Source organism: Malania oleifera, chromosome 1 (assembly GCF_029873635.1).
Source record: "Malania oleifera isolate guangnan ecotype guangnan chromosome 1, ASM2987363v1, whole genome shotgun sequence".
NCBI classification, from domain to species: Eukaryota; Viridiplantae; Streptophyta; class Magnoliopsida; order Santalales; family Ximeniaceae; genus Malania; species Malania oleifera.
In genome coordinates, this window is record NC_080417.1 from 103,708,864 (window position 1) to 103,780,952 (window position 72,089).

A 72,089-nucleotide genomic window follows, 5' to 3' on the forward strand; every position below is an offset into this window, starting at 1 on the left:
TTGTGGTTACAAGGGAGGGTCTTGGAAGGTTACAATTATTCTTATAAATGAAAGTTTTCCCAAAACCCTTCATAACCAAACCAAAACACTACCTACAATACAATATGCAAGTTATTTTACAAAACAATCAACTCACCTCTGGGTCCCACTAAATAGGTATAAATATCTCTAACACATCTTTTCTTCCAATTCCCATTAAACTTCTTCTATTGCATGATTGTGCCATAGCACCTTTACCTCTTCATGCGTAGCTCCTGTTCCTTCCAGTCTAAAATATGCACTGACACCTCTTCATAAGTCAAGGTATCATCCAGCTCCAGTGCTCCATAGTTGATCATATGGGAGGGGTCTAGGATGTATTTCCTTAGCATAGAAATGTGAAATACGTCATGGATCCTAGATAGGACTGGTGGTAATGCCAACCTGTAGGCAACTAGACCCACTCTTTCAAGAATCTCGAATGGTCTAATATACCTAGGGCTCAGCTTACCCTTCATCTTGAACCTCATAACCCCTTTCAGTGGTGCCACCTTTAGGAATACGTGATCTCCTGCGTCAAACTCCAATTCTCGCTGGCGAGTATCTGCATAACTCTTCTGCCGGCTCTGTGCTGTTCGGATATTGTCTCTAACAAGTCTGACTTTATCCTAAGTTTGCGGTATCAACTCTAGCCCCAAAATCTATCTCTCACCAATCTCATCCCAGTATAATAGGGATCGACAACTCCAACCATACAACGCCTCATATGGTGCCATCCCAGTGCTGGCTTGGTAGCTATTATTATATGCAAACTCGACCAGTGGCAAATACTGCATCCAATGACTTCCAAAATTTAGCACACATGCTCGCAACATATCCTCCAGAATCTGTATCATCCTCTCTGTTTGCTCATCTATCCAAAGATGAAAAGTTGTGCTAAACGACAACAGAGAACCCATGGCCCCTTGCAAACTCCTTAAAAAACGAGATGTGAACCATGGGTCTCTGTCTAAAACTATGGATACTGGAATGTCATGGAGTCTAACTATCTCCTGGATATATAACTCGGTCAATCTGTCCATGGAGTAGTTAGCTCTGATTGGCAAAAAGTGAGCAATCTTCGTCAATCGATCCACAACTACCCAAATAGTGTTTTGTCCATGCAATGCCGGCGGTAATCCTGTGACGAAATTTATCGCTATATGCTCCCACTTTCACCCGCTAGCATGTCAAACACTGATCCACATACTGGGCTATCTCCCTCTTCGTGTTGCTTCACCAGAAAGACTCTCGAAGATCCTTGTCCATTTTAGTACTACCCGGATGTACAGTATACAAGGACCGATGTGCTTCCTCTGCACAATCTAGTACGGAACCTCAAGGTTCCATCATCTGAGATGATGAACTTAGTCTCCTGACCATCCTGTACTTCTTCATAAGCTCTACTAATTCTGTATCATTCCTGTAAGCTACTTTAATTCTCTCTTGTAGAGTTGGTTGCAAAACCAGATTAGCAATAAATTCCGGGTGATCGTCCTCTACCAGCTTCACACCGAGCCTCTCTAGATGGATCCAATACTGAATCTCCACTACAGATACAGATGAATCCACTGATTTCCGGCTCAAAGCATTGGCGATCACATTAGCCTTTCCCGAGTGGTAGCTGATAGTGCAGTCGTAATCCTTTATCAGTTCCAGTCATCTCCTTTGCCTCATATTTAACTCTTTTTGCGTGAAAAAGTATTTTAAACTCTTATGGTCAGTTAAAATCTCACACCTACACCCATAAAAATAGTGTCTCCAAATTTTCAACGCATAGACCACTACTACTAACTTCAAATCATGGGTAGGGTAGTTTTTCTCATATTCTTTTAGCTGTTGTGAGGCATAGGCTATCACTCTCCCCCGCGACATCAACATGCATCCGAGCCCTTCATGGGATGCATCATTGTAAATTATGAAACTCTCTTCTCCTGAAGGAATCGTCAACACAGGTGCAGTGATGAATCGTTGCTTCAACTTCTGAAAGCTTCGTTCACACTTATCAGACCACTCAAATTTCACACCTTTCTTGGTCAATCTAGTCAGTGGGCCTAATAGTTTAGAGAAACCTTCAACAAACCTATGGTAGTACCCAGCTGATCCTAGGAAACTCGTAATCTCTTGCACATTCTTCACTCGTACCTAGTCTATCACTACCTCAATCTTACTCAAATCAACAGAAATACCATCCCTGGATATAACGTGTTTAAGGAAGGTAACCTGCTCCAGCCAGAACTCGTACTTCTTGAGCTTCGCATACAACTTCCTTTCTCTCAGCATCTGAAGCACTATCCTCAGACGTTCCTCATGCTCCTCTGGGCTCTTCGAATACACTAGTATATCATCAATAAATACTACCACAAACTGGTCCAAATACTGGTGGAAGACCCTATTCATCAAATCTATAAACACTGCAGGAGCATTTGTCAAACCAAATGGCATAACATAAATTCATAGTGGTCATACCATGTTCTAAATGTTGTCTTCGAAACATCTTCCGCCCTAACTTTCACCTGATGGTACCCAAAGCGTAAGTCTATCTTTAAGAATATCTGTGTCCCTTGTAACTTATCAAACAAATCATCGATACGAGAAAGCAGGTCTTTATTCTTGATAGTCACTTTATTTATTTCCCTATAGTTAATGCACATCCTCATCGACCCATCCTTTTTCTTCACAAATAAAATCGGCGCTCCTCAGGGCGACACACTGGGCTGAATAAATCTCTTATCTAACAATTCCCGCAGCTGTTCTTTCAATTCTTTCAACTCTGCCAGTGCCATTATGTATGATGCCTTCGAAATCGGCGTTGTCCCCAGAATTAGATCAATAATAAACTTTACGTCATGATCAGGAGGTAGTCTCGACAAATCCTCAGGGAAAATGTCATGAAAATCCTTACTACTGAAGTATCCTCTACCCTCAACTCCCTTTCTGATATTGCCTTCACCTAGGCCACATATCCCTAACAACCTCCTAACAACAATCTCCTCGCCTTAATGACGGATAGTAACTGAGATGGGGTGCGCACACATAATCCCACGAATCTATACTCCTATCTCCCTGGAGATCTGAACACTACCTCTCTCTGATGACAGTTAATGCTAGCATAGTGGGCAACTAGCCAGTTTATCCCCAAGATTACCTCAAACCCATGCATCTCTAAAACCACCAGATTAGCTGATAAAGACCTCCCCTGAATACCTACTGGACAGTCCCTGAGTACCATTCTGCATATCCCTACAGCCCTAGTCAGCATAGCCGCAAACAAGCTAACATCTAACTACTGAGGTTCAAACCCACACAACTTAACATATTACCGGGCGATAAAACAATAAGTTGCCCCGGAATAAAAAAAAAAGCGGTAGCTTAAATAACAATATTGAAACAATACTTGTCACTACATCTACTACCGCCTCAGCATCTCCCGACGTCAGTGCATAAACTCGTGCCGGAGCAGTATTCCTCTGCTGTGCGCCTTGATGTGCCTGATAGCCTCCTCTATATGGTCGAGGAACAACCGTTATCACTGATAGTGCCTGATAGTTTCTCGCCATACGTGTAACGACCTCAAAATTCTTATCATTTTTTTTATATATATACAATAAACATTCTTACGCAGTGGAAATACAAATCATAAAACCATTGATGCATAAACTGTATAATACCAGATTCCAGAATATACAGACCATACAAAATGCCCCTCCAGTATCATCTACTCAAAAAGATATACAAGTTTGACAAAAACTCATCCTATAACCAGGGTGATCTGAGCTACACTCTACTCGCGAGCCTGATCTGCTTGCCTTTCTGGCTCACCTGAAAAATGTTAGAGTAATGGGGTAAGTCGACGCTCAGTAAGTGGAAATATGCTATTGTTAGTGTGTGGCAACCAAGTTAAGAATACTAAAAAATAGCAACTGATCTGAAATGCAATAAATAATTTATAAAACATATCTTTCTTTCTCAATTTAAAATGTACTGTATCGTCTGTATTTTCTACTTTTCATACTGATAATATCATACTATACTCATCATATACTGTTAAACTGTATACATATAGATATAACTGTACTTATTCCCTGGGACTCTGTACGTCATGATTTGACCCCTCATGACAGGGTGAGGCGGCCCGTAGGCGGGACTCGATCTGGTCGGCCCTCCAGATAAGTCATCATACACTACACTACCTCAGCCCGGCTAAACTGCATCCTCTCCTAAGCTCGGGACTGGCTACTACCTCGTCAAACCGGCCCCCTCAACCCAGTGTACTGGGGAGCTGCATACTCTCTGAGCACGGCTGACGGTACCCACATACTATCTGAGATATGTGGTTGCACTCAATCTGTATCTAGCAACGGTACCGTGCTCTATAATCTGTATTTGTCTGTGTATCTTTCCTCAGGGATCTGATACTATATACTTATATACATATATACTCTTTTACTGTTTTCATCATGTTTCCAAAATTACCATAACTCTATCTTTCTGTGTATTGTGTCTGTAGCATCTTGATGCTACCTCTGTATATCTATCTATGTATTCTATATATGTACTCTGTCTGTATGTTCTGTATATTATGGTAATAGGAAAACATGGCATGCTATAACACTGTATATATATATATACTATTCTGAGTATCTACATACATGTATATGGATATATGTATATATCTGTTTCATGAAACCATTTATATAAAAGTTGTATAAGCATGTACATTTCTCTATGAATATAAATCTATATCTATATATTCTGTGTAAACCCATATACTGGAAAAATTATGTAAATTGTATGTATTGTCAATAACTGTGTATTCAGTATAGTATGATACATTACAAAACTATATAAATTCTTTATCTCATGAAAATCTACTCAAGCCACACAAGCATTTAACCCATATTCTGTATAAACTGTATAATAAACTGATATGAATATATGTTTATAAATTCTCTAATAACTTTATAAAAATTCCTAGCATAGCATATTTCCTTTACCTCAACTTTGAAAAGCCCCTATAAAAATCTGGCTCTATACTCGCAGGATTCCTAATCCAACATCTTGAAAACACAATCCCCCAGAACAAAACATCAGCATTTCTTAGTCTACATTATTTCCTATAACTGCCAAAAAGTCAAAAACTCAATAAAAGACCTTACCCTGAATTTGGGATGAAATCCAACTTTGTTTACTCGACGATCCGCTCTAGCAAACTTGTAGAGAATTCCACCAGGAGCGTCGTGGTAGCTTTGGATCGTCGATCCGGCGACTGGTGGGGCCGAAAATGAAGAGAGAAGGGAGAGAGAGTCGTAGGATAGAGAGAGGCGCGGTGAAAATGAGAAATATCCCATCATTCCACTATTTATAGGGCCAGGTTCGTCGATGAGACACGTCACCCCCTTCACAAAATTCGTCGACGAGACCCTGTGTTCGTCGACGAAATTCAGAGCAACCCGAACTGTCTCTCGGTATTTTCTCATCGACGAAGTCCTGTGTTTGTCGACAAAATACTTAAAGACTTTGTCGACGAAACCCTGTGTTCGTCGACGAAACTTGGCAGCTTCCCTTCTATTTTTGCTTTCATTTCTCTCTCTCTTAATATTTAAATATTATTATTTTTCTAGGTAGTTACAATATGTCCAGGTTGCTGGCACCGATAACAGACAACCTCCCTCACCCAGCACTCTGCCGGGTGTCTCTTGAAAGATATGGGACAAAAAGGGGGCATCTGTCTGCCCTGTACTCCTCGTTCTCCTCATCCCTGTCATCATCCCCCTTTGCTATCATGTCTCCTCCACGGCCCTCAACTAGACCCTACCTAAAACTCTGAAGGCACGAGCCTATTTTCCTGGCTCTGTGTTGCAGTGCCTCTTTGCAAGCCACTCTCAATCACCGCAGCTCTATCAACTATCTATGAGAAGGTCTGAACCCGGAAGCCAACCACCTGCTCATATAAATTATGTTTCAGGCCCTCCTCAAACTTCATTGCATTCCTCTCCTCATCTGGCACTAGATACGGGGCAAATTGGGATAGCTCAATGAATTTAGCTGCATACTGCTGCACCGCCATAGGCCCCGGTGTCAGAGGCAGAAACTCTGATGCTTTTGCACTCTTGACAATAGCGGGGAAGTACTGCTCGAAGAAAATCTCCCTGAAGCGGCTCTACATCATCGCCACAGGGTCAGATCTCTACTCCTCCAATATTCTCACCAACCTCCACCAGCACTTTGCTTCCCCAGTCAATTTAAACGTGGCAAATAACACCCTCTGTTCGTCTTTACACGTGAGGACTGCCAGTATGTCCTCTATGTCCTAGACCTAGTTCTCTGCTACTAGTGGGTCCGCTCCTTCAGCAAATGATGGGGGGTCACATACGCATGACCTGCTTGATCGTGTAGCTCCACTCCCCTGAGCTCCTAGCCATCTTAGCCATCACCTATTGGATGACGCTATGCAATACTGCGTCAAGGTCTCCGCCACCCATGCTGAAAGGTCCTGCTCCATCACCTCCCGTACTCGTGTTACTGTTCCTCAGATCCATCTTGTAAAGGGAACAACTAGTCTCAACATATAATTACTATCACACAATCAATACACTGCTATAACTCATAAATCACTCCTTTACGACTGTTAGACCAAGTAGTTAAGGGTTTTTCATTCCTACCGTGTTTTGATGACAACAACCCATTAGCAGTTCTTAAGGCTACTAATGTTTCTCTCTAAGTCATGTTTCAGCTATACAGAACGGCATCTAAACCAACAAATAGTCAAAGCAACTCATGTCATGACCAAAAGCACAAGCCTCTCAACGTATTCATGGACGATACACAATATTCAAAGTCATCTGAAGGATAAGTGTGAGAATGAGAGAGAGACCATCTTGTAAATATCTTGTATATAGAGTAAAACTCAAAACTAAGAGCAAGAAATTGGCGTATCACACACACACAACAAAATACAAGTAAAGTTATTTAAAAGTGTGAAAAGAAACCCCCAAACGGACAAGGACCTTCTTTGTACTTAAAGAACAAGTCTTAAGAAGAAGGAACTCGTCGACGAACACAGGGCTTCGTCGACGAGTGTAACACAAACTTCGTCGACGAACAGAGGGTTCTCGTTGACGAAAAGATACCGAGTGGCATCTGAATTCACAGCCATAACTCGTCGACGAACACAGGGCGTCGTCGATGAATGGAATGAAGAACTCATTGACGAACACAGGGTTCTCGTCGATGAAAATATACCGAGAGGTACCTGAATTCAGAACCAGCAACTGGTCGATGAACACAGGGCTTCGTCGACGAATTGCCTGAAGAGCTCGTCGACGAATCTTCAATTTCGTCGACGAACGTCGGGCAGCAGCGAACATTAAATGCTGCAGAACGGCTAATTTGACCCTTGTCTTACATTAATAAATGCATAACGGCTCTCCAGCATTCCCCTCGCCCATTTGGTGTTTAAATAGGAGTAATTGCATTTATTCCTCACCTAGAAAGTTGATATTGTAAAAAGATCATTCATTGGCGTTCTCATTTCTAAGGTTCGCTCATACACTCATTTGCCCTCTTCTTGCTGCTCTTAGTCTTGCTTCTACTCAATTGACAAGAGGACATTGAGTAAGGATTTTATTGATTGTAATCAGCTCAAAGGGAGTATTCAAGTTTACATTTATTTCTCATCTACTTCTTGTAAAGAAAGGCTCTTTCTGAGCTACTGTTGGGTGTCTTTAAGTGAGCACCTTGTTGAAGCTCTTTGTAAGCTACCGTGTATTGGCTTCTCCGCCCGAAGGAGGATTATAGTGGATTTTGAGAATCCTTGAGTTGGTCTCAAGGCGTGGACGTAGGCGGGGTGCCAAACCATGTAAATATCTTTGTGTTAAGCTTTTCTTCTCTCATATCTCCTTTATACTATTCTTGTGATTTCTTGCATCTTTACACTGCAATTTTATGCACTTGCTCTTGGTAAGATTTCTGTGTTTGTAGAAAGTTAGCACATCGGTGAAGAAAGTCTATTCACCCCCCCTCTAGACGTTCAAATGGACCAACAAGTGGTATAAGAGCGCCAGTCGCTGAAATTCGGAGTAACATCCAGGCGAAAAGATCAACATGGTAGATATGTTTGCCCAAGGTCAATCTGTGGACCGCCCTCCCAAGTTTTGTGGAACTAACTACCCAACATGGAAGGATCGAATGTCTATCTTTATCCAGACCTATGACTACCGTATGTGGAATGTCATCAGTGAAGGAGACTACACCTTCAAAAATGAAGACGACGATGACATACCCACTGGAAAACTTCTCGAGGCAGATGCAAGGCTGGCATAGCTCAACTTTAAAACCAAGAATTTCCTATATTGTGCCGTAAGTGATGAAGAGTACAACCGGATATGCGGTTGCAGCACGGCCAAGGAAATGTGGGAAAAACTTCAGGTAACATATGAAGGCACTACCCAGGTAAAGAGATCTAAAATTTATATGTTTGTAAAAGAATATGCAATGTTCAAAATGGAAGAAGGTGAAACAATTACAGCTATGTTCACGCGATTCACACACATCACTAATGGACTAAAAGCTCTCAGTAGAGAGTACTCTATGAAAGATAATGTGCAGAAAGTCCTTCGTTCACTACCGACATCTTGGCACGCAAAGTCCATAGCAATTGAGGAAGCAAAGGACCTCTCAAAGGTCACACTTGATGAACTAATTGGATCTCTCATGACCTACGAGATCAAGAAGAAAAATGCTGCTGCTGCTGAAGATGAAGCACCCAAGAAGGCTACCGGAATTGCTTAGAAAGCCGGGAAGCAAAAAGAGATCATAGAAGAAGAGGAGAATGATGATGACGATGAAGTTGCCCTACTAACTAGAAAATTCAAAAACTTTCTGATGAACAAACGAAATGGCAAACAAAAGGAGAAAGGAGAATCAAGTATCAGATGCTACAATTGCAAAAAGATTGGGCACCGCATGGCCGATTGCCCTCTTTTAAAAAAAAAAAGCAACAATCAACAAGGAGACAAGAAGAGGTTCAAAGCAATGAATGCAACTAAATGGGATGAATTGGATGGAACCTCAACTGATGAAGAAGTTGAAGAAGAAGTTGCTCATTTCTGCCTTATGGTGGACGAACAAAGTGAGGTAAGTTCTGATGACGAATATCTCCTTTCATATGAAGAATTAGAGGAAAATTGTAGAAAACTCTATGTTGAGCTAAGAGCATCTAAAAAGAAACTCAAACTTTTAGAAGAAAATTCTTCAAAATGCAAACAAAAACAGATTTGCTCGTGTGACACCTTGAAAGCTGAAAATGCATCCTCTCGCCTTGAAAAAGAAAAGCTTTCTAAAGAATACTCAAACTACAAAGAGTCCTCTCAAAAAGAAATTGAAAGCTTAAAAAGTCAAGTAATTTAATTCCTTCAAGAAAACTCTTCATTGAAAAAGAAGGTGGAGGATCAAAGCAATACTATATATAAATTTACAAATGGTAAGGAAAATTTCGATAGATTACTTGGAGCTCAAAGATTTGGAATTTTCAAAGAAGGTTTAGGATACGGCCTATCATCTTCAGAATCGATAGGATTTGCAAACCTCTGTGATAAAAGGCATCAAAGAAAAGTCATGCACCTAAATTAAACCACTCACACACAAATAAAGTCCGCCTATATTGTGAAAAAAAGGGTCATGTGCGATTTACTTGCCCCTTCAAGGGAAATAGAGGAAAAAATATGAACTACAAATGGGTGATTAAGAACACTAATCCAATAGGACCCAAGAAAATATGGGTACCAAAACAAATCACTTGATGTTGTGTGCAAGTACGCTTGAAAAGCGACTCCGTAAAGAATAAATGGTTTCTAGACAGTGGATGCTCAAGGCACATGATGGGAGACACAAGAAAATTCCTCTCCCTCACTTACAAAAAGGAAGGGCTAGTCACGTTTGGAGATAAAGCCAAGAGAAGAATCACCGGTAAAGGTAAAATAGGTAATTCATCCTTGGCTATTGAAAATGTTGCTCTAGTTGATACTCTCAAACATAATTTGTTAAGTGTTAGTCAACTATGTGATAAAGGGTTAAACATTATTTTCCAATCCACAAAATGCTTAATAAATGATTTAAATGGAAATACCATTCTTATAGGAAAGCGTGAATCCAACATATATACAATTGAGTTTGATGATATCACAAATTGTGACATTAAATGTTTAGCTGTCACTAATGAAAATTGTTGGCTATGGCATAGGAGACTAGGTCATGCAAGCATGGATCTTCTTCATAAACTTTCATCCAAGGAACTAGTAAACGGCCTACCAAAGACAATTATGTGAAAGACAAACTATGTGATGCATGTCAATATGGAAAACAAGTTAAGACCTCCTTCAAAACTAAGAAAGTAATCTCTACATCAAGACCCTTAGAATTAATCCATCTTGATCTATTTGGACCAAATGACATAGCTAGCATTAGTGGAAAGCTGTATGCATTTGTTATAGTTGATGACTTATCTAGATTTTCATGGGTAATTTTTCTTGCTAACAAAAGTGACACCTGTAATGCATTTATTCAATTTTGTGGAAAAATCCAAAATGAGAAGGGAATGTCAATTATACAAATTAGAAGTGATAGAGGAAGAGAGTTTAGAAATAAAGAACTTGAGGATTTTTGCAACGAAAATGGATATTCACACAACTTCTCCGCACCAAAAACTCCACAACAAAATGGAGTAGTTAAAAGAAAAAATCGAACACTCCAAGAAATGGCTAGAACAATGCTCAACGAACATAACTTGCCAAAATGCTTCTGGGCAGAAGCCGTCAGCACAACATGCTATGTTAGTAACAGAGTCATCATTAGATCCAAGATAGGAAAACCCCCATATGAAATATGGAAGGGTAGAAAACCTAACATATCGCATTTTAAGGTTTTTGGATGTAAGTGTTTCATATTAAACGATAGGGATCATTTAGCTAAGTTTGATTCAGAATCCGATAAGGGGATTTTCATAGGATATGCCATGAATAGTAAAGCATATAGGGTATTCAACAAAAGAATTCAAACTGTTCAAGAATCAACCCATGTTGTATTTGATAAAACAAATCCTCATGCATCCAAAACACCTGTTGAGATAGATGAAGGGAACCAAGTCACTACCTTTAGAATTGAAAGAGAATTAGAACAACTCAAGTTAAATAATGATCAAGACACAAATTGTCAAGATACAAATGTCAATCATCTAGGATCTTCTACTCAAGAGTCTAACCAACCAGAAGAAAAAGAAGATCATGAATTACCTAAAGCTTGGAAGTTTGTAAAAAATCATCCAACTGATCTCATCATAGGTAGTCCCTCTCAAGGAGTCAGCACCCGATCTCACCTTAGAAGTGGATGTAATCACATTGCTTTCGTATCTCACCTAGAACCTAAAAACTTTGAAGAAGCTGAAAATGATGAAAATTGGATAAATGCCATGCAAGAAGAATTAGATCAATTTGAAAGAACAAAGTATGACACTTAGTCCCTAAGCCCAAAAATACTACAATAATTGGCACTAAATGGGTATTTAGGAATAAGAAAGATGAAGATGGAAACATTGTTAGAAATAAACCTAGACTAGTAGCCCAAGGATATAACCAACAAGAGGGTATTGACTACGATGAAACTTATGCCCCTGTAGCTAGACTAGAAGCCATTAGAATGCTCCTTGCCTTTACTTGTTACAAAAGCTTCAAATTATTTCAAATGGATGTTAAAAGCGCCTTTTTGAATGGATACATAAATGAAGAAGTATTTTTCAAGCAACCTCCAGGTTTTGAGAGCCACACTCATCCCGATCACGTATATAAACTCTCAAAAGCTTTTTATGGACTTAAGCAAGCACCAAGAGCTTGGTATGAGCGCTTAAGCAAATTTCTTCTAAAAAAATGGGTTCACAAGAGGAAAATTCGATAGTACTCTTTTCTTAAAACATAAAGAAAATGATATGCTAGTTATACAAATTTATGTGGATGATATTATCTTCGGGGCCACAAATGAGACCTTGTGTCAAGATTTTGCTCAAACTATGCAGGAAACATTTGAGATGAGCGTGATGGGTGAGCTAACCTTTTTCATAGGATTACAAATCAAACAAATGAAATATGGAATCTTCATAAATCAGGCCAAATACGTTAGGGACATGTTAAATAAATTTAACCTTGAAATGGGAAAATCTAAGGCAACTCCTATGATCATCACAACAAAGCTTGACGCTGATGAAAAAGGGAAAAACATTGACCAAAAACTCTACTGTGGCATGATAGGTAGCTTATTGTATCTCACTTCCAGCAGGCCTGATATAATGTTCAGCGTTTGTCTATGCGCTAGATTTCAAGCTTGTCCTAAAGAATCTCATCGTCATGCGGTCAAACAAATCTTTAGATACTTAGCAGGCACTCATGACTTGGGACTCTTTTATCCTAAAAATGCTCCTTTTAACCTCACATGCTACTCTGATGTTGACTACGGTGGTTGTAAAACTGATGGAAAAAGCACTAGTGGAACATGTCATTTCCTTGGACACTCTCTTGTTTCATGGTCTTGTAAAAAACAAACCTCTGTAGCTCTTTCCACCACCGAGGCTGAGTATATCGTAGCTGGCAGCTGTTGTGCTCAAGCATTATACATGAAACAACAACTTGAGGATTTCCGTATCTTAGTTAAAGGTACTCCAATTCATTTTGACAATTATAGTACCATTAACATATCAAAAAATCTGTGTCTCCATTCTAGAACCAAGCATATTGAAATCAGGCACCACTTCATTGGATGATCATGTCCAAAAAGGAGACATTGAGTTGGTTTATGTTCCCACCGAAAACCAACTTGCTGACATTCTAACTAAGCCTCTCAATGAAGAAAGATTCCACAAAATTCGACATGCCCTAGGAATGTGCACTCCTTCAGACATACTATAGGATCCTCATGCTAGCTCCTACCCCCGGTCTTATTCCCCATACTCATACACTTAGTTTTTTTCCTTTTCCTTCCTCCAGTTCTCATCGAAGAACACAAGGTATTCGTCACCGAGAAGTCTGCATAATTTGTCGACGAACATAGGGTATTCGTCGCCAAAAATTTTATATAATTCGTCGACGAACACAAGGGTCGAATTCATCATAATTTCGTCGACGAATACAGGGCATCGTCGACGAAAACTATCGGGCTACTTATTTCTTCCCAGTTAAACCAAACAAACCTTAGCCTCTTCTAGCACCTCTCCTTTCTCTCGGCTCTGCGTCCATCCTCCACCCACCTCACGTCACCTCTGACCTCTCTCGCCACCACACACGACGATCTCCTCCACATCCCTTCACCTTCCACACTACCATCTTCGCCTCTCTCCTCCGCCCTCAGCTGTCCCATTTCCTCAAGCTCCCTTCTCCTCTCAGTCATACCAGCTCTCTCCGTCCCTCAATGGCTCCCCATCCTAAACGCCACAATCTTCAAACCGAAGTCGACGAAGGCTCATCTCGCCCTGCCTCCGGTCCTCCTACGCCTGCTCCAGCCATCCCCGAATCCTGCTTCATCTCCCCTAAAGCTGCCTACCGGTATCAAAACGTCATTCTCAAGTGGCATATCGTCTATGGCAAAATCGTACCCTCCGATTTCCTCCAGCTTCATTTCCCTACCCTTTTCACCAAGATTCAAGCACTCGGGTGGGATGCCCTCTTCAATCTTGATGAGCTCATTTATGAAGACCTTGTTTGCGAGTTTTACGCAAATTTCGTTCCCTCACATCGTGGCATGGCCACTTTGCGGTACTCAGTTGCACCTCTTATCCCCAAGTCATCTTGGTCGACACGATTCGACTAGTTCGACTCACACACCGCCCTCAAGCTAATTACCGGTAATCCTTTCATTCTCGCGATGGCTCACCCAAAATCCAAGGACCTTACTGTAGAATTTCAGGTCCTCCACCATATCATAACGTATAACTTGTGCCCTCGCACTGGTGGCAGGGATTGGGTCACCCTTGGAGACATATTCTGCATGTACTGCCTATGGATTGGCCGTGGTATATATCTTCCCTCTCTTATTGTTCAGAACATGGAAGAATACCTTAAAAGGCAACGCGGTTGTCTCCCGTATGGTCGTCTTCTCACGACCTTCTTTGATCACTATGACCTCATTCGCGTCGGTCTGCCTTGCACTGAGGCGACTCTTCGTCGCATGCATTTTGAAAAGGACGAAACAACCAACACGTGGGTCAAAGCCCACAAGTAGGGCAATATTCCCGTCGATGAGGTTGAGGCCGCTCTGGAGGCTAAAGAAGAAGAAGAAGGCGAACATGAGGACACTGTGTATGGCCACATCCTGGAGCGCCTAGACGAGCTTCAGCATGCCATGACACAATCCAAAACTAGTCACCGCCATCATTTTGATTGCTTAGAAGCGTCTCTTGCCCGGCAAGAAAACGCTAATCCCGCTCGCTTTGACTCCCTCGATGCCTCTTTTGCTGCACTCTTTGATCAACTGGGTCGCCCACGCGAGTAGCGCACTTTCTCCGATATCCCCTAATTTTGATTATGGTAGAGGGGGAGAAATAGATTTAGGTCTCTTTTCAGTTGTATTTGGATGAAGTTAGAATACATTTCTAGTTGAAAATATTAGCCTTAATCACTGTTTGTAAGCACGACACATATTTTGTAATGAAACATTAGCAAGCATTGCATCTTTTGAATATAAATGCTCTATCTGTGTACTTGAATGATTGATATACTGGACTGTCATGGTGTATGCAGGATTAAATGGAAAATATCCTACTTATAAACGACATGCTGCCAAAATTTAAATAAAATATTCTTTCATAAAATGCAAACATTAGGGGGGAGAATTTTATTTAAACTCTAAACCATTCCATTTAGTAAGGGGGAGCATTTATCTTTCAAAGAGAACACTAATGGATTGCCATCATCAAAAAGGGGGAGAATGTTAGACCAAGTAGTTAAGGGTCTTTCATTCCTACCGTGTTTTGATGACAACAACCCATTAGCAGTTCTTAAGGCTGCTAACGTTTCTCTCTAAGTCATGTTTCAGCTATACAGAATGGCATCTGAACTAACAAACAGTCAAAGCAACTCATGTCATGACCAAAAGCACAAGCCTCTCAACACATTCATGGACAATACACAATATACAAAGTCATCTGAAGGATGAGTGTGAGAATGAGAGAGAGACCATCTTGTAAATATCTTGTATATAAAGTAAAACTCAAAACTAAGAGCAAGAAATGGGAGTATCACACACACACAACAAAATACAAGTAAAGTTATTTAAAAGTGTGAAAAGAAACCCCCAAACGGACAAGGACCTTCTTTGTGCTTAAAGAACAAGTCTTAAGAAGAAGGAACTTGTTGACGAACACAGGGCTTCGTCGACGAGTGTAACACAAACTTCGTTGACAAACATAGGGTTCTCGTCGATGAAAAGATACCGAGAGGCATCTGAATTCACAGCCATAGCTCATCGACGAACACAGGGTGTCATCGATGAATGGAATGAAGAATTCATTGACGAACACAGGGTTCTCGTCGACGAAAATATACCGAGAGGTACTTGAATTCAGAACCAGCAACTTGTCGACGAACACAGGGCTTCGTCGACGAATTGACTGAAGAGCTCGTCGACGAATCTTCAATTTCGTCGACAAACGTCGGGCAGCAGCGAACATTAAATGCTGCAGAACGGCTAGTTTGACCCTTGTCTTACATTAATAAATGCCCAACGGCTCTCCAGCATTCCCCTCGCCCATTTGGTGTTTAAATAGGAGTAATTGCATTTATTCCTCACCTAGAAAGTTGATATTGTAAAAAGATCATTCATTGGTGTTCTCATTTCTAGGGTTTGCTCATACACTCACTTGCCCTCTTCTTACTGCTCTTAGTCTTGCTTCTACTCTATTGACAAGAGGACATTGAGTAAGGATTTTATTGATTGTAATTAACTCAAAGGGAGTATTCAAGTTTACATTTATTTCTCATCTACTTCTTGTAAAGAAAGGCTCTTTGTGAGCTACTGTTGGGTGTCTCTAAGTGAGCACCTTGTTGAAGCTCTTTGTGAGCTACCATGTATTGGTTTCTCCGCCCAAAGGAGGATTATAGTGGATTTTGGGAATCCTTGAGTTGGTCTCAAGGCGTGGACGTAGGCGGGGTGCCGAACCACGTAAATATCTTTGTGTTAATATTTTCTTCTCTCATATCTCCTTTATACTATTATTGTGATTTCTTGCATCTTTACACTGCAATTTTATGCACTTGCTCTTGGTAAGATTTTTGTGTTTGTAGAAAGTTAGCACATCCGTGAAGAAAGTCTATTCACCCCCCCTTTAGACGTTTAACCGGGCAAACAATGACCATTTATCTCCACATCCTCAATCCTCATTTAAGATTTAGTCCTCACACTCAGAAACAAGACCCAACGATAGTATTCATAGTTTTCCTGAAATCGTCACCCAAGGAAAAACACAAAAACAACCACGGAACTATTGCCTCCCGGCCGCAAGATTGAACCCTAAATTCCCAATCTCATCCTCTAACAATAACTGATTCATATCTCACACCACCCATCTCTTAATCTCCTCACAATCCATTCCTATACTCAGGAATTGTATTCCGCTGTTTACTAAAGTCTGCAAAACCTGCCAACTAGGCTCTGATACCAAACTATAACTCCTTGAGTTTTCATACCATTTTTTTAAAATCATCAATAATGATTAAAGCATAGACATCCAACATCATATCGGTCACGTCAACAACCTTGATACCATTCACATGACCCGACTCGCATTGCGTATTGGGTAAACAGACGTTTTATTTATATTAACCTAACAGCGGAAGACATAATGTACATACCATCCATAATACAATATCCAAAGTATCAATATCCATATACATATATTAAATAGGTACACTCCTAATTTTAAGATACACCCACATAATTAATCTTATGAATTTATGAGATACGTGAATGAATTACCTAATTAAATGTAGATACATAACCCATTCTAAGATACATGCTATTTTCCAAGATAATAAATAAAATAATAATATTAAAATATATTAACAATTCCCCCATTTTTTAATATTATGTATGTATCATGCACGTAGAGAGTTTAACAATCAAAGATTAATAATTATGCATAATGAATGTGTGCTCTGCATTGAACTAGTAGTGGTCTCATACTTGAACTATGACTACTTAATGGAAATAAAGTATTACTGCTCACACATAACTATTCAGGTGTTGACATGAGCTTTAACAGCTACCACGTTTTGGCCCTAGTGTTAATTTCGATTTCATAAGCATATTTGGGAATAAGCCCAACTCTCATAAAGAGTGACCCCACTCTCATGCTCACATGGGGTGAAATCTATCAAGGGCGTTCCTATAACTCTAACACCCCATTCATAAGTGATACAAATTATCATTAAGAGTTTTTTTTAAAAACTCAACCTTCTCTGTTACAAGATAAATGCACTTACATCATATCAACGAGTTTAAAAATAATAGTGTATTTCTTACGACCACCATATGATTTGTTATTCCCATTGAACCCAATTACAGGATGTTTGGTCCTTGGGTTGGGTATCCTCATACGTGGTTCATGATTTTATGGGCTTTAATCTCATCCCCCTCAATGTATTCTAGACCCTTTCTCTTGCTAAGGCCTTAGTTAATGGATCCGCAAGATTTTTAGAATATTTTATATAACTCACATTAATGTGGCCACTACTCAAATATGATCTCATAGTACTGCGTTTTCTTCTTATGAGTATAGATTTACCATTATAATAACGATTATTTACTCTACTAATTGCAGCAGTATTATCGCAATTAATTAGAATAGGTGGCATTGGTTTGTCCCAAAATGGAAATTCATACAACATATCTCTTAACCAACTTGCTTCCTCATTAGCTGATGCTAAAGCAATAAGGTCGCGTTTCATAGTTGAGTTAGCAATTATTGTTTATTTTTTAGATTTCTAGCAAATAACACCACCACTTAAAGTAAAAATATAACTTGTGGTTGAGAGAAAATCACTTGACAAAATATTCAAATCAGCATCACAAAAACCTTCAAATACGATAAGATACTTAGTAAAAAATAAGCCATAATTTTTTGTACCAACTAAATATTTCATTACATGTTCAAGAATATTCCAACGTTCTTTACCTGACTTGTTCAAAAATCTACCAAGCATTCCTATTGCATATGCAATGTTAGGTCTCATTAAATTAGTAGCATATCTTAGGCTACCAATAATGCTATTATATTCCTCTTTATTAACCACTCCATTTTCTTTCTTAACAAAAAATAAGTGATAACTTGAATCAAAATGAGTAGTAACATGCTTGCAATTATTATAGCCATATTTATTCAAATTTTTTTCAATGTAATGCGACTGATCAAGAAATATACCATCGCACGATCTTGCAATTTTCATGTCTAAAATAACATTAGCCTCACTTAAATATTTCATCTTAAAATGTTTTTTGAGCATAGTTTTTGTTTATTTATGACATGAAAATTTGGACCAATAAGCAAGTCATCCACATAGAGACTAATAATAACATGCGGATCTCCAATTATAATAGTTTTCGGTTCCTTAAAAAGAGTGTACATCTTGAACAAAGATTTATCATAACAAACATGCCTATTAGCACATGAGTTTGCCCACCACCCCTTAATACCGCGGACCATATTTATATTAGTAAACATCTCCACAAATGGTTCCTCAACTATATTAGATTGAGAGAATAGAGTCACGTTTTCAAAATTTGCAAATTCAAACAATATGCCCACTTTGGCCACAAACATAACAAATATTGTTGTTTTGCTTGTTTTGATTGTAAATGGGTCTTTGTTCAAATTCTTTTGATTAAGGTTGCCCCTATTCATTTTGTGAGGTCTACTATTATTTTTCATATTTCTTCTCTTAGGTTTTAATTAAGGTTTTTTAAAAAAAAAAAAAAAAAACATTTGGTAAAGTAATATGTTTCGAAGTAATAATATTTACCTTTGTGGCATTAATGTTGTTGGTATTACCATATTTCTGCATAATTGCATTTTGCTCTCCTGCCTCCTTGGTATCATACTTAATCTTTCCTTCTCTTGAAGTGGGTTCCTTTAAACTGAAAAGACTTGTTGAGATCTTCAACATTTTCATTCGGTTTCTCAACTGTAGACTTCATATTTTGAATCTCCTTAAAATTGTTAGTAAATCTAATAAAATGAAAACAATAAAACTTAAACACAAATGAAAATACAAATATAAATACAATTCACAAATAGGTTGAGACATGAATATTTCGCTCTCTTTAAGGAGATTCAAGCTCTCTACGATTTTTGGCTTAACTCACGAATCGGTATTGCATAACTTCTCAAAACTTGTCTCCCCCAGGACACAACAGTTTGATTTAAATCATACAACTTTCTCCGACTTTGTACAAATGAAGGAGTCTAAAGCTCCACAAAAAAATACATTTCTTTACTTGTCAAACTCTCTAACTTCTCAAGACTTGTCTCCCCTAGGACACAATAGTTTGATTTGAATCATACGACTTTCTCCAACTTTGCACAAATGAAGGAGTCTAAAGCTCCACAAAAAAATACATTTCTTTACTTGTCAAACTCTCTAAACTTGAAAGAAGAATGACACGATGAGAGTGATGTGAAGAAATTGGTGTGTAGTACCAATGCCTTAGGGGTCTATTTATAGGCACAAAATATCATTTCATTTTTTACGCACTTAATAAACAAGATGTATATATATATATATATATTAAATAGGTACACTTTTAATTTTTTTTTTAAAGATATACTCACATAATTAATCTTATAAATTTATGAGATATATGAATAAATGACCTAATTAAATGTAGATACATAACTCATACATGCTATTTTTCAAGATAATAAATAAAATAATAATAATAAAATATACTAACACAATTTAAATTTCAATTTTGTCTTAAACATGAAAGAATAATATGAAACTTAACTCCATTTCCACCAGTTAAAAGTAATCCTTTGTGAAAGGTCTTCGCAAGTAATATAGTTATGTATTGTCATTATTACTGCCCCGATTCGAGCCCGCCCCGCCGCCCCTGAGGTCGATAAAAGCCTGGTAGGTGGGAGCAGCCACCTCGCTACTTTCTAGATAGCCAAACAGATCCAAAGTTACCTTTAAGTGTTCCCTTCCGAGTTGCCAAACACCATAAACCCTAATCCGACCATCTACTCACAGTCCTTCGTCCACAACTTTTTGCAGGCTGAAAAGCCCAATCTCCGAATCATCTCGAAACGCTAGCCGCCCGATGTCTTCCTCCGGGCAGCCCCAGTTCCGCTACACGCAGACTCCTTCAAAGGTGCTGCATCTGCGCAATCTCCCCTGGGAGTGTACAGAGGAAGAGCTCATCGAGCTCTGCAAGCCCTTCGGCAGGATCGTCAACACCAAGTGCAATGTTGGCGCTAACCGTAATCAGGCCTTCGTTGAATTTGTGAGTTTTTTAATGCATTTTTTTCGCCTTTTTTTTTTTCTTTTCTTCAGCAGAGAATAGTTGACCTGAAAATTTCTGGGGAGACAATACGCCCCATGTTCATTTCTGCTTGGGGAAACATGTCTCCGGACCTGCTTACAGCTCAGTCATGAGTGCCCGCGCACCTACTCGCAGGCGCACGTATGTGTAATAAAAACATGTACATGCATACTGAGATGAATTTTCTTTCTGGTTAAAACAGGTAGTCTCCCCAAATTAGGGGGTTTTGTTGCATTGGTAAATCTTGAACTGTCATATTTTGTTTTGTTGGGCGCGCAGCTGAAGTAAAATATGAGTCATGAAAAACCCAGAAATCCCGATACTCCCAACATTTCGCATGCCTTAGAAGCAAATTTCACACACTTGCAGATTAGCCTCATGCTAGATATTGCCAAACCGGAGGGATCTTCTCCAAATATAGTTTTTAAATCAGATCAAATGCTTTCTCCCACGAGGGAGTGAAGCTGTCTTACTCTTGGGACAACCCCTTCCCCTTAAGGTAAAGCCAAGCAATCTCTTCATCATTAATCCTTTATTTGCAGGTTCCAACTTCCAAGTCCTTGCTGTCTAAGTATCATACACCCACAAGGGATTGGTAAGCCCCTGCTTCACTCTCTGAGTATCCTTTTCTCGCAACAAATAGGAAATATTACCTGCCTAGAATACTCAACCAAAAATGAGTTAAGATTAAAAAATTTGGCTCAAATCCCCCAAATCTCCACCGAAGGTCTAATTCATTCAAGGAATCACACTCTCCACTTGAACTGAAAATCTTAACCAATGCCACAACACGATTTACAAACTCTCTCTAATGCTTCCCTTCAAAACCAGATCTCCTAAACCATTCTTCAATATTCTTGTGTACCTTCATACGCAAGACACTGAATTTGAGCCCAAAATGAACTAAACAGTCTCCAAGACAAAACCATGTTCTGCCCATGTCAACAACCTTTGCCACCCTGCAAGTCCATCAAATCTGCAAAAGGACTGCACGTTCTAATAAATCCACATCACCCAGAAAATCATAAGTTGTTTCCTCAAGTTTCAAACACATCAAACTTAAGCCAATTATGCCACACGTTTTTATGTAAGAAGGCAGCGGATCTTGTTGAGCATTTAAATATTATCATTTTTCCAATTAACCAATTCCAACAAATTTACCAAGTAGAACCCTTTTGTTTGTTTGTTTTTTTTTTTTTTTTTTTAATTTCTCCTTTTTTAGGTATTCTCCAACATTCTACCAAGCCACCATTGGTCACATTTAAAAAAAAAAAAATCCTATAAAAACATGACTCAGCAAATTAATTATTTCTTCCAGCGATCAAATCAGTATAACTTCCACACTCTGTTGTCAATCACTGCATAACTGCACCTTCAGCGGAAGAAACTTTAATATGCAGTCTTCACAATTTATTTCATTCATGGTCAAACCTGGCTTTGATACCTCTTGGGCTTGGATCAGAAGCAAAACATGAAACACAAGTGAAAAGCACACAAATGCCAGCATACTCAAATCTTACATACCCCATCAACCAACCTCACAAACTTGCTGTTTAGCATTATGCCTGTTTTGCCCAAACGGGACCTTGCCAACTGTAATTTTGATGATTCCTCACACGAGTGAAATCCCTTCCTCTTCCAATTACACCCCCCCGTCTTGGGCTATAGGCTGAAATCTCTTCAATTAATCTTCTATTTTTGGATTCCAAGTCCTTCCTCTCTAAGTATCTACTCCTGCAAGGGATAGGTTAACCCTGCGTTGCTCTCGAAGAATCTCATTTCCACAAGGAATAGGAAATCTTAGCTGCCATGAATACTAAACTGAAAAGGAAATAAGATAAAGAGGAACTTGCGACAGATCCCAAATGAGCAATTGGCATAGCATGGAGTGTTGAAGTGATTTAGTTGGATATTTATGATGTTCCTTTTTTTTTTTGGGTTCTAGTTGGAATTCTTTGTATATAATTTCTTTCAACTTGTTAGCAGTCCCTTCTCAAGTTATGTGTTTGCATACAAGGGGTGAAGAGTTGGGAATTAGAGTGAGTTGGTGTTGCTGCAAGTTTGCATTTGGAAGACAATAGCCAAACTTGCTACAGATGTATTTATGAAGAAAAAAGTCATTTTCCCAAGTCCATTGAGCCCTTGGGCATGTATATTGGTTTCACTGTAAATCTTATTTTTGTTCCATGTACAAATTGAACAAAAAAGTGGATTAGTTTGAGTGTAAGCTGTCAGTATACTTTATCGCAGTGTCCGTTATTCCAATTTCACGATAGTTGTCAAAAGGGCACTTTTCAATGCACAATATTTTCCGATTGATTTTTAATCCAACTTCTTGAGCCATTTTCTGTGTTTGGAAGTTTTAACTTATCGGACATGGTGGCCCTATCATTGGCCGGTTTTTTCTAGTTTGATCAAGTCAATCAATCACGCCACACTATTTTTGAAGCTACTAGTTTGTTTTTTGTTTAGCATGTGTCATAAAGAGGTTATGGTATTGGGGGCCTTGGAAACTGTTACAGGATGGGTTGTTCAAATCTTATGTTTGATGCTAGCAAACTAAGTTTGAAAGCCTAGATTGAGTTTTTGAGCCTCAGTTGTTCCTATTTTGTACTCCCCCTTCCCCCGGAAAAAAAACGAAAACAAAAAAAGTAAAAGTTTAGAAGCTAATTTATTTATTTTTTCTTCTAAGGAGGCATTTATTTAGAACCCTAGAATCTAAGTTAGAGGAATCAAAATCATTCCCCATTACAGTAAAATCAGATTGATCATTTTGATTGATTTTTGTGTACCATATAAAGAATTGAAATGAGATTATTTATTGATTTCCCTTGGAATTGTTTGGTGGAAGAAGGAATTGGGAATTACAGAAACCTCCGTAGTTAGAAAAAAAAACTTTAAAAATTATTGATTTTAATATGTTTTGTAGACAATGGACATAAGGAAATATTATTATAATACTACAACTATTAGGAGGTATATTATTTTATGAATAATATGTTTACGTGTAGAAGGTAGAAGATCAAAGAAGATGGGGAAGAAGAATATGGAAGAAGAGGAAAGAAATGCTAGCAAGAGCTGAAATATCTCATTTCTAGGCATTGTGTGAGATGCAATTTGATGTGGGAGGGGAGATTATGTTGGTGTCGCAGAAGAATCTTTGCTCAGTTAGGGTTGTAGATGAGAATAAGGGAAGGGGATTGTCGGGATGGAGTAGGATGAATGATGATGATGCATGATTCACACCCACTAAGGATAAGGTGAACATCTAGAAAAAGGAGAAAGATAAGGAAGGTGACGGAGGATTGTATTTCAAATTGGCATATCAGCAGTTTGGGCCTAGGCAAGAATGTTTGGGGGCTTTAAAGAGTTTGGGAAAGCTTGGGTTTGTTCGGGAAGGATAACAGTAAAAGTTTGGCTTTTGAACGAAGTGGGCCCAAATTTTGTGTTAGGCCTGTCTAGATCTTTTCAAGGCTTAGAAGTTGCCCAATCACAGCTTCATCTATAAGGCTTGTCCAAGTTCAAGTTAGGAAAAAGGGGAAAATATTAGGGTTTCTGATTTAGCTGGGATGTTTGAGGCATTTTGGAGGAAACTGGAGACGGATGAAGAAGGAAATGTAACAACTGTCAGGTCAAATCTCTGACTGTAAGAAATATTGACTTGGGGAATGACTTAGAAAGAGAGGGATCTCTTTTGGGCTTCGATTTAGAGACTAGAGGAAAGAACAGTGTGTTTAACTAATGGTTTGAAGATGGGGGAGGAGGCTTTTTTTTCCCCCTGGTCTAAGCTTAGTCAGGGAAGGGAGGATTTGAAAGAGACAATTGCTTTGCTGTAATCCCAAGAGAAATTTGCCAATTGCTAAAGATGCGTTAGTTATGAACCTTTGGAGGTGGTTTTGGCAGAGATCCTTATTTTGTGGGAGCAGATAGCTATGAGGAACATGTATAATAAGTGGGTATTTATTACTTAAAAAGTTGAAGACAATTACAGAGTTTTACTAGTACCATATGAAGGAATTGGGGATAGGGCCTTTAGGCTCTTTGAAGATATACAAAGAAAGAGAGGAGAAAGGGGAAAAAAAGCAGGAAAAAAGCGAGTTGAAGAGACTAGAGTCTGCCATTAAGAGAATTTTTTGTATAGAAAAAATATATAAACAAAAAATGATGTACAATACAAGGAGAGCAAGGTGTCTGCAGAAAAAAAAGAGGGAGTCAAGAATAGCTAAAACAATTACGAGCTACCCTCCAGTCTCTTTGAAGGTCAGGCAGTGACAAACCCAAACAATATGGATTATGGACCCAAAAGAGGCAAGGAATACAATTCTATACATAGCAATCAAGGGGAAAATGTGTGATCATTGAAAATTCTTGAATTCCTCTTGATCCAAATGGTCCACATGTAGAAAAAACCACACAACTCCATGAGGTCTTTCCATTTTTTTGGTTTTTCTGGAACCTGCCTATATTTCATTTGCAAGAGATCCCCTTCGAGCCACCCAAGCTCACAAAACAAAAAAAAGAGAGCACCCCTAAGAAGAGTTTTTTTTTTAAATTATTTTTTTGGGTTTTTTTTTTTTTTTTTGTTTACCAAAATGGGGATATGAGGGTGACGTAATACATAGTTGGAGTTAAAGCCAAACATATTACAAAATTGGTGTTGTTCATAACTTGAACATGCGGACAAGGTGGGCCCCATAAAAATTGTTAGGCGAGAGGGCTGTTTGTGAAATTGAAATGCGGATAATGTGGCAGGCCCTGCAAGTCAGAGCCTACAAAATGCAGTAGGAAGTGAGGGACTTGTTGTCCATGCATTTGAAATGCAGACATAGTGGGGTTGCGAAAAATAAAAATAAAAATAAAAATAAAAATAAAATAAAGGTACCGGCCAGCCATTAAATGCAAGCTGGCTGTCTCTCTGCAGCTGTCAGGGGAAGGAAGGGTTTCAGCCTTGATCAAGTGACTGAAATATTAATGGTTGTTTGTATGTTTTCTATAAAAAATTAATGTCTGTATGCACTGAATGCTATTGCATGCATTAGACTTCCTCCAAAATTCTCCAACTCCCCACACACATTTATTTTAGACTTCCTCCAAAATTCTCCAACTCCCCACACACATTTATTTTAACTCCCTAACTACCAACCAAAATCACAACCCCCAACGACCCAATTATTAACTTAGTGAGCATCTTCCTCTGTATAAGACCACTCCCAACTCTCAACAACCCAACTACCTCTCTCTTATCTTTCTCCCAAATTTTCTGAACTCCAAACCCCCAAGCCATGGACACCATCATAGCAATGGTTTTACTACACTTCCATACATGAGAAATGTAAGTGGAGATGTCATGGATAACCATCTTCTCATTTCGATACGAGTTGTGGCATGTCTACTACACCATCGTGCATTCCCCCACAACCAGATTATTTTACACTGGAAGAGTATGGATAAAATCTAGAATTTCATGGTGAGCATACTGGTTCTGACTCTTGTCAATCTCATGAATGTTATTACTGATAATGTCCTTGTCACAAATTTTGAGCTTAACGCAATTAGGAATATGGTTCATAGAGAAACTGTCTGATATACTATAGAGGGTGACATTCGTAGGAGCGTGAAGGAATTTTGTCGTGATATAATGACAATGAGGAGTATGAAGGCCCTAAACTAGATGAAGATGATCTTGAAGGGACACAATTAGAAGGCCCTAGTGAACTGTTAAATGCCCAAAGATTCCAAGATGTAGTCTTCTACTTCTTCACATATTGGTTCACATGCTCTTAGTTTGCTATGTCAATGGGGGTGCTATACATATGCAATATTGTGAGATCCATCTAAGTATTTACACAAGGGACTGTGATTCACTGACGAGGCGAAGTTGGAACTTTCTATCCAATAGTGTTACATAATGCAACATTGAGATTACACAGTTGTAGGGTCTAAACTAGATAAATGGACTCTGCAATGTAAAAGGCGTGTGGAAAGTAATTGCCCATGCTGACTTCATGCTTGAATACTGAAGGCACACTGTGACTTTGAAATAATTTGGTTGTGGGGGAATGCATGATGGTGTAATAGACATGCCACGACTCGAATTGGAATGAGTATGAAGGCTATCCATGACATCTCCACTTAATGTCTTGCGTATGGAAGTGTAAAGAAATCATTGCCTTTGTTGGTGTCCATGGCTTGGGAGTTTGGAGTTGAGAAAATTTGGAAGGCAGATAGAGAGCGGTAGTTAGGTTGTTGGGGGTTGGGAGTGGTCTTATATGGAGGAAGATGCCCATTAAGTTATTTATTACTGGGTTAAATGGGTTGTTGATGGTTCGATTCATTGCTGGGGAGTTAAAATTAATGTGTCATGTGTGTGGGGAGTTGGAAAAACTTGGAGGAAGTCTAATGCATGCAGCAGCATTTAGTGCATGCATACATTAATATTTGATATGAAACATGTAATTAATTTTTTGGTCAACTGGACAACGCTGAAAGCCTACCCCCCCCCCTCCCGGGGGTGCCAGCTGCAGAAAGACAGTCAGCTTGCATTTAATGGATGGCCTGTTAGCTTTCTCCTTTATTTTTATTTTTATTTTTCGTGGACAATACTGAGTCCACATTTCAGATGCACGGGCAACAAGTCCACTCAGTTCCACCTGCATTTGGTACGCTTGGATTTGTGGGGTCTGCCATGTTGTCTGCATTTCAGTTACCCGAACAACCCACTCACCTAACTGTTTTTGTGTGGCCCACCTTGTTTGCTTGTTCAAGGTGTGAACAACCCCAATTGTGTATTATGTTTGGCTTTAACCCCAATTATATATTTTGTTATCCAGTGCCCATTTTGGTAAAAAAAATTCCCTAAGAAAGTTTGCCACCTGATGATGAAGGAAGAGATGTGCATTTGTTTCATTGGATTTGCTGGATAGGGAGTACAGGGCCTTGTAGGGTCATCTGCATTGTAGTAAATTATGCATATCAAGCCTATTGTGAGAGACAATCCAAATGTAGGCCCGAATCTTGGTGGGGACCTTAGCCTTCCAAATAATGTGACTCCAAGGAAGATGATTTGAAAAATGGTTGGTGGAGAGAGTTTTTAAAGGGAAGAAGGAAAACGGATTTAGTAGTTAAGAGGTCTGAAGAATCCTGTTCCTAAAGTCACTCAGTGCCCCTATTTGACAAAATAAAAGAATACAAATCTTTAATTGTGGTGAGTTCATCAATCTCTTGTTAAGATTACAAAGAAAATGAAAGTCTCAAGAAAGATAGCTCTCCTTTGAAGAAAAGAAAGAGCTGATAGGTGCATTGTGAAGAGTGGAGATTTTTAAAAGGCAGGGTACCATCATCTCCAACTATCTCTCATCAGCCCAAGCCTGTCATTATGAACTTAGGGGTTAGGAAGAATTATGGGTCTATCCACATTCAGTGGAACATATGTTTGACTATTTCTTTTGCTGGTTTTGGGGAAGGTATCAAGGTGAGGATGCTAAAAGGCTGTGGAGATGTGCTCTTGTGACTATTATCAGTGGGACTTAAGGTGCAGGCTGTTTTTTTAAGATAAAAAAAATATGTTAATAACAAATCAAAAGTAATGAAGGAGGACAGGATATACTTTACAAAGTGCATTCTTCCCAAGACACAGCATCTAGAAGATTGCATGCACTGCGCATAATCATAAAGCCCTTCTTCGTCTACTCTTCCCAAAACTTTGATAGCTCACAAGAAGAATTCATACACATTTATGGAACCACCCACACTTCAGTGAAGCAGGAGGAAAGGGCATCTCAAAGATTTCTTGCCTCCTGATGATGAAGGAAAAGGTGTGCATTAGTCTCGTTGGACTCACAGTGAAACATAGAAATATTTGGGCTAAGAGCCTTGTAGAGCCTTCTTACCTATATAAGAAGGTATTAGTATTAATCATAATAAGAGAAAGAGTCCAAGTGAAAGCTCAGGCTTAAAAGGATGCTTAGCCTTCCAAATAACACTTAAAAAAAAAAAGCACAGCCCGGTGCACAAAGTTGCTATGTACGTGGGGACTGGAGAAGGGGTGGACCATGATGGGTCTATAGTATGCAGCCTTACCTTGTGTTTTTGCAAGAGGCTGTTTGCATGGCTTGAACTTGTGACCTCCAAGTCACATGGTGACCACTTTGTCGTCGTCCCAAGGCTTCCCTTTAATCTAGAAACAAATTCATATATGAAATCAGAAGGTGGGTTTAGCTCTTTTACTATCACTTGCAGAAGTATTTCCAAGCAGTCATAGATCATAGCGATCACTTATCCATAAGAATTCAGAAGGCGGACAAATCTATAGGCAAATTGAAATTACATACCACAAGGCAGACATGTTTTGCCCTTTTTGCTGAGAAGGTGAAAAATAAGTGCTCCACTCCTTTCTAAAGCCTTGAAAAATATCCAAATTCCAAAGCTAAGGAAACATTATGGGGATCAAATATTTGCCAGATATGTTTTTATGAATTTCTCACCATTGAAGTGGGGTTGCGCAGGGAAATCCAAAAACAGGCAAATTTGATCTTAACCTGTTAGTCAACTGGACCTATGGAATTATGCTTCACTGGTTGCCAAACCTCTCTACTTACTTGAGAGGCTCTTCTAAATACAAGGGTGAGTTTGGTCCCCTTTTTGCCTCAACTTCTCCTTTTTAAGAGCAAAAGCTAGGTCTAATGTGTTTGGTAAACTGTTTTTCCAGCTTTTAAAAGCCAGCTTTTAGCTTTTTCGGGGAGCTTTAAAGAGTTACAAATTTGAAGCTTTTAAAAGATAAAAGCTAAAAGCTAGTTTTTTCTCCCCATTCTATTTCATTGTTGTCCTTATTTTTTTTTTTTTCAAATATTACAAAATTATCAATGCATTAATTATATTTCCTAAAACTACAGATCTGTTTTTCCCATTTTAAATTCTTCTAGTCACTCAACTTTTTTACCAAACATTCAAAGTCAACCTTTCTTTGTAACAGCTCCTTTTCCCCCGGGGCGGGGGGGGGGGGGGGGGGGGGGGGTAAAAAATTTTTAAAACAATTCCAATAATCTCTTTTTAAAAAGGTCCTTTTAAAAAGCCACAGGGGGGCCAAACTAAGCCTCAGTTGGCTTTGTGGAAGAAGGCACTGCATCGATTCTCAATAGGTTTTTATTATCTATTCATCATATTAGGTTTATATAATATTGCCTAGACCATAATGCCTCTTCTAGTTCAAAACAAATATATGCCCACAAAAATTTAGAAGAAAAGAATCATGAGTTTAGAATTGTGACAGGAACTCTGGAAGATTGTATTTGAAAGCTCGAATTTGTATTTTAGATAAATATTGCAAATGCATGTTTTTGAAATTCAAGAATAAAAAATGAATGCATTTATTTTTTGTTTTGTGAGTTGAGAAAGTTTTTGATAGATAAAGTTATAATTCTAGGAAAAAAGATATTTTACATGAACTATATGCTATCGATGGGTTAGATGACGAGCAGCCTCTCTTGAAAAGGTCTACATATTGCTGTTCTAAAATTCCACTCAAATTAGGGTAGTATATTTTGTAAGTCTCTTGTCCTTTCTTATGACCATGATTAAAATTTTTCCAAGCCTCATGCTTTCCCCTTTGCCATATAGATCATCAGCTTGGACAATATTACTTCAAACTGCTGCATGCTTTGGTCCTTGTTTTGCACATAATTAGAAGCTGGACGACCTCAAATTCACAGTATTTCTCCAATTGCATTGGAAGGATATTTTCTATTAAAAGGTGCTCCCCAACGTTACAGGGATAATCTCTAGGAGACAAAAGTCTAAAGCACATTCGTTGAAGAGAGGGGACAAAAAAAAAAACAAAATTCTTCTATAAAGTGGCGAAAATCCATAGAAAATGAAGTTCTATTAGCAAGGAGGATGTGAAGGGAAAGATCATTGAAGAAGAAAATGACATGAAAGAGGCTATTGTAATTTCTGTTAAAAGCTTTAGTCCAAATCACATATCCAAAGATCTCTGCTGGAATGTATACATTTCTAGAAGACAGGGAAGGGGAGGGCTGATTGGATTGAGATGCCATTTGATGTTAAGGAGATCGTGGCTGTCAAAGGATTGTGATATAGATAGAATGCTGGGGCTTTATTATTTTACCATGGCTTTGTCCGAGAGATTGGTTGGCGGTGAAAAATGATGCTTTGCTGATTTTCACCCTGTGGGGGGGGGGGGGGGGAGGGATTTTGTCAACACTTCCTTGATTATTAAGAAAAATGGAGCTGCCAGAATTAAGAAATTTCATGGTAGTAGGCTATATTTACAACATTATGGCAGAAGTGTTGCCAAAGAGATTGAAGTGGTGGAAGAGGTATTGGGTCCTTTTCATTGTGCTTTTGTGGTGGGGTGATAAATCCTCAGCGTGGCTTTAATTTATGGTGAAGTCATGGATAGCAAGTTGAAGGAGGGAAGTAATGGGGTTATTTGGAAAAGGCCTATGGGCATACAAATATTTTCTCATGTATATCATGGAGTGAATAGGATTTGGGCAGTTATGGAGGAGACAAATCTGTCGGGGTGTATTCCTGGGGGCATGAGGTGAGGAATCCTTTATATCCCTTTCTTTTTATTGTGATAATGAAGGTGCTAAGCAAAATCATGAGTAAAATAGTGGAGGTCGGGTTGTTTTTCTGTTTCGTATTGGGAAGAGTAATGTAGGAAAAACAAAGTAATTTCTCACTTTTCACAGACGGTACCATTATTTCTTTGTGGGGCCAATTGAACAAAAATCTGAGATTGAGATGTATCTTCTTGTGTTTTGAGGACATGCCTGACTTGAAGGTAAATTTGGTGAAGAAGTGGAAGGGGGCCTTTTGGTTTGTGCCTTGTGTTGTAAGGTTAAGGTTAGGGCTGGGATGCAGAAAAACATGAGGAGAGGCTGGAAGCCTCTCTATAACCTGGTCAGTTTTGCTATAAGTAATGGCCAATGGGGAGTTTACATTTAGTTTTGGTGTGACAGCTGGTATGTGGATTCCTTTAAAGAATAAATTTCTTGATCTGTGTTTTGGTTCCTTGAATTGTTCCTGCAGGTATATTTAGTTTGTGATGTATCTTTCTTGAAGGGGACACAGGAGCTTTTTTTGCGAAATTGTTAGATAGCTTGCATGGGAGTGGCTTGACTGTGCATATGCAAGATGGCCTGTTAGGGAGAGGTGGGAAAGCGTGATGAATGGCTTGGTTTGGTATTGAAATATATATGTTTTTCAGGGTAGTTGGTGGTGGTAATCAAGGAGGGGAGAGGACTGACTTTCCTTGGAAAGCCCTTTCACTAAAGTAGTTTTCTTTATGACTGGGAAGCTACTTGTTAAAAGGATTTTGACATTGGATATCTTCAAAGGTGGGGAATCATGGTAGTTGACAGGTGCTTTCTTTGGGAGAGAGATTGTGCCATATGCTTGTTGGATGCGAGGAGTACAAAAATTTTCTGGAAAGTACTTTGGCTATGAGTGACATTCCCTGGTTACTAGCAGGCTCTGAATGGGGAGGAATGGAGAATTGTGGGCTTGGAGGGGTATTCAACTGACAAAGAATGAAATAAAATTGTAGAGCTGATCCCACTGACCATCTTTTGGATGGTTTGAAATAAAAAAACAACTGTATAGCTTTTGTAGGAATTGGGGCTTCTATAGTTCTATTAATTTTGTTGAGGATGGATATACTAAATTTTTTTTCTTTTTTCTTTGGTTTGATGGTATTTTTTAAATGTTGAGGTTATCATTGATTTTGTTGATAAAATTTTATTGTAATTTCTTATTGTGTACTTAGGTTGCACTCTCTTGGTGCCCTTGGTGTTTGCTTTTGTTTTGCCTGTACATACGCATATAATGAGAGTGACATTTATGTAAAATGATATGAGATTTGTAATATTTTTCTTGAACCCCATCCCTCTGCTCATAATTCAAGTTGCCACAGTCAAAAGGACTTGATTCTTGTCAAAACATGGCCCCTGCGATGCTCTATTTCAATTCTGGTGCATACCAAATGCTCACAATTGAAATGAGCCATCAATTTCTGATCCCTTCATTCTGATTACAAGCAAACAAAAACACTCTTTAAGGTTACATTTGATTCATGAAATGCCCACTCCTAGGTGTAGAATGATCATAGGATTAGGATTTGATGATTTACAAAAGAAAATGTGTTGTCATCATAGAGCAGATAATAATGTGGACTCTTTAGTTAATCCAAAGAGAGGAATGGCTAAGGAATGGTTATTCCCAAATTTCACTATGTGGATGCCTACTCTTAAGTGTTATCTTATTCTATGTTGATGGAAGCACAAAGTTTTGTACGAGTGACTCTTTTCTAAATTATTCCATCCCTTAACCATTTTTGTCCATTTTCACTCTATTCCTGAATAGACATTTGGCAAACAAAACATGGTTGAAATTATTATTGTTATTATCATCATCATCATCATCATCATCATCATCATCATTTTCGGCCTCATTTAGTTTAGATTTGAGTCCTGCTGCTTCAGACAATTTCAGTCCCTTTTTGCCTTCCTCATTTTACTGGAGAGTAGATTAACTATTTGTTAATTGTATATTATTTTTTAAAATTTATATTCAGTTACTTTGGTTAATTTGTTTTAGTATTAAGAACACACATTCAAGTCCATTCTTTTCCTTGATTAATGTGTTGATGTGCTTTTATGGACTCTGAACATGTTGCATTGTTTATTTCTCAATTTAGTTACAATTTATTGCTTACATAACATTTACAACCATTAATCAGCCTTAAATAATACATCCAAGGCCTTTGTTGTCAAGGGTGGCTTAAAAACAAAAATAATTTTCAGTTGTCATTTGTATGTAAATGTATTTTCCAAGTCCCTAACATGAAAAAATGATAGATTTATGATTCTGGTGTCTGCAACCTGTTATGTGACGCAGAAAATGTCCACAGCTGTTCCTGTAGAACCCTTGCTGTAACACGCACTGTGATGTGTTCTCTAAACTGATCTTAATTATGTTTTGGATGCATATTGTTTGTTGAACGCTCTTGACATCATGTTATTCATACTATGTTTTCATTGTGTTTCTCTTGGGTGGCAGCAGTTTGTTGACAAGGAAACTCTGTCCTGTCCTGTACTATAATTTCTTTGTATTGCACTTAGGTGGTAGCTGTTTGTTGAAAAAAAATCAATAATTTATTTTATTTATGGAAAAATAATTTTGCAGGTAGATCTTAATCAAGCCATTTCAATGGTTTCATATTATGCTTCATCTTCAGATCCTGCCCAGGTTCGCGGTAAAACAGTTTATATTCAATATTCAAATAGACATGAAATTGTCAACAACAAGAGTCCAGGAGATGTTCCTGGAAATGTTTTGTTGGTGACCATAGAGGGGGTAGAAGCGGGTGATGTGAGCATTGATACGATTCACTTGGTAAGTGTTTTCTGGCAAGCCGCTGTTACTTTTCCTGTTAATTCTTATCACATGAAAGAAATGTATGCATTGGGCTTGTAGACTTACATAGCACCAATTTTAGAAGTATTTTTCTCAATTCTTATAGTTTGTGATGCAAGTGCAACTTCTAGCTGTAACTTGATGCATGAACTTTTGGTTAATCGGCACTTTTTCATGGATTGTGATTCTCTGGTCTTTTTTCCATGGATTATGATTCTCTGGTCTCTTTTTCATGGATTATGATTCTCTGCTCATCTGTTAGCCTGAAATTTTTTGAAGTGTACTGGACTGGGAAAGATATAATTCTCTTGGTCATTTTACCTTTTGTAATTTTTATGCTTTTTATAGTGAAAACTGTGAAATGCCATTTTTCTTTTTGGTTTGTCCCAACTGTACTAGGTGTCTCACTGTCATGTTTAACTTAAAGCTCTAGTTTCACATGAACCTCTTTGATTGTTGATTGATGACTGCTTGCAAACTTCATCATTGGAATTGAGAATCCTTTTTTTCTTTTTTTTGGTTTGTTCCTGTTTTAATTTGCATCTGTTTTGACAGACCTGGTTCTAGCACATATATGGTTTTTAATTGGGGAATATAGGGTCAGAATTATAGTTTTGAAGTAAACTCAGGCTGTATTTCTCTTGTTTCCTTTTAGAGACAGCGTCCTGTTTAAATTATGTGTCAATTTTGACTGAGATCACTTGAATCACAGATGGTGATGCTTCTTGTTTAAATTCTTTTGTTGGAGACAGTTTGGAAATATTGTCATGTGCGTCATACTAAGGTCTATCTTCACGCATATATATACAGGTGTCATTCTGCACTTATTTCTCAACTGTTGGTATTTAAACATTTGGTATGGTACATGACAGGCCTTTTTAAAATTGATTTTCAGTTTTTTAAATGCTCATATCTAATTTAAATTTTCAGGTGTTTTCTGCTTTTGGTTTTGTGCATAAAATTGCTACTTTTGAAAAGGCTGCTGGTTTTCAGGTGAGAGGACTGAATTTGGAATCTTGGATTTTTTGGGGTTGTATTTTCTTTCAAAATTTTTTCATTATATAATTTTTTTTTGACATTTTGTTGGCAGGCATTGATCCAATTCAGTGACGCTGCAACGGCATCTTCAGCAAGGAATGCACTAGATGGAAGAAGTATACCCAGGCATGCACTTCTTCTTTTATACCAGTTTCCCCTTACCTATTTTTTGAAGCTGCAGGGTCTGGAAATGAATTATTTCTAGCTTGGAAATTATGAGATTTCAATATTTTAAATTTCAGGTACTTGCTGCCGGATCGCATCAGTTCTTGTCACCTGCGCATATCATATTCTGCCCACACTGATCTGAATATTAAATTCCAGTCCAACCGAAGCAGGTAAAAATGTGCCAAGATAAATTATTTCAAATTTTCCTTAAGTCACTGGGCTTTGATTTGCCCATTGCTGGTGCTTCTTTAATTAGATATTACTATTATTATTGTTATTATTATTATTATTATTATTATTGTGTGAAGGTTTGTTGCTTCACACTTTATCTCCATGCTTTTATATGTTTTATTTAACAATGGAGGTCTTGCTAATTGATGTGTGTGCTTTCTGTCATCTAGGGGTTAGTGAAGCTTGGTAGCCAGAACAAGATTTGTTTGTCTTGGCCACTTCGTAATTTCCTTCATCTTATTGTAGTTTAATGCATTGTTTCATGTTGTTGTGGTAGAACATGTTAAGTTCTTAATTTTTTCTATTGTTGGAATGGATAGAATGGGCAACTCTTTGTATTGTTCATCTGGATGGGAATACTTTTGAAAATATTGGACTATTATTTGCAGCAGCAAGCAACGTTACTTCATAGTACTCTTTGCTTGCTTTGTGGATTCCTAACTAACAAGCCTTTTAACTTATGGGATGATACATTGTTGTTTTTAATCAGGTCATTCGAGCAGAATTATATTTCATTGTCAAATGCAACAACCTGTAAAATTGGTCAACTTGATGCAAGATAATTCAACTTGTATGTTACAATGGTTTGTTCATTCTGAAAAGATCACATAATCCTCTTTCACTAAGTTCTTAAATTCTTTTGAGTTTGTGATTTCCTGCTTTGCATGCTCATTGATTTGTCTAGAAAATTACTGTATATAGTGTTTCTAAACATTAGCACATGCAGTTTCCTGGAATTATGTGCAATCATTATGGCTGATGCATACAAGCATATAACATTGAGCTTGGGTAGATAATTTCTAGGGATGTGGTATGCACTATGTGTGAGCCGTTGAGTTTTAAATTTTTAGTAGAAATTAACTCTATAATTGAGGAAAATAGGATAGTAGTGGTGGGAGAATTTGTATGAGAGCATTGTATGGTGTTTTAATAATCTTTTGAAATCACCAAAAACTCAAAGGGTTTGTTTGACAAGATTAAGAATTAAGGGCTGAATACTGAATCTAGTTCTGAATTTGTGAAAACCGGAATTAGAACTAAAGTGAACCCCTGAATCCTGAACAATTTAGGTCGTTTGGCAAAAACCAGAATATTAATATTGTTTTTACTATTTTAACCTTTAAACATTTTCATGAGAACTTAAAAAAATAAAAGAAAACATTAAAAAAGAAAATTATTCAGTTATAAATATATTATAGGAAAATTTTTAAAAATTAATTCTATTTTTCGGAAATTAAAAAATTACTTGTTAGAAATTATAGGAAAGAATTTAAAAAATTAAAGCTATTTTTGGGCCATAAAAATTGCTAGGCAAATAAAATGATTCCTTTTTTTTCCCTAGATTATCACACAAAAATTAAACAAAAGAATTGGAGGATCCCATGTACTGAAAAATTCTTTCGTCCCATCTCCCAAGAAATTCTTCTTCTTCTTCTTCTTCTTCTTCTTCATTTTTAAAAATTAAATGTATTTTTCGGAAATTAAAAAATTACATGCTAGAACTTATAAGAAAGAATTTAAAAAATAAAGCTATTTTTGGGCAAGAAAAATTGCTAAGCAAACAAAATGATTCCTTTTTTACCCCCTAGATTATCGCACAAAATTAAACAAAAGAATTGGAGGAACCCAAGTACTGAAAAATTCTTTCGTACCATCTTCTTCTTCTTCTCCTTCTTCTTCCTCCTTCTCCTTTTGACAAAAATTACAGTGAGAAGAGAGGAGAAGATGTGGCTTTGGCACTTGTTTGATATGGGATGGGAGGAGAGGCGCAGTTGTGGTGATGGCTGTGCGTGTCTGCGTGTGGAGAAGAGAGGCGAGGCATCGCTATGCATGGAGAAGAAAGGAGAGAAGAGGGTTTAGGGTTTGGGTTTTAATTTTGTGCTGACCGAATCAGCATGTGGGTAGATGCTAGTTTGGCCAGAGCCAATTCAGAGCTTATTCATATGTTAAACAAACACAACTGGTTCAATGAATGTTGGACCATTTAGAGGCTGTCTATTAAGTGCAAACAAACACCCCTAGATGTTTTTAATTGGGCATTAGAATTGTGGGTATTTTGGAAGTATGTGAGGTAACATTGGAAAAAAGAGTTGGCTTTGTATATCAGTATGGATGAAAGAGCAGTTATATTTATGACCTGATTGGAGTTATAGGCTTTAAGAAACAAATAAATTTGATTTTTTTTTTTTATTTAGTTCTTTTGCTGTTGGGGAATGTTTTTTTGATGAAGACACAACTGCATTAATAGCATCTAGATTCCTTCAACTACAGGAGTAGACAATTAAAAGCTTGAGGGCTGTCCATATTTCTTATTTTTTTAAAATTAAATTTTGGTATGCTAGAATTGCTACCTTCACTTTGCAATGCCATGCTTTTTCTTGTTTCCATTGTTTGTGTCCCATGCTGTTACAATAGTTGCATATATCAATTTTAATTATAGCTATGTCTAGGCCCTGTTGGAACTTGGAAAACATTAGGGAAATGAAAATATTTTGGAATCCACCTTTTCATGTTTGGTTATTGTTGATGCAAAAACTGGTCCAAGCTAAATTCTTTGATCCTTGAATAACGACAATCGCCTGCTACCCGTGCAATCATAAAAGATGAGAAATGCTTGGGAGGCCTACAATGGCCTTTGGGGGGGTCTCTTGTGTTAGCTGTTGTTCACATGGAATATACAGAGGCAATGAGAGGTTTTGGGAGAGTCCAAGGAGGCTTTAAATAGAAGATCACCTTAGATCATGCAATAGGTAGTTTCTTAATATGAGGGTGTGTATGCAAGTTAAAATTAACCTTGGAACAAATGGGGGTTCCCACTTTCTATCTTTCCATTTTAGACTTGGTTGTGGTCCTTGTGGAGATCTTGGGCAGTTTTATTAGGAGGTTTGGGGGGTGGGTTGGAATTGGTGGTTTTCAGGCCAAGGCGACCTTTTGCGTTGGGTGAAGGAAGTCGTTTTTTTAGCTTTTGGATTTTGTGCTCAACTTTCTAGGTGTTTGCCATTAGGATTCTTCGTGCCTTCAAGCTGGATTAGGTTTGGTACTATCTTTTCCTACCTCAATGCTTAGGATTTTCTCAGTTTGGTTAAATGCCTTGGGGAATTCTGTTGAGCTCAATGCCCTTCAAACCAGTTAGGTTAGATGCCATTGGAATTTTATCAGGCTCATGCCGTTGAACACGTTCTAAGCTAAAATCCATTGGGGATTTTTCTCAGGTAGAGCCCACCCTCAACCCATTTCAGGCTCCTTTTCTCCTAGGAGTTTTAGCCGGCGTAGGCTTTTGTGCTTTTGGCACTTTTTTCCATTCTCAATACCCATTCTTCTGTTCTAAGTTTGTTGCCCGTGATAATTTTTTGCTTAGTTAGGATTTTGTGAGCTTTGTCTAGGTTTTTACGTTTTTGGTGATTTTTTCAGGCTCAAATGCTCAATACCCGTTCTCCTATTCTAGGTTCGTTGCCCTTGATAATTTTTTCTTTGTTAGGACTTTGTGCCTTGAAAGCTTTTCCTTGGCAATTTCCCTTTCCCATTCGGTGCTTGTTGCACTGGGGAATTTTTGCCTAATTAGGCTTGAACTCCTATGGGAAATCTTCTAGGCTTAAATAAGATGTTCTGAGAACTTTGGGATGAGACTTGAAACCTTGATGACTTCGAGTTCTGCATTGATGGTTGAAGGCTGACGGCTTGAGAGCCATGGTTGAGGCCTTGATGATTTGATGGTTATGGCCATGGGCTAAAGCCCTGATGACCTAAAGGATATGTGACAGGGTTGAAGGCTTGAATCCTTGAGAGCTTTGGGTTGAGGGCTGAACATTGAGGCCTTGATGAACTGAGAGCCATGACCTTAGGCCTTGGCAACTTTAGAGTTGGGATATAGGGGCTGAATTCCTGACAAACTATAGGCTATGGGTTAAGGATTGAACCTTTGAAGACCTGTGACCTCCAAGCTAAGGGTTGAATTGAGAGTGTGAAGTGAATGCTGAAGCCTTGAAGATTGAAGAGCTTTGGGTTGAGGGCTGAAGCCCAGATGAGTGATGATTTCAAGGCAGAAGTGAAGGGCTATAGGTTGAGGGTTGAGGTCTAAACAAGCTGAAGGCTACAAGTTGTGAGCTGAAGCCAGCGCTGGATAGCTGAAGCCTTGACGACTTGAGAGCTTGTACTTGAGATGGGTTGAAGCCCTGGTGAACTAAAAGCTATGTGGTGAGGGTTGTAGTCCTGTCAACCTAAGAGCTCTAGGCTGAGGCCTAAAGACATAAGTCCTCCAGGCTGAGGTCTGAAAACGTGGTAATCTGGAAAAGTCTTGGTTGAGGGCTGAAGCCCTGATGATCTGAAGTATACAAGCTTAGGTCTAAAGCCCTGGCAGCATGAGTGCTTCGTTTGAGAGCTGAAGGTTGAAGGTTGAGACTTTGTTGACTTAAGAGCCATAGCCTGAATGCCTGATGCTTGGGTGCTGAGGATTTGAGAGCTTCTAGTTGAGGGATGGAGCCCTAATGACCTGAAGGCTACATGTTGATGGCTAAAGCTCTGGCAGTGAGAGTTCCGAATTGAGGGCTGAAGGTTGAGGGTTGAGACTTTGTTGACTTAAGAGCCATAGCCTGAATGCCTGATGCTTGGGTGCTGAGGATTTGAGAGCTTCTAGTTGAGGGATGGAGCCCTAATGACCTGAAGGCTACACGTTGATGGCTAAAGCTCTGGCAGTGAGAGTTCCGAATTGAGGGCTGAAGGTTGAGGCCCTAGAGCCCTGAAAATTACAAGCTAAGTCCTAAACCTTGACGACTTGAAGGTTACTGATGGCCTAAAGGATGCAGGCTGAGGGCTGAAGCTCCGACAACCTGAGAGCTCCACATTGTGGGCTGAAGCTGTGAAGACTTGAAGGCTATGAGCTAAGGGCTGAGGCTTTGAAGATCTGATTTCTATGGGTTTAGGAAATGACTCAAAGGCTATGGGCTGAGGGCTGAAGTCCTAACAACTTGTGAACTGCAAGTTGAGGGCTGAAGATTGAGGTCTTGATGATTTGGAAGAGCCTTGATGACCTAAGAGCTATGGGTTGAGGGTTGAAGTCTTGAAGATTTGAAACTTAAAAGGGGAGGGCTGAAACCATGAAAACTTAAGAGCTCCATGTTGAGGGATGAAGCCCTGACAATCAAAAGGTCACGAGACAACGGGCTGAAATCACGATGACTTGAGAGCTCTGAGTTGAAGGTTGAAAGCTGAGGCCTAGATGACTTGAGAGCCACAACTGAGGGCTAAAGCCCTGACAGGTGAATGCTATTATATATTTGGGGAGTGCATCCATTCATATAGATAGCAACAATATGTTGATGCAAAAATTGGTTCAAGCTAAGCTCATATCGATAGTTGAGCCCAGCTACTTGCTACTCCAATCATAAAACAGAAAACTGCTTGGGAGGCCCTGAGTGGTCTTCAAAGTATGAACATTTCTCATATACTTAAGTTAGCTCTCATGGAATATAATGAGTCCTTGAGAGTTCTGAAGAGAGAATCTCTTAACTTAGGGCAAAGGAGGCCCATAAATTGAAGGAGATCATGCAATGGTAGGTTCCTGATATGGGGGAGGGTATGGAAGTTGCATACAACCCTTAGACCACGGGAGCTTTTCTCCACTTTCTCAATCTTCATTTTAGATTTACTTGCAAAGATCATGAGTTTCTATGGTGGCAATATTTTACAGTAGGTTATTTTCCCCACGTTATTGATCAAGTAAAGTGAGAACGAAAGCTATATATATATATAAAGTAGTTATCAAGTGAATGAAAACTATATATATATATATATCTATGTATGTATGTATGTATCTATATATGATAAAAACAAAGATATAATATAAGATAGAGGAAAGAAAAATTGCAACCTAGATGAATAGAAGTCCTTCCAAAAAAACAAAGAGTTGGAACCATATCCATATTGTTTCCAAATTTCATCGAAAGCAACCTCGCATCATTGTAAAACTCACTAAGGACTTCACTGTTGTTGTCCAGGAGATCCCCCCATTCTACGTCTCCTTACCTTTACTCTCCCTCTTGCTAGTTGCAGCCCTCTGAGCATTTGGATCTTCCACAATGCATAACTTTCCTTGTGTGCTTCCCCTAAAAAGCTTTGGCACCATTCTACCTGAATGCCCTCTCTTCTCTCAATTCTTTCTTTCTGCACCCAACCACCTTCCAAGTATAAACCTTTTGGCCATTAAATTTATCCAATTTATCTCCCATGCCAATAGATCCCCCCCCTCCCCCGGGAGCCATCATTTTTCCCTTGAATTTTGTTAACACCAGCTTCTAGGTTCTTTGTAATCTTCCCCCACCAAGCCTAAAATGAACTTTTGTTCATTTGTTCTTCTAGGTTCCCTTGACTCTGGCCTTGAGTCTGGTTTTCATGGACTTCTTCAAACTTAGCTGAATTGGAATTTCTTCCTGGTGAAGAGGAGGTAGCTGCCTGTGCTTTCTCAATCATTGACCCTAGGAGGTAGGCTTGCTTCAGAGTAGACAGGTCCATAGGTTGCTGATCTAAAAATTAACTTAAAATTTAGCCCTGATTGCTACTGGGTCCAACTTGCTGAGCCAGAGATAAATGGACCTGCTGTGGATTAGATTTTAGAGCCTGAGTTGGAGGCCCATTTTCATATGCTGGGTCTGTATAAGACTGCCCAAAAGTTGGCCCAGATTTAATGAAATATTGACAATATCCGGCCCAACCCATTCCAAACCCACGCCATTCCCCTTGGATTCACAGGCCTCATCCGCATTCTTCACACAATGCAGCTCATTCCACTCCATCTTCTCCACTTGATCATCATTCAATGAAACCCTAGCTGCCTCTGGATGAGCAGCAGAATTGGCAGTCGGCAATGCACTTATAGGCATCAGTGCTGCATCACAACTTGCATCACTCTCTCACATGCCTCTTGGGAATAAGATTTCCTTAGGAGGGGTGTTTGGCCTGGGTTATCGCCTTGGAATCGCTTCCCCTGTGTATATTATGTCTGGGAATAAGATTACTATCTCGTGGGAATATTTGTATTTGGCTCGCTGACCAGGATTATTGAGAATGTAAGATTTTATAGTATTTGACACAGCATGGATATTCTAATATTATTTCAATATGATTATCAGAGTACCACTAAAGTTTTAATGGTAATAATATTGTGTAAATTCTTATAATATGCATATGCATATGAAATAGTTGCAATAATCGTTGATAGTATTTTTAATAGTAATAGTAAAGAAAATAAATAATAATCATTATTATTTTTTGTTTCATTATTACAATTACATAGTTATTGCTGCTGTTGTAATAACAATAATAATTTTATGATAATTTATCATAATAATGAAAACAACAAGAATAACTTTTAAAAATAATTTTACCCAAATAATATTGAAAACCAATGTTTTAAAAGGCGAAGCGGTAAGGCGAGGCGTTTTAACCCTCAAAAGGCGAGGTGTAAGCCTTAAAGCGTTGGGGCATAAGCCTTTTGAGAATTTATTTTTTAAGATAAAAATTTGTTAAATAAATGATATATATTTAAAATAAGTAAAAATTAAGAAAATTACAAATGTAATATAGAAAAGAAAAATTAGATGTACCTACAAAATTCTTGTTGGCCATTCAAAAATTGCTAACTTGAATACATGACATGAATCATGACAAGAGATAGCTATACCATTACAAAGTTCAAATTATTTTCATGACGCAAGAGACAACTCTCAGTTATTTTGGTAAGGTTGAGGTTCAAAGAGTTTTAGAAATAAACTCATATTATGATATTTCTTTTATACAAGCATGTACGTAAAATTTTCTAACCAATTCTAACTTGAGAATCACACACCAAAAATGCGTAAGCCTCAATTAAAATGGTGCAAAAAGCGTGTTTTTTTGTAAAAATGAGTAAGCTTCAGCAAGTAATGCGTTAGCCTTTTTGGAATTTGGTATTTTAGATTGAGCCTCAAAGCGTTTTAAGCATTCCTTGCCTTGAGGCGAGCCTCAAGGCGAGCTTCAATTGAGCCTTTTAAAACACTGTTGAAAACCAATAATAATATTATTAATTACTAGCAATAATATATTATTATTAGTAAATATTATTATCATTATTCTATGACGACAAAGACAACCACAACAACAAAAACAACAAAATCAATAATAATAGTGAACAAGAAGGGGCTATTTTGTCCAATTGCAATGAATGCTAGGAAAGTTTTTGTCCCATGGAGCAGGATTCCTGTGGGGAGATTACTTGGGAGGCAGGTATTATAAACCCATGTTTTGGGGCATCTTGCATTCCCTTGTAATCTAAGGCACCTCCCACGTAGGATTCTTGAACATGGGCATCTAACATTTAAGCAATCAGATTCTTGGGATCCGGGAATTGTAATCGATTCCAAATATATACGACATGGTTCCTTACTTTGAGAGGATACATATATCTAAACTTGATATTTTTAGATAGGGCAAAAGACACCCACCTCCCCTGAGGTTTAACAAAAAGATAGGGACCTCATTTGAGATTTCAAAAATTTCATTAACATCTCTTGAGGTCCACAGACCTCTTCTAAGGTTTGCCAAAAAGACACAAACCTTCCCTAAAAAGAATTGCTTTTTTGCAAAATATGAGGGGAGATTTATAGATTTTTGGCTAATCTCAAGGGAGGTCCCTTGGAATTTTTGAAACCTCGAGGGAGGTCCCTGGAATTTTTGAAACCTGAGGGGAAGTTAGTGTCTTTTTGGTAAACCTCAAGGGAGGTCACTGTTTTTTACCCTTTAATTAACTTCCCTTGAGGTTTTAGAAATGCCACAGATCTCCTCTGAGGTTTGCCAAAAGGGTACAAACCTCTCCTCTAAAGACTTCTCTTTTTGCAAAATGTAATGGGAGGCTTATGTCTTTTTGGCAAACTTCAAAGGGAGGTCACTGTCTTTTACCCTTTAATTAACTTCTCTTGAGGTTTTAGAAATGGCACATATCTCTCCTGAGGTTTGCCAAAAAGACACAAACCTCCCCTTAAAAGACTTGCCTTTTTGTAAAATATAATGGGAGACTTATGTATTTTTGGCAAACCTCAGGGTAGGTCTCTGGAATTATTAAAACCTTAGGGGAGGTGAGTGTTTTTTGCCCTTTTAAATACTTTCTTCAAACGTGTTGCCAATGCTAATTAGCAATAGAAAAATTGTATCCATTTTTCATGAGGTTATGCATGGATTTAAATCTATCATATGGCAGGATGACTGGGTCAAACATTTTCTTTTTTCTCCATTTGCTTTTCTCAAACAAAATTGTACAAATTTTTTCCAGTTTTAATCTTAAAATGTTTTGATATTGATGTGATTATTGACACCATTGTGGATTTTATTTGAAACCATCTCATTTGTATTGGTTATGTTAATGTGCAATTGTATCAATGGGCATATCAATGGTTATTTGTTTGTATTTAGGCATCTCATGTTAATCTGCAATTTGTATTCCTAAGTGTGTGAGACTTTCAACCTTCATGACCACTCAACTGGATAGGCTAGTAGAAATTAATGTTGCCCTTTCTCCTTTTTACTTTTAAATTTTTAATTTTATTTTTTCGTGTGTTTGGCCAGCCATTATTATCATGATGTGATGACATTTCGCGTCCACCCTTTACTTTGCATTTCACTCAGTTCTGATGCTATGTCCTTTTTGATTGTTTAATTATTCCTTGGTTGTGCTTCATACAGAAAAAATTAATGAGCAATTATTCCTTGTTGGTTGCATTTTTCAAAAAAAAAATTAATGAACAATTATGACATGGTTGTGATTTATGTTATTGCATCTAACAGTTTGTGGTGTCTGTTGCCTGTATGATACATGTATGTCTACATAATTTTGCAGGGATTATACAAATCCTTATCTTCCTGTAAATCAAACTGCAATTGAGGGAGTAATGCAGGTTTTCCCCCTATTTTCTATTTCTTATCTTAGCTTTGAACATTCATTGGACCTGTAGAGAGTTTGGCATCACTAACAGTCCATCTTATCCAGCCTGCTTTAGGTCCTGATGGAAAGAAAAAAGAACCTGAGAGTAATGTGCTGCTTGCTTCGATTGAGAATATGCAATATGCTGTCACTGTGGATGTTCTTCACACGGTGAGTGATTTTATTTATGCTTTCTTTGCGTAAACTACTTGTTCATTAGCAAAGTTTATGCTTATAATGATTCTGATTGGCCATTCAAGGTGTTCTCTGCATTTGGTACTGTCCAAAAAATTGCTACATTTGACAAGAACGGTGGAATGCAGGCTCTGGTTCAATATCCTGGTACTTTGCCTCAACCCTCTAATGACTATTAGTTATTTGAAGAATTTGCTACCATGAATCTTTGATTTATGTTGGCAATTTTCTCTAGCATCTTTATGTGTATGTTTTGTCCTGATCATTTTAAAATAAAAGTAAGAAGAGATTGAACTGGATATGAAGGTGTCAAACCAGATCATTGGTGTAGTTGTTTTTGATGTTTTGATGAGTGGTGAATCTCACTCATTCTTTTCTGCATTGCTGTATAGTTCAGAGTATGTGGAGTTGATTTTTTAGGATCCATTTGGTATTATTGTCAAAAATTATGAAAATGAAAATCAGAAACGAAAATTAGAAACAGAAACAGAAACTAAAAATCCTACATGTTTGGTTAATATTCCTAAAACTAAAACAAATTAAAAACTTGATTAAACAAATGCTCATTTTTATCCTTCAATGATTCAATCAAATAATAACTAAAAAAATATTCTTGAAATAATAAAAGTAGAAAGGAATTAAAATTAAAATTATTATAATAAAAATAAAAATTATTGTAATTATTTTAGTTAATAATTATATTTTAAAATTCACTTACACAAGAACAATCTTATTGTACATGACGACTGTAAAATAATAAAAATATTTTTAAATGAGTTTTACTATTATATTTTTTAAAAAAAGTATGAATATTTTTTTATAATTATATTTTAAATTTGTATGGTCATTTTATTCAAAGTTAATCTTGGATATTTGAAGTATTTTGGTAATGCTGTAATAGGTCGCCAAAACAACTGAAAACCATAAAATCTTATTTTTTAGTTTTTCGAGAACAGATGAAAACCGGAAATCATAGTAGTCAAAAGTGCGCCTGAGGCATGCCTAGGCGCGAGGTGCAGTGGGGGGCGATGAGGCCAGCGCCTCATTCCTGTTGAGGCGAGGCGACCTTCAAGAGGTGCAGGCAGGCGCAATGAAGCGCACTGATGCTCCAGGCACAGTGAGTCGCGGCTTGAAATTTTTGTTCCTGTTAATAAAGAAAATGTAGCCAGAAGGCCCTGAACCAGCTCTAGCCCTCTTCCAGCAATCCAGCCTTCAACTCAAACCAGCCCTGCTGCCCTAGCTCTTTGTCTTCGAGCCTTCAACTCAAACCAGTTGGATTTCATCTTCAACCCTTCGAATCAGCACAAAACCAGCAGGAGCCCTTCGCCTCCGACCCTTCGAAGCAGCACAAAATCAGTAGGAGCTCTTCGTCTTCGACCCTTCGAACCAAGACGAGCATTTCATCTTTGAGCCTTTGAACCAGTAGGAGCCCTTCATCTTTGAGCCAGCAGGAGCCCTTCGTCATTTTGTCTTCGACCCTTTGGACCAGCAGGAGCCCTTTGTCTTCAAGGTTTGAGCCTGTGTGAGTCATCAGGCTGCTTCGAAGTTCAAACTAATAAGTCATCTTCTTCTTCTTCTTCTTCTTCTTCTTCTTCTTCTTGTTTTTCTTCTTCTTCTTGTTTTTCGTCTTCTTCAGTTCTTCTGCTTCTTCTTCTTTTTCAGTTCTTCTGCTGCCTGCTGCCTCTTCTTATAATATTATATGTAATTAATTATGTAGTTTAATGCAAGTTTATAATTAATATATAACATTTTTTACTGAATTTAGCTGCTGTTTTGTAATTTGTTTGGAAATGCAGTATACAAACTGTACATTTTTCTGAATATTTTGGCATTTTAGATTCTAATATTACTATTGATGTGTTCATATATAAATTACCCACCAAATAGACATTGTAAACAATTTTAATAATTGTGTGCCTCACCTTCGTGAGGCGCATGCCTTTGACTCGTGCCTCGGCGCCAAGTACCCTTTGCGCCCTGGTTCACCTTGCTCCTTTGACTACTATGCCTACAATAGAAACAGAAAATTGGCAACTTTACAAATGTGTTGTACAGAAACAAAAATGAAATCAAACAGATGATTGTTAGTTTGTTTAGAGAGCATTAAGTTCGCTAGATTCTTTGGATGGTTTTCTACTTTTGGGGGAGTTCTGGGTGGGATGAGTATGGGAGTATTTGTAGAAGTGTGCATTGTTTGTTGTGATTTAGTGTGTTTGGTTCGAGAGGAATGGTTGGACCTCCATGGGTAAGGGCTGCCAACGGCTTGGAAACTCAGCTCAGTAAGAGCTCGTTTGAGCTTATTAGTATATAATTGAGCGATTACGAACCCTAGTTTTCAAGCTCGTTTAATAAATGAACTGAGCTTGAACACAGACGGGCTCAGCTTGTTTCGGCTTGTGAGCGGCTTGGGAGCTCCATGGGTGAGGCTGCAAATGAACGAAGCCACTTGCGAGCGGCTTGGGAGCTCAGCTCAGTAAGAGCTTGTTTTAGCTCATTTATTATATAATTGAGCGGTTCTTGAGCGCAATTTTCAAGTTCGTTTAATAAACGATCTGAGCTTGAACATGGCTTGGCTCATTTCGGCTTGTGAGCAGCTCGGTTAAAGGCTCAATTAGGTTCAATAATAAGCTTGAAGTAGTCTTGTTCATGAACTCATTTAGTAAGCTTAAAATAAATGATAAGATTGTTTAGATTTATTATTAATTTATTTAAAATTTTTATTAAACCAGGAGCATAAGTGGGGATGAAAGTATTTTATAAACATGGATGAGTGTTTTTTTATTCTCCGTAAACCAGGAGCATAAGTGGGGATGAAAGTATTTTATAAACATGGATGAGTGTTTTTTTATTCTCCGCAATTGATGTGGGAAAGGGAGAAGGGGGTTCTAGTTTCTTCTGCTCTCTGGTGCAGCTATGGCTCACATCTAATGATCTCAAACAATTAGCTTTTATGATTCTAATTTCTGAAAGCTAAACTTCAATTAATGAATGAAATATTGCTCCTTAATTAATCTGTTTCTTGCCTGCCCTGCTGTCTTTTCCTGCTTTTCTCTGTTAAAAAGAACTTAAATTTAATGGAAATTATATGTACCCAGATCAGATGCTGCTAATTAATGTAGAGATCTTGACCACCTCTGCATATTGCCTTATATCAATCAAATCGCTGGACCAAATCATGCAACCCAAGCCGCCTCTGGCAATGCAGGAACTGCATAGTGCAAGAACAAAATTTCTGGCAAATTTCTTCACTCTGTGTGACCCATGCTCATGTCCACAAATGAGCTTGAAGCCTCCGACAACTTTGCATCCCTCACAAGCGAAAACCGACCACTCTGGCAATCCAGTTTTGTCTTATAAACACACCTTGCAAGACCCATTGCACAACTACCACGGCTGAGGCTTCGGTGGCTGGAACCTCTCTGCGCACTTGCATAGCGGTGATGCATTTGTGTTGCAGACACCAGTCCCTTGCATTTGTCCCATTGGTTTCATAAAAAAATGAGATTCCAAAATGCCACGTTGCATTATTGTATGAAACTATGAATATGTCTATGGGCAGTGGGCTTGTGTTTTGTCTATGCTAGTAGAATTGGCCTGCTTTTTGCAATCCACTTTGTAGAGTGGTTTATGGCTAAAGTATAATCTAATTACTAAAAATAAAATATGTAATTGGTGAAATTGCTGAACTGGAAAAACAGAGCCTGTGGAAGGTTAAATCAACGGAGCTTGAGCTTGAGCTTGAGCTCAAGCCCGAGGTTGTAGTTTAATTTCCGAGTCAAGCTCGAGCTTTTAAATTTTTGAGCTCGCTCTAATTTGAGCCCGAGCCCGAGCTTGAGCTGAGCCTTGAGTCAACTGAGCTGAGCCTGAACATGTTAAAGCTCTGCTCATTTGCAACCCTATCCAAGGGTCAACAGTTGTCTTTGAGCCCACAGCTCAGGGATAAAATTGTCTCTTATTTCTTTGTGGGTTTTTGCAGCTGGGGCCTTTAAAGAACAAAGCTTAACTGGTGTTCATGATTACAAGGTTTTCTGTTGTGCTATTTTTTTTTGTTTCTCCTTTTCCTAGTTTTTGCTAATTAGGAGAATGCGTTATACTCCTTGTGTTGTTTTTATTTTTCTCCTTTTCTTGTTTTGTTTTGTTATTCTTTTCTTGATAGATTTCTTTTATGCAAGTACAAATGCATATCAACCTCAGGGAACGATAGACTACTCTCTAAGCCACTCACAAGTTACTTATCCTCCCTTTAGTCAAGAAGAATTGAAATGTTTCCTTCAACCATAAGTTTCTTCAAGCCAAGGGAAGCCATGTCAAATCTTCAAGCATGATTTCATTACCTTCACATCCAGGTCTGGAGAAATGAGGAATGACCCTGTCATGATCATGAAGATCCCTAACATGAAAGTCTTTCTGAGACGTGCCCAATGAGTACTTGTCAAATTATTACTCCATCATGATTTCAAAATAATTACTGTGTTCATACATGAACTTTTGTTCTCTGGTTATGAATAGATGGTCCACTATGATGTGTTTCTTTCCAATTGTTAATGGTGTAGATTCATCCAATTGTTAATGTTGTAATTCCATCTACTTGCTGCTGCCGATTGATGTGTAATTGGCTTCACTTTCAGATGTCACGACTGCAGCTGTTGCCAAAGATGCTTTAGAAGGTCATAGCATTTATGATGGTGGCTATTGTAAGCTTCATCTATCATTCTCTCGTCATACTGATCTCAATGTAAAGGTATAAATAAATGTTTTTGAGTTAATATTCATGAGAAAGAATTAAGAGGAAATATGTAAAGTTTCCATTAGAGGAAAAGTGGGTCTACTGTTTGATCAATTAAAGATTTGGTCCTTAAATGTATGCTTCTTGAAACTTAAAGCACCTCTCGATTTATTTTGTAACGTAACTTGTTATAGATTTATGCAAATTGCGAGTTTGTTTTAGTTATTTTGACGAGTTAATATATATTTTTACAGGCTCACAGTGACAGAAGTAGAGATTACACAGTCCCAGAATCAGGTTTGCTGCCAACACAAGCCTCAGGCCTCCCCGGTGCTCCGACAGTTTGGCAGAATCCTCAGGCTGCCCCCATGTTTTCTGGGAATGAGTATACTGCTGCAGCTGCTGGGCAAGGACAGGTGCCGGCAGGACAATTGCCATCATGGGATCCAGCCATGCAGGCAGGCAGGCAAACCTTTGTGTCGGTTCCCAGCACATTTCCTGGTCAAACATTTCATGCGCCCTCTGTTTCTGCATATGCTACTGCAGCTACTCCACCCGGTCCATCACTAATTGTCCAAAGCAGCCAGACTACCCCTGGCGTGGCTTCCATGAGAATGGCTCAGCCAGTGGTTTCACCAAATGTGCGACCTAGTAGTGCTTCCCGTGTCGGTCAGCCTCCTTATTATGGTCGGTGAGTTGAATCTGTTACTCTTTACTTTCAAGCAGTTCGTGCATCAAATTCTTTTCCGATCTTTGAAAAGATGCGTCTCTGAAATGCAATATCCTGGAATTCAAGCTGTCTCGACTCTTTGTAAGTTTTTTGTCTTTTTTCGCATTGACTGGACAATGTCACCTTGTGTCTTGTGTTTCGAGTTCTAAATGAAGCATTGCAATTTTGCTTGGAAATTGTATACTTTCTGAAAGAAGTGAATGGATTGTAAATAACAATGTCAGTCTATCTTACTCAATTAAGCTTCAACTCTAGTTGTTTTTTTTTATTTGTAATTCCATATAAGAACTGCAACCTTGTGCTGTTACCATTCCTTTTGGAAACACACTTTCTGCATAAAAGGCAAAAGGAATCCCTCCTACATCTTAGCCATCGTACATTTGAGTGTAACCAGCAGTAGTCCCTTCTCCCTTGCACGCAGCACCTCCTCGGCTTTAACTTGAAGGACCTATATGGGACCAGGACACTATCGTGCCACTATTGTGTCGTGTTCTAATCCTGTTCTTTTGTATGCAGATCAACATTTTGGCGCTATAAGATTAGGAGGAAGAACCCTCCCAAGATAAAAATTCCTTATGGAACATCTTGTTGAACCATAATAATGAGAGATTTCGTTTGTTTTGGATAATGTTAATTGGGGAATGAATTCCTTGCATTCAACCTACTTGGAAATTTTACTAGCTTAAAAGTTTGATTTTTTTCTTTCCTCAGATTATTATTTTAGAGGAGACAGGTCCAAAAGAAAAGGTAAGTAGGGAATAATAAAACAAGGAAGCTGACTCCAACTAGTTCCCCTCTTTAACTATTGTTATTATTATCTATGCATTTAATACCCCTCTCAAAGTAGGTTGTTTTTTGTTTTTTTGGTTTGTCTTTAATTTTTATCTTCATAATTTTCAACAATAGCTTTAGACGACCAAAAAACTCGAGTCCAAGTGAGTTGTAGTGCAAATGGTGTCTCCTCAAACTGAGAATTATTTGTTAAGGTTTAATCACGATAAACTTGAGTTTTGAGACAATCACTATATTGAATTATGGACGCTATGTTAGGAAGCATGAATTCTGAATCTTGGATTTGGATTTCGGTAAATTTCAGTATAATTTTACATTTTACATTACAACTTATTTAAATTTAAAACGAACTCAAATTTAAAATCTTTCTAAATATGGGAGGAGGTTGTAATTTAAAATTTTGAATGGCTGATTCAAGGTTGGATAACCTAAAGGCCTGTCTAGATGTGGTGGATTAGAGATATTTTTTGAGTGGTAGTAATCCATATTCTGATAAATTATTTTTTAAGTACCTAGAATTAGGAAATTTTATTAGGTGATTAAAAATGGTACCCCAAGGGCCTCTTCAATTGTGAAAAATAGTTCATCTTTTATTTTTAGTTTTTTATAATTACAAAAAAAGCCTGTATTTAAAAATATTTTTATTAAAAATGAAAAATTTAAAAAATAATATCTCATTTTTAAAACAGGCCTAATTTCACCCCCTGCCATTTCCCAACATGCCATATATTAGTTTTTTTTTTTTTTTAAAAAAAACTTTGCCACCAAACTTTATGGGCGGTTCCTTCTCTTCAAAACTCTTAGTTTGGTTGAAAATTCTAATACATGCATTCAAAGAAAATATTTCATTGTTATTTACTTATAAATCTATATATAATATTATAAATTGTCAAATTCTTCTATTATAATTATTTCATTATCTAGAATGAATACTTCACAGAACTTCAATTTTTGAAAGGAACCTTAATTTATATATATATATATATATATATATATATATATATATATATATTGTAATAAGACATATTATATATACCTTCTGTCAAATGACCTAGTGAAGTAAAAATGGTATGGTAATAAAATCTCTGATCAAACCCTTTTTTTTATTTTTATTTTTAATGAATTTCTCTTTATTCTAGCAGACTATATCTATTGAAAATTAAAGTTATATTTTGATAGTAGAAGACTTTATGAATTATAGTTATATAGTTCAAAAAATATTAGAAAGGCCATAATAATAGTTCACTCGATAATAGAAGAAGTCGTAACCCATAATTAAGCATTTGTTACTTTTTCATATATATATATATATATATATATATATATATATAACTAAAGTTCTTGTAAAAATAACATCTTATTTAAACATTGAAAGTTTCTTTGCAACACTGACCTCATTCACCCCTCTTGTTTTGTTGGATCTTCAAAATTAATTATACGAGAAACTAATTGAACATTATATTTAATTTGCTTAATATTTATTTCACAGTAAGAATGTTTATTTATTTGGTGATCATACTAAATGGAATAACCCAAACCTTCTTAAGAATCACTTTCTTATAAAAATAATCATCTCCTCGTGTAAGTTCATTCAAGAATTTTCACCTAGGGCCAATCATACATTATCCCAAAGCATGCCCAGTCCCCAACTCTCGAAGGGTCCTTCTCCCAAGTCCCAACGACATCGTGACAATGGACAAATGAGGAGAGCCTTGCATGAAATGAAAAGTCGGTGTCCCACTTGGCTTACATGTTTTATTAATATATATAGTGTATCAAGTATGTGTAGGCAGAGCACATGCATGTGCCCCATCCTAACCTGGCAGTGGCAAACCTCTTTTTCTGATCCAACGCTTTCGGCTTCTGTCCTTCCGGAGTCTTAACCACACACTCTGTCAAGGACTCTGGCCCCTCCTCAAAGTACCCTACCAAAACAGTACCATTTATTAACTACAAATTCAGTTGTTAAACTTTTCTAGGGTTTTGGGATATTCAAATCCCCACTTTTTTGGAATACGCACCGGATATCCACGTGTCCATTTTACGGTTCACGTAACTAATCCTGCGCCCCTTGAAGTTGATCCCATAACTCCAAAGGGAGGGTAAATTTGGGAGTCCAGAGGTGGAAACGACTTTAGGAGGGTTTGAACACTTGACCTTGTGAAAGGTACTCCTACAACCCGCACTACCACCTGAACCACATTTTGGGGGTATTCAAATCTTCACTTTATTATTATGTTGGGTGTTACAAAAATTCATAATAAAGTCAGCAAACGAAAAAAAAAATTAAAGTACATAAGATTTAAGAGATTCAACAACTTTGCCCATATATTCCAAGTTAGATGATGTCAGTGATTTCAGTGTTCAACACAAGCACAAGTACAATATTAATGCGGAACCCTTTTTTGTTTTTTGGTGTTCAACATTTTTTCACTCAAATCAAGAATAATATATTTTATAGACAAAACACACTAACTTCCCTTAAAATTTTAAAAATTTCAAGGTTCTAATTTGAAATTTCAAAATTCATAGGGATCTCCCTTAAAATTTATTAAAATGACTCCTTGTATTTTATAAAATGACAAGTTTTTCAAAGGGGGATTTTTGTCTTTTTTGACAAATTTTAGGGAATGTCTGTGATATTTTGAAAATCTCAACAGAGATTTGTGACATTTTTGAAATCTGAGAAAAAATTTTTGTCTTTTAATCAAATCTTAAGGGAAGTGAGTGTCTTTTGTCCTATTTTATATAAGGATGTAAAGAATTCTCCTCTAACTCTCCCCATGAAATCACCGATAAAAATCGTACCTGAAATTCTATTCATGTAATCCTTAATGTGTTAGAAATCAGATTTCTTATACAACATTTGCGTGGCTCACTAGTATCCAACTTCTTTTTCCCCTTGTAAATTTGGTCACACAACTATATGATCGTAGGAAAAATAAAAAAAATGCTAAAAAATTTTATCTGAGTGCAATAATAACTTAGTTTTTGTCCTACTAAATTTATGCAAATAAAATTATTACTTCGTTGTTGAATCCTTTTTTTTTTTTTTTCGTTTTGTTTTTGTTTTTCTAGATAGACTAATGGCAACAAAGAGTAATACAACAAATTATGACAGTAAGTCAGCACTTGGGTACTTGATTGTACTAACTGAAAATAGAGGAATTAAAATAAAGTGTATTTTGTTTCCTTATTAATAGTACATATATTAACTTGTAATTTTACTCTTTCTCTACAAGTGTATATCATGCACCCTATTTTTGGTACACCTTTTGTACATCTATCTCTATCCATGTTGGCGACAGACCTTGATTTTGTATGAAAAAAAAATGATACAAATGCATAAATTTAAATCTAAAACTCGAAATTCATACTCCTAAATGTAATGTTAGAATCCTTTAAATTATCTTTCATTTATACTAAGTGTATGAATATTTAAATTTTTTTGGGTTATAAACATTTAAAATTTGAAAATCTTGGAAAAAATTCAATTAATTGATTTCAAGGCCAAAACCTTTGAAAAAATCAAATTTGTATTAAATTGACAATATAAGAAAATTTTACGCTAAAAAAAAAAGGGTAATGAGCCAATTTCGACTTAAAAGCTAAATTTTTTCACACAACCCCGCTAAATTTTTTTCCAATGCAATTTCTTTTTTCTTTCCCTTCTTAGTAGTAGAGGGATGGGTCCCACTATTTTTAATAATTTTAATGATTTGAGGATATCGAAGTGTGATTGGATGACTTTGACAATGAAATTAGATTCTTTCGATTGAAATGGTTTCTCTTTTTTTTGGGTGGTTTTGATATTTGCTTCTTAGATATTTTCCGAACGGTCACAAATTTGATATTTTGTTAAAGGGGGATAAGTTGGTAATTTGAAATGAAAGTATCCATCCATCGTCAAATCAGTGTTGTATGTTTTCAATTATTATTTTATTTTCATTTTTCATATAGGCGAAAATGTTGAATCACGAGCCAAAGAGTTATTTGTTGGGCAAAAATCATTCACCTCTCCTAAAATTTGATAAAAGGATAGAAACATTCTCTGAGGTTTCAGGAATACCACAACCTTCCTTAAGATTTGACAAAAAAACAGATAACTCTCATTAAAAAACTTTATCTTTTTTTGTAAAATATAAAGAGAGTTTTGTGAGGTTTGTGTGCGTTTTTTTTTTTCATTATTATTATTTTTAATTTTTTTTTTCAATTCTCAGAAACCTTAGAGAAGGTACTTAGAATTTTTGAAATCTTAAGGGAGCTCATTATCTTTTAGCCAAATCTTAAGGAGGTCAATGCCTTTTACCCTTATTTATTTATTTATTTATTTATTTTTGTGTTATTACAATAGATTAAAAGTTTACAACACTTGCGCTACACAACAAGAAGTAATTTAACTTTCATCATTTCTAATAATTTTTTCAACCTTTTTAAATAACCTTTGACATCAAATGATGATCAAATAGTAATTTATTTATTTATTATTATTATTATTATTATTATAACTTTAGTCTTAGACACATGGTTATAGGTCAAGTGATCCAACTGTTAGGGATCTAGGAACAATAATCACACACACAAGCAAAACAAGCACACAAAATAAGAACACTAGATTTACATGGTTTGGTCTAATCTGACGTATGTCCACAGAACACACAAAATATACTATAACCTGGGAGAAAAACAAGAGGAGGAGACACACAATCAACTCAACTCTTCTCACACATTTCCCTCTCTCACCTTCAACACTCTCACACTCCTCGCTCACGCTCTTCACAATATTTACATTCACATACAATTGCTTCATTATATAGCTATATTGAATGGATAAGAAAGGAAGAGAGTAATTGAGATATTTAATGGGTTATTTTAGCATGCAGACATTATCATTCCACCACATGAAAGTTGGCTCCTCTGTGGCTCATTTTCATCTACAACTCATCATCTTCAAGGCCATTTAATTTTCTATTTCCATTTAATCCGTTTCCATTTTCATCGTTTCCATTTCAGCTTAACAATCTCCCACTTGGAAACAGAGATACTATCTCAACCAATATATAGATAATGATGTGCTCAAATCTGTCTTCAAACATGAAGACCAACTGAAGTTGAGCACAACTTCAACTTCTCTGTAGTCACCACCTTTGTCAACATATCTGTCGGATTCCTGCTACCTTGGATTTTTTCCAATGTCAACACTCCATCCTCTAATAGAAATCTGACGAAATGATAACGTAATCCAATGTTTTGATTCTGGAATATGCAGAATTCTTTTCCAAATGTATGACACTCTGACTGTCGTTGTGCAAAAAATTTCTCTCCTTCTTTATTCCGAGTTCTGTTAACAAACCTTAAACCAAATCATCTCTTTACTGGCTTCTATCACTATTACATACTCAGCTTCTGTAGTGGATAGAATAACAATCTTTTGTATCTGTGACATCCAACTAACAATTGTTGTGCCAATAGTGAACACATATCTGGTGGTGCTTTTGCGATGATCAATTTCACCAGAAAAATCGGCATCAACATACTCTTAAATTTTCAAGTCTCCTTTGCCGAAACATAGACACTTATCAATAGTGCCACGTAGATATCTCAAGATCCACTTCACTGCTTCCCTGTGAGTCTTCCTTGGATTTGACATAAACCTGCTGACAGCTCCCACTATTTGACCAATGTCTGGTCGGGTATCAACCATGACGTACATAAGACTTCCAATGGCAGAGGCGTAAGGTACCTTAGTTATAAAGTCTTTCTCTTCATCTATTTGGAGAGCCTGATCCTTGGAGAGATGGAAGTGACCGACCAATGGTGTATTTACTGGTTTGGCACTACTCATGTAGAATCTATGTAAAACACGGCTAATATTGTCACGCCCTGAACCCGGAAATGGGACCTGGGGGTGAAAATTGTAACCTAACTTGTCCCTGTATCATACAAATCATCACAGATACAATACACTGGATGAGGGTCTGACCCTGTGGGGTTTCCAGGCATCCTAAACACATCCAATCATAATTATATACGCAACAGAAAAAGTCATTTTATATCAACATATGCAGTACCATACCAGAGTCTATATAAGAGCAGAACATGGCTCTAACAAAATGTACCAACTAGGTGCCCAAATACAACTCAAAATGGCAACCCAACAAAACTACACTCCTAGCACTTACCCAAGCGCTAACGCAGTACATCGGCCACTACGCTCCCTATACTAGGACGCTAGTTCCGATTACTTGAAGGACCTGTAAAAATGTATGTATAGTAGGGGTGAGACACCTCTCAGTAAGGAAGAACACAGGTTATATCGGTGTGTAACATTTGAGTGTTATCATGACACAACATACAAGCAATTGAATGTAATCTAGTACTCATACACACAATGCATATACGCACGCATATGGCGGCCATTTATACGTAGCCCCATCACAATACACACACATGATCAGTACATAGTGTCGTCACACTCATCGGCCCGAAGCCGGTCCGCGACAATCTAGTGTTGGCCCGAAGCCATCCGCGAAGTACGTAGCCACCGACACATGGCTAGTCCTCAAGTCCCATGACATCGTACCGGTGCTAACTGGTGGATCCACACCCTTCGGCATGATCTCCCGGAAAAGGCTCACACCCTTGGTATAGAGTCGGTCACTCTTGCCTACATGGCAGGCGATAAACACATACCCTCGGATATAGAGTTAGCCACTTTCAGTACCTGGAACAATTTCGGAACCGCGTTCCTACTAGCATTTCAACATATCACACACACATGCATGTGCATATAACCAAACAAACCACAGCCATTTGGTAATCTAAATCATGGTTTTCCAAATAAATACAGTTTATACAAAGTCAAGGCACGGCCATCCCAAACACGTAGTATAAATCAACATATACATAGATTTTCATCAAAACCAAGGATGCAGCCCGTCGTCCCCTTTTTCCCAAAAACTGTAATAAATGAAAAACAAATTTTTTTTCCCATTAGATTTGTAATAACCTGGAATTTTTTTTTAAAAATAATTAAAATTATTAATCAATTAATTAGTCTAATATTATTAAATTAATGTGTTAAATAAATAAATAAAGGAAATAGAAAAAAATTAAATTAAATTGGAATAAATATATATATATATATATATAAAAGATTAATATAAGATAAGTTATATGTATATATATATATATATATATATATGTAAGATTATTATAATATAAGATATGTTAAAGTATAATATATATATACAAAACTTAACTAGAAAGTAAATTGAAGAAGAAAGAAGAAGAAGGAGAAGACAGAGGCACGCCCCCCTTGAACTTATTTCCGGCGTCAACCACTCCTCCGTCTCCGTCTCTTTCTCTCTCTCTCTCTCTCTCTCTCTCTCTCTCTCTCTCTCTCTCTCTCTCAGCTCTCTCTCTCTCTCTCTCTCTTAATTTCTTGATGAGTTTGTGGCAGATCAAAAAATGGAAGGTGCCGTTGGATTCCTGACTCCGCTACCGACATTTCTACTCGAATAGATTTGTCGTGAGAACGACTTAGATACTGCTTTTGGGGAAAGGTAATTTTTCCCCAATTTCTCAATTTTTGATTAAATTTACTGTTAAATCGATGATCAGGCACCACCACCGGGTCTTAATCGTCGTTTTCGGCATTTTGGAGTAAGTAATTTTTCAATTGGGATTTTCTAAGCCCTACTCCAAAGCGAGAGTGGGATTTGGAAAATTTGGTAATTTGGCTAAATTTAAGGGTATATTTATTTATTTAGAAATTATTGCCCTAGGAAATATTTAAATAATATTTTATTCAGGAATAATTTATTGGAGGTAGGAATTTTTGATTCAGGGTCCGAGTGAGCGTCGCAGGTATTTTTCAGAGTCCTTGTTGGCGTAGTTCAAGAAATCAGGTAAGGGAAAAATTTATATATTAAATCAAGTTTTTCACGAATTAAAAATGAACATGTGTTATTTATGTATATATGTTTTTTATGTGGGTTTAAAATGCCAGCCATGAAATTTATGTTTTCTGAACCTAGGATTGTCGATATAGTTATGTATGTGTGAAAGTAAACAAACGAAAGTGAAAGGAATTTTCTAAGGAATTATGTAAGAAATGAAGTGTATTTTGAGCATGTAAATGTTAAATGTGGGTTGACTTATTTTATGGGAAATATGTATGAATTTTATTGCTTAATTGTGTGGCATGAGATTCTGTGCAAATATATGTTAAATGTATGAGATGCAGGCTAAGTAAGTAAAGTAATGAGAATAAAATATGATATAGACAATGTTGCCTGTGTATGTTAAATGCAACCATGTAAATGTAAGATAGCTGAAGAAAGCCATGTTAGCAAATCTAGCACACTTCGGTGTAGACTAACTGATGACAGCTAAAAGGAGCTGTGTTAGTAGATCTAGCACGTTTCTACGTAGACTAACTGATGATAGTTAAAGACCAGCTGTAGTACGAAGTAATGAAATGAAATGTTATGCAATGAAATGATGATGAAATAACAACGAAATGAAATGACAAAGGTCAATGATGTAAATGGGAAAGAGTCACTTAAAGTGAAACGAAATGCAAAGTTAAGTTATGAATAGGAATGAATGTGCATGAATGTATAATGACAGAAAAGAATGATGTATTATGATATTAAAAGTACGTATATACGTAAAACATGTTATGATTGGGTGAGGTGTACCTTTCGCCTGAGGGCTTGCTGAGTAAGGCGAGTGCACTAGTAGCTATAGATGTGACAGTAGCCGCATAACGTACTAGGATAGAGGGAACCTACTTGTATGGGCGAGTAGATTTCCTTATCCTTAGGGCCTTTGCCGGTAAACTATTGTTGAATTATGTGAGTACGAGATTAATCTTACACTTGGGGGCTTATTGAGTAAGGTGAGCACTCTGGTATGTTTTAATTGTGACCTTAGGGTTACCTAAGTATTAGAGCAGAGAGGTGCTACTTGTATGGGAGGGTAATCACCCCTATCCTTGGGTAATCTTGTGGGTTAAACATTTGTATGTGTTTGATTAGGATTAGAAAATGGTTTCAGGAAATTATGTTAATGATTTGCAAATATTATAAAATGATATGTATAATCTCATGATGACCACACACAGAGTTTAATATATTGTTTCTTCCCTTACTGAGATCTGTCTCACCTGAATATGAATTTATTTTTTTTTTTCAGGATTTTTCAGGATCGAGTTTTGAGAGCTCGAGATTTTATAACATTTTTGAAAGATATAAGAAAAAGGGTATATTTTAATGTTAATTCTTATATGTATATTTTATGTTTTATGTCTTTATGTTTTAAATCAGTTATGAAAGGATAGTTGTGAAACTTACTGGTATTAGTGGATAATGTTTTGGAGACATGTATATATTTGAATACTGGTGAATGATTAATTTATTATGGTTGGTAGTTAGAATTAGTAAACTCTGGTATTATGTTATGTGGAGACTATGGTTATGTTTTCCGCTGCGTATATTATGGATTATGGATTATTAGGGATTTTATTAGGTATAACGCGCTGGACCCAGGTTTAAGGGTCGGGTCGTTACAAGATCCCCCCAAATGAGTAGTTAAAACACACACAGGACCGTGGACCATAGTTCCACCGAGTCCGATTTCAAAAATAACCAATATAAACATAGTTCCCCTTACCTTAATCCTGTAAGCAAATCCCGAACTCCAAGGTCTCTAAACAGCGAACCGAGTTTCAAAACCTACAAATCACAGTACAGAATATACTCACAAGACTGATACTTACAAAACTACCGGATTAGAATTAAAAATCGACCCTTACCTCGATTTTACGCCGAAACCCAAAAATCTTCGAAACGAGATTCCGATCCGTAGAAGTTGTAGAGAATCCTTCCACGATCCTCGTGGTAGCTTCCGTTTTCCGATTCCGTCAACGATTGGCGAAGAATTCTAGAGAGAAGGAGAGAGTAGAGAGAGTTTAGAGAGAGAGAGAGATATGATTGAGTTTACTTAATGAAGAAGTAATAGAAATTTCCTTTTATAGCCATTGACCCGAAAATTTCCAATTTTGCCCCTCTTAATATTTAAACCCATATTTCATATTTTGGGTTTTTACAAAATACTGTTGACCCTATGGGTCATACCCTATTTTGATTATGACAAAAACTCCGGTATTTAATGTCTATCAAGTTTGTGTGCAGGATAATACTAGCAAGATCATATTGATGGTATGTGGAAACTTGAAGAAGAATGAAGACCCTGACATATTTACTTGTTGTATTTTCATATTCAGGTTTGTAATATTTAAATTCACAAAGGCCTGTAATAATCTGCATATCATGCATTTAAGACTATAAGCTCAAGACCATATAGTGACCTTAGGGATCACCCTTCGGTCGACTGATGTCAAGGTTTTGGGACTAACTCAAAGACCTTAGAAAGACCCTATGTAACAACCCGGGATTCTTACAAAGGGCCTCGTTGACGAACATAGGGAATTCGTCGACGAGGTCGCGAGTGTATAAGGGGACCTCGTCGACGAAGACAAGTTTCGTAGACGAGAAGATGCCGAGACAAGGGTTTTTAGGACAGTCTGAAATTCATCGACGAGGGAGGAAGTTCGTTGACAAAATTATTGAAGGACTCGTCGGCAAGGTGACGTGTCTCGTCGATGAATCCAATCCTATAAATAGCTGAAACTCGGATTTTAATCAAATTTCAGTGCAACAAACCCTTCTCTCTCTCTCTCTCTCTCTCTCTCTCCTACGACTCCCCCCCTTCTCTATTTGATCTTGGCCCCATTTCTCTCCGAATTGAAGATTTGAGGCCACCACGACGCTCCTAGCGAAGTTCTCTGCAAGTTTGCCGGAGCAGATTGTGGGGAAAGTTGATTTGAAATTCATCCCAAATCCAGGGTAAGGTATTTTATTCAGATTATGCCTTCCTTGTAGTTATGAGAAATGTTGTAGGTAAGGAAATACTGATATTTTGTTCTGGGGGATATTATTTTTAGGATGTTGAGCTAGGAACCCTGCGGGTATAGGGCCAGAATTTAATTGTGACTTTTCAGAATTAAGGTAAGGGAAATATGCTATGCTAACAATTTTTATTATGTATACAGAAGATTATGAATGAGTGTTTTAAGCATGTATATCAGATTATTTTCCAGATGAATATTATTTTTATAGCAGAAATTACAGAAATTGAGCATGAGACTACGTTTATTCAAATGTGTGGCATGAGTTATTACAGTACACTACATAGATAGATTTTACAGTATTTTAGATATACATATATTCAGATATTTCAGAATATTAGAAATGAATGAGACTTACAGTATTTTCAGAGAAAAAACATGATTTCTAGACCACAACACTCAGACAGATTATACAGTGATAGCATCAAGATGCTACAACAGATATACAGAGCATACATATATTATATACAAAGCATACATATATTATATAGAGAGCATACAAATATTATATATAGAGCATACAATTATTATATACAGAGCACACAGATATTATATATAGAATATACAAATGTTATATACAGAGCATATAGATAATATAGCTTAGAAATATAGTGTTATGGTTGTTTTTGAAATCATGTTAAAAGCAGCAAGATGAGTATATATTTATATATATGTATACAGTATTACACGATATCAGATCCCTGTGGAAATTACAGACAGATATAATTACAGCAGAGCACGATATCGTTGCTAGTTTCAGACATGTGCAACCACATGACTTAGATAGCATGTGGATTCCATCTAACAGTTCTAGGAGAGATTTGTAGTCTCCCCAGCATGCCAGGTGGAGGTAGCCGGTTAGACGATGACAGAGGTTTGAGATAGCCCGAAGTGATTGCAATGGGCCAGGATCTACATAGATCATTATAGAGTGGTGGATGATAGAGATTGACTTACCTGGAGGGCCGACCAGAGTAAGTCTAGCCTACGGGCCACACAACCCTAACATGAGAGGATATATCGTGATATACAGATCCCAGGGTATAGCAGAAGTTCCTATGTACATATATAGCACATAGCAATAATTTATATTATTATACTAGTAGTACTTTCAGATAGCAAACTCAGATACATAGTCATATTTTAAAGATTACATGGTAGATAGATATATTCTGTACAGTTTATCAGTTTTCTCAGATTACAGTATTATTTCAGTATTTTAATCATTTAACTCAGCCGCCACACACTATTAATAGCATATTTCCACTTACTGAGCGTTGTCTCATCCCAATGACTTACCATTTTTCAGGAGATTTAGCTAGGCGAGCGGATCAGGCTCGCGAGTAGAGATTGACTTGAGCTACCCTTGTGGGAAGGGTAGGTATTTTGGAGATAACAGTATTTTTGGGATAGTCTTCAAGTTGTAGTGACGTCACTGGGTATTTTGTATTGTAAATATATTGTAGAGCAGTATAGTTTTCTGGTATATTGTATTGCATTTAGCAATTCCCAGTTTTATGTACCGCTGCTTAGTTATATATGACAGACAGAGTTTCCTCAGTGCTCTTCGTGCCTGAGATGTTATTATCAGTATTCAGACAGATGACATTTATTATATTCAAAAAAAAAAAAAAATGTTGAATAAATAGCAGGTCATCACACCCTCGGTCGTTGCACTTACACTTAAGATAGTCCCCAATATCACATACACTATAAGGGGAAGAAATTGAATTGAAATAGGACATAAAGGAAATGAATTATATCTGTTGTTTTTAGGATTTAATTGGTTAATGGGAGTGTGTGGGCTTAGGAATGTTAAAATGGTATTTATTTTGGGGTTGAGCTGATTAAATTAGGGTATATGGATACATGGTGTTGTGCGAACGCCGTAGGTATTGTTCAAGGATCCCTGCAGGCATATCTCAAAGAAATAGGTAAGAGGAATAACTTATATCAGGCATTTTGGGAATCAGTTGATTAAAATTTAAGCATGAAAAAATGATAATATTGTAAAGGATTTTCTAACGTATCCGGTATTTGAAAATACTGGTTTTGGAATCATATATTTATCTGAGCAATTACAAATTTATGAAATATTACTTAAAATTTGTGTGGCATGAGTATTGGTTTTGTTACTGTATATTTAACATGTCGAAATATTTTATGATGAAATATGATTTATACTGGCAGATATTGTGAAATGATAGAATATGATTTTATATTTAACATGTGGAAATATTTTATAACAGAATGTGATTTATATTGGCTTATGGGAATTATTGAAAATTCAGACACGATATTTTAATATTGAGAAATGTGATTTATACAGACAAGATATTTTTGATATTGAGATTACTATGGAAATTGTTGAAATGAGAACCCTGATGGACCAATGATGTAATTGAGAACACAATACCGTTGCTAGGAAATGAGTCAGTGCAACCACACTTCTTAGGGAGAGTGTTGGTATTAGAAGTCGATTTGGCCTACGGAGAGATGTTGACCGCTCCTAGGTCCGGACTAGGCTACGGTGGGCCAATCGTACTACAGAAGAGAATTGTTTTGACTTAGCCTGGTGGGCCAACCATGGCTAAGTCCTGCCTTCGGGCCGCACAACTCGGTTATGTTGGGTGATTACATGATGGTGATATATGGATGTCTACTCAGGTTGGTTCCTTATTACAAACATGATGAAACAACGTTTACAGACACGTTGGGTTTTGAACCTAAGAAAATATATTGAGCACATACATATTTTTGAGAAAATATATGGTTGCAAATGTATATATATATGTATATAGATATGAGTACTATGACGCCCCAAACCCGCCAAGTGGGGCTCGGGTGCCATGTGTTCCAATCACCTGTATTTGATACCATAATTAACATGCACACAACAGAACATAAATAAATAACCTCAAATAAATACCATAGTTCTATATAACAACCCAAAAAAGAACACTAAAACATCCAGATATCTGTATCCACAACTAGTATTTAAAACATTACCTAGTACAAATATATATCTGTATATATATCAGTATCTCACCAGACCCCAAAAAAGAAACCACCAAAAATAATCCCAGCCTAGGCCTTCAAACCTGATCTCCAGAAGAACCTGAAAAGTTGTTAATCCATTAGGGTGGGACACTTCTCAGTAAGGGTGGAATAAATTATAACAGTGTGTGACAATTGAGTTTTAATATTTACATATCAAAATAAACTGCTTCTCATATAATATCAATAACAACTAAAAAAAATGTACCATTAATAACATCCCCGACATCTAATATCATACACACATCCAATATGTACAAGTACATAATTTTTATGCAGGCGAAAACCCCTAAGGATAGGGAAGATTAACCGCCCATAAAAGTAACTTTCCTCTGCTCTTGTACCTAAAAGATACTTACCAGAGCACTCACCTTACTCAGTAAGCCCTCAGGTGGAGAATTACCTCGCCGTCAGTATACACATTTTATTATTTTAAAGGCGAAAGTTTCAGAGGATCAGGATGTCTACCCGCTCATACAAGTAGCATCCCTTTGCACTGATACCTAGAAATTACCTATCAGAGCATTCGCCTTTCTCAGCAAGCCCCCGATAGTATGTTTACCTCGCCGCATGCACACACATGCATTCAAAATATGTTATATCATTATTATTATGCTATAATTAAATTCATATACGCACACCACATCCACACAGGAATCATGCATCTTATACTTCATCTTCTAATGTCCTCAATATGTGGCCCACACAGGCACCTCTACCCACACATGATACGTAACATGGTCCACATAGGCGCCACCATTCACACAGGATACATAACATGACCCACACATGCGCCATTATCCACACAGGATATAACGTCGCCCACACAGGCACCACTATTCACCAGTATCTAGTCCCCACGACCTACCCGTAGTACACCAGTAGGACAAGCTCCTTGACCTGCCAATGTCCTACCCCATATAAACGACAATATGACAAGCTCCTCAATTTGCTAACGTCATATCATGATTTGTATCTAGACAATATAACAACCTCCTTATGCCAACGTTATATTGAGATGCATACGAATAACCACACCAGTTAATTCACACAGACGCATCAATGCATTTCCATATAGGAATCCAACATATCAATTCATTTCCCACACAGTATCCCATCAGATTAATACATTTCCACACTGGAGTCAAACATAACAATTTATTCATCATGTCATAACCATTCCAAACATCCCCACATGCAAACCCAAATGCCACAACAATTTATATTCAATTTATTAGGAAAAATTGCTCTCATGTCACACAAATTTAATATTATATGTAATTATCCCAAATATAAACCTTAAACAAAATCATCATTTTTCTAGTACTCACGCGGTTCTAGAAATCATATAGATAAATAATAAATTTCATATGCTCGTAAATGACCGGTTCACCTTAATAAAATACTAATATAATTTTATTCCCCCTTACCTGATTTTCTAAACCACGCCTGTCGAGTTCCCAAAATTATAGCTGTGGCACTCACCTGAATCCTGATTCAATCAAATTAACTCCAATAAAATATTGTTTTAACCTTTCCAAATTTACAATAATTAAATAACAGTTAATTTTTAAATAGCCCATTTATCTTAGTTTTGGGGCTATGTCTACAACGACCCCACAAGAAATATGTTCCGCTAGACTTGTAGAGAATCATCCCTAGATTCTCATGGTGGTGTTCGATAGTCAATTTGGCTTAAAATTTAAGAAAAAATGAGGTAAGAATGAAAATTTTCCTTACCCTAGGAGATATGCTCACGTTGCTCTTACGAAAAATCCACTTTGGTAGAAATGTCAGTGGCAAAGAATGGAATTCGGAGGTATTTTCAGATTTTCAATTGGGTGAGAATCCGCCGTGAAATCGTAGAAAGAAGAGGAGTGGAGAGCATGAGCTGAGAGAGGTTTTTTTTTTTTTTTTTTTTCCCCTTCTTTCTTTCCCTTTCTGTTCTGTGTGTGAAGCTTCTTTCTTCTTTTTTTCTTCCTTATTTCCTCTTCCTGCTTTGTTCAGAAACTTAAGAACTAAGTTCTTTTTTTTTTTTTACTTTTATTCACAGCCCTTCCTTATCTTCTTCTTTCTTTATTTTTTTTCCATTTATCTCTTTACTTAATACTTTATATATATATATATATATATATATATATATATATATACACACACACACACACACACACTTTTATACATACTTTTATATACATACATACATATATATATAAAATTTATCCTTATATGTAATTAAGTATACATACATATATATATATACACCCAAAATCCTCAAATTTCCTAATTTAATTAATTTTATTAATAATAATTAATATATATATATATATATATATATACATACATATATTGGTCGTTACAAGTACAGATTTCATGATTACTCAGTTAAATTATTTATTAAATGAACGTGTTCGATTCATTTAAACTCATGTTGCCACACACTGATAATAATTTATTCCAACTTACTAGGAGGTGTCTCACTCCTTAATATTTTAACATTTCAGGAAGGAGAGCTCTGGGCAAGATTAGTGGTTTTGGGGATTAAAGTTAGTGCCAGTGAGACACTGCTATTTTATCTGTGTATAGATATGTTTATTTACCTTGGGTTATATAGGTGGTTTTGGGAGAAAGATACTTTTGTATTATGATGCTAATAGTACTCTTTTTTTTTTGGATTACACACCGGGTATCCATGTGTCTGTTTTACGGTCCACGTGACTAATCCTGCGTCCCTTGAAGTTGACCCTACAACTCTAAAGGGAGGGTAAATTCAGGAGTTTAGGGGCGGAAATGAGCTCAGGAGGGTTTGAACACCTGACCTTATGAGAGGCACTCCCGCAGCACACACGACCACTTGAACCACACCCTGGGGGTGATGGTAATAGTATTCTTGTATGTATTGTATATGGGATGTAAGTATATTATGCTTCCGCTGTATTGTAATATAGCTTATAGACAATTGTACCCAGTAACCCACTTCGGGGTTGGGTCCTTTATGTATGGTATCAGAGTTTAATGCATATAAAAAAAATAGTAAAATTTTCGGGTCGTCACAATATCAACAAATCACCTTCTTCTGAAGTAACATTTTGTTCGGTCTTCGCCTCATATTTCTTTCTTGGACCTTTGCACTGGTTTCTAAAATGACCGAACTTTCCACAGTTCGAGCACTCAATGTTATTTGTGCCCTGGGAACCTTTGGGATTTCTGGATTTGGATCTCCTAGTCCTAGATTTGCTGCAATTGTATAATCATCTATGTCCGCTTCCTTTCCAAGAATTTCTCCCTCGGCTTTCCACAATCAAAGCTGAACTTGAAGTGGAAGCACTGTTTGACTGCATTCTGATCTCTTCCATCAAAATCATGCTAACGACTTCATCAAAGTTCAGTTTTGATTTTCCTACAAACTATTGATTGCAGTAATAACACCTTTCCAACTCTCAGGCAACTGACTAAGAATCAGTAAGACACGAATCTCACTTTCAAACTTGATTTCAACTGAGGCGAGTTGATCTGACAGCTTGTTGAAAATATTCAGATGTCTACTAGAACTTTCACTTGTGGACATGTTCATGGTAAATAACTTCTTCATTAAACGTACCTTATTGCCGGCTGATGGCTGCTCATACATGTTGGAGAGCACATCCATAAGAGACTTGGTGGTTGTAATATGCTTGATATTGAAGGCAACAAACTTTGCTAGCATCATCTTGATAACTTTGAGAGCTTTTCGGTCAAGCAACTCTCACTTGTCCTCCATCATGGAATTTGGCTTTCCTTTCAATAGTAAGTGCAACTCCTTACTAAACAAGTAGTGCTCAATCTGCATCTTCTAGAAAATATTAGGAAAAGGAAAGGAAAATATAAAAGAATTCTCATTTTCATGTTTGGTTATAAAGAAAAATAAGAAAGAAAATAGAAAATATACCAAATCTACAAATAAAATTTGATTTTACACATTATTAATATTTATATTTTTAAAATTTTTAGTCATATCAAAACAAATTTTTATTTTTGATAGTATTCAATAAAGAAGGAAAATATAAGGGAAAATGAGTTTTCTCTCTATTTTCCTTTTCTTTTCTTTTCCCACATTAAAAAAATCCTTGATCCAAACGAAGTCTTAATATTTTTTGAAAATGTGATGTTTCATGACATCGATTCATATGTTTGTTTGGGACGTAAATTTAACATGGTGATAATTTTATATTTCTTAAGAATAAACTAAGATTCCCACCATAAAACATGGAATTATTCCATGCTTAATTCCCTATAGATCAATAAAATTTGTAGGTGACGACGAATTAGGAGCGCCTCGTTGATGGCTATTAGCACAACCCAGCAGCTTAGCATGATTTGTGGAAATCAGTGGAGTGAAAAGAAGATCCAAAACTGTTGGAGAAATAAGGATGGTTACTCCCACAAATCTACCTATATTAGTGGAGAGACGTTGGGGGATGAAAGAGTTTCAATGGCAACAGATTCAATCTAAGATTATGGTAGTTCATCAAGATAAGGAAACTCCAAAAAAATGGTAGATGTGCATATCTTGGATTCAAATGAAATCATATCACCCCAAAATGGTAAATGAGCATATCTCAGATTAAAACGCCTAACCGACCGACCTTAACTTAAGCCAGGTTTCTAAAGCCTCAGCCAATTGACCAAATTAGAACAAAATAGCCCCAGTCGACCGACGTTGTTCACTTGGCTGACCGACTCTTGAGGCCAGCCAACCGAACCTATGAAGGGTGTAAAATCGCTTGAGGTCATCCGACCGGTGATTCCCTCAGTCGACTGAACCCTTTTGACTTTTTGACAGAACAGTAAGGTCAATCGACCAACGAAGTCATCAGTCGACCGACCCTCTTGGGTTTGGATATTTTTCAGCTGTAAAACGTATTTAATTTTTAATTAAATAAATTTAAAATGCCCTCCATGTCCCCAAACGGTCAAATTTTTGAAAAGTCTATAAATACCCCTTCATAACTCATTTCTCAACTAATGCTTAGGTAGAAAATCCTCCCAAAATATTTTGTGCTTGATTTTACACACTCTCTCTCATTCCTTTGAAAAACCTTGTTTTTGAAAGAGATCATTTATTTTGTTTGGGCATATTTTATAGCATTTGAAAGTAGTTACTCTCACTTAAGCTTATATTTTTGAAAATCATTTTGAGAGTAATCTTTGAGTTTCTCCCACATATTTTTCTTGATAAATATTTTTGGGGAAATTTCATATAGCTTGTGGATCTTTGCACATTTATTACAAGATTCAAAATCTCATATATAGTATGTATTGCAAAAACATCTTTGAGCATAAATCCTAACTTCTCCTAACACTTTTCATTGCTAAATCTTTGTTGGAGAAAATATTAGTGACATTTAGATCTTTGAAGTTCTTATTGCATATTTCACCTCACATCAAAGATCATTTTTGAAAAAAACCACTTGAAAGCAAAACCCTAAGTTCTCCTATACTTCATTGAAAAATAAATTTTTGGAAAATGTTTTTTGGGGTTAAATCTTTGAAATATTTTTATCATATACATCATTTTCAAATATTGCAAAATTATTTTAAGAAAAACTCCCATACTCCACTGAGCTTATTTCAAATCATATGAGAGTGCATTGAGCTTCACATTGTACATCTCTACTTTTGTAGAAGCATTCATATTTGTACACAAAATTATTATCTTTGTATTCCAGGCGTGGCCTAAAGAGGAATACACCTTCCTGTAAGGTGTACTAGTTTGGCTCTAGTCCGATTAGATGAGCTGAGGAGATTCCGCATCGTAAGGAGAACTAGTTGTGGCTCAGCCTCGTAATTGAGTTGAGATACTCTGCCTCGTAAGGAGAATTGGTTGTGGTTTAGCCCCGTAATTGAGTTGAGGAGACTCCACCTCATAAGGAGTATTGTAAACGGCATCGCTCTGCCTAGTTAAGTGAGCAAATAGTGGAATCCTTGAGTTGAGACTTGAGGCAAGGACGTTAGTAGGATTGGCCAAACCTTGATAACAATAACTGTGTCATTCTCTCTTTCCCTACACTATTTAATTTTCGCACATGTATGCTTGATTATTCATTGTGTTAATTTTTTTACATACATGTTTTAAATTATTTGGGGATTTGGTATTTGCATAGAAAGACCCTGATTGTGCAATATTGGTTGTGGTCTAAAATTGAACACACTTAACCTAGGA

General features: G+C 37.2%; 1 protein-coding gene across 2 annotated transcripts; it reads left to right on the plus strand.

The window, feature by feature from the left end:
* Positions 1–20,121: 20,121 nt before the first annotated feature.
* LOC131143741 (polypyrimidine tract-binding protein homolog 1) lies at positions 20,122–51,320 on the plus strand. 2 transcript variants are annotated; one of them, XM_058092026.1, is made up of 10 exons: positions 20,122–20,556; positions 33,802–34,011; positions 34,963–35,025; positions 35,123–35,196; positions 35,313–35,408; positions 45,332–45,389; positions 45,482–45,586; positions 45,676–45,757; positions 50,239–50,351; positions 50,591–51,320. In XM_058092026.1, the coding sequence occupies exons 1-10, from the start codon at positions 20,374–20,376 to the stop codon at positions 51,029–51,031; spliced, it is 1,425 nt and encodes a 474-aa protein (XP_057948009.1). In that variant the 5' UTR covers positions 20,122–20,373; the 3' UTR covers positions 51,032–51,320. The 2 variants fall into 2 exon arrangements, with proteins under 2 accessions (XP_057948009.1, XP_057948019.1); XM_058092036.1 differs by having other exon boundaries at positions 20,172–20,556; positions 50,239–50,304.
* Positions 51,321–72,089: the final 20,769 nt, after the last annotated feature.

What these genes read in the sequence shown, in the direction of transcription:
- LOC131143741 (XM_058092026.1), top strand. Translation starts at nt 20,374, where the DNA reads ATGTCTTCCTCCGGGCAGCCCCAGTTCCGCTACACGCAGACTCCTTCA. An exon ending in GCATTGATACGATTCACTTG is followed by an intron (nt 34,012 to 34,962) that starts GTAAGTGTTTTC and finishes TTAAATTTTCAG; the next exon opens with GTGTTTTCTGCTTTTGGTTT. An exon ending in CAATTGAGGGAGTAATGCAG is followed by an intron (nt 45,390 to 45,481) that starts GTTTTCCCCCTA and finishes CATCTTATCCAG; the next exon opens with CCTGCTTTAGGTCCTGATGG.